We start from the raw sequence: 60948 nt of genomic DNA on the forward strand, positions 1-60948 counted from the left end.
GTTCAAATTGAAAGTCATAACATCTTTGCTTTTTAGTGATTTGTTAGGTGAAATATCGAAGCCTAGGGTTTTTTACTAGCTCAATATTGTGATTTGATGCTCATTCACCAAATCGCTTCTCAATCTTGGGAGGATTCCATGCATCTTCTCAAAAATAAAATTTTATGAAGTATTATTTTAAAATATTTTATTTAAATTGATTAGTTACTTTTATTTTTCAAATTATTTGTATTTTCAATAAATTGATAAATTTGATGATTGAAAATTAAAAATTACTAATAGAGAAATTTTTATTAAGAGAAAATTAATAATATTATTTTTCTAATCATTTTACTTATAATATTATTTGTATTAGGAATTTTATTCAATTTCTTTAAATGTGTTATAAGTTTTCACACATGTATGTTATATTTTACAAGCTAAATATAATTTTTCTCCATAAAATATAAAAGCCATTTCTGTAAATAAAAGCTAAATATAGTCTTTGGCCATATATAAAGAGAATTTTCTAGCAAAATATTATGAAAACCATTTATCATAAATAAATATTATGATTAAATATGAATTTTAACTATGAATATAGAATTCATACTCAAATCTTAAGAAAACCTCTTTGTCATGAATGTATAATATGGTTAAATATGAATTTTTTTTTTTAACATGAATATAAACTTTATTCCTAAAACTTTTTTTTTTCATGAAAAAAGGAATTATAAAAAATGTTCTATTTTTACCATTAAATTATATTCATGCCTAAGATTATTGTAGCAAAATGTGAAATTTGTTGTTGTGAACCTAAGTAAATTTTGGTATAATTTGTTTAAAAAATTCTTTAACATAAATATTTTTAATGCTATAAATGTATCAAATGGCATTGTAATCTTATTTCAAAGGATGTTTCTCTCTAAATATTCCATATAGGAGAGTTGCATTTGGAAGGCCTAAAATTTGTGAGATAGACCATTGTGACTAATCAAATTTTCACCTTGATCATTGAAGTTAAGTTTCAACTTCTTGCCTAGTGAATAAAACAATAATATATATATATATATATATATATATATATATATATATATATATATATATATATATATATATATATATCATAATTCAAATAGAAATATTTCCATTGAAAATATAGTAAACGTGGATGTCACCAAAATTTTCCATTTACTCATCTTAAAAAATGAATATAAATGAACACTTTCCTTTTGTAAACCTATAAAAGTTATTTTTTTCATATTCATACAATGAGACTATCAAGGAGAAAAAGTTATTTCCAATTATATGTAGTTGAAAAGACTCTTCCATAGGAATATTATGGATGTATTGATTTAGAGGTTGACCTTCCATACTTTCTTCTAGATCTAATTCAAAAAGTTTCTAATATTTGTCTCAAATTTGTCCTCCAACAAATTAATTTGTATGTTACAACAAGTCTACCTAACAAAACAAGACAAAAACAAGCACAAGCCTACCAAAAAAAAATAATAATAATAAGAAAAAATCTACATCTAAAGGTTAGATTTGTTGGGATTGAGTCTTAGAAAGTATGGCATGATGTAATAGATAACAATTCCTTTATAAATTTATTTATTTATGTTTATTAGTTTTCCTTTATTATCCCATTTGCATTAATTGGTTATTTGAGTATACACACTGCACATCACTTACATTGTACATGACTAAGGTGCATTAGGAGTTCTACAAAAGATCCTAGTCATGGGGTTCTTGTAGAGTGATAAGTAGTCTGTAATTCGTTTATGGATTTGGGCAATCCATCTAAAATTGTAGTGTACTAACTCTTAACTAGAGGGATGACTTGTCTTGATTATAGGGATATTTTTTCCTTTGTGAGTGCACTAGTGTATGTGATGCACATTGGACTAGACCTATGGTGAATTATGATGTAAGGCTATTAGTTGTCATGATTCACCAAGTTATTTGCATGGACTCTCAACCTTAAGAGGATATTGAGTCTATGTCATGGTCAACAAGAGAGTTTGACCTATGAGTGAGACCCAAATATGGTCACATATCCATATGGATTAGGTCACTTTTGAAGGAGGCTGGTGGCAATAGGTATTCTCTATAGAGGCACCATGATATCTCATGGGATTGAGATAGTTTGTTTCCTTAGGTGATCCAAAGGACATGTGATTTGGAAGACTATGGCTATAGTATTTCTTTTAATGAAAACTTGACATATGCTCCTTGGAGTTAGAGTATGTCAGTTGATCACATAATAAGTGGAATTTGTAACTCAAGGATTGGAAAGGTAATTTTGATTAGTCATAACACTACATTGTTATATTACTAACACCGGTTTATGGGGAGTTTGGATGCAGTGGATAGTAGGTCACAGATCGAGCTTCATCTCATTATTATTTAAATAGGGTGTTTGATTACAGTTGGTCACTATAGTGAGATGTTGAATCAACTTCAAAATTGGATTTTAAGGAAACCAGTGTTCCTATGGGTCCCAATGGTCCTTGCTCTGAGCTTATATACCATGATGACACAATTTATGAGGATTGGATTGACTTTAGGTTCACTCTTGTACATAAAAGCATTTTGGTAACTACGCAAGGTTGCATACGGGATAGTGAACAAGGTTTTTGGAATGGACTAATTAATTAATTAGATGATCATGTATGGTTAATTAATATTAAGATCTAGTCAAGAGGTTACATATAAATGATCTAATTAAAAATTAATAAATCATATCTTAGAGAAAAACAATCATTGAATAAAAAATGCATCATCTATGCTTAGTTAAGAGGGACTTACAAAAGAATTCTAATTTATGAAGTTTAGATCCACAAAAAGATAGGAATAGGAATTGAAATTTACTTTAGAGAAATGCACTCTTTGCTTTAGTCTTCACCTTACAACACTTCCTTAGATATAAGAGATTTTAGCTACTCATCATAGAGGATTTTGCCTCAATCCTCATGATAGGTAGCCAAGAAAGTGAAAGAAAATGATGGAGGGAAAAAAAATAATCTTTAACAACTATTTAAATTCAAAATATGTTAAAAACATTATCCAAAAGCTTCTATAACTAACTCCTAAGACCTACAGATACTAGAGAAATATCCATGTGGCACCATCACAACTATAACACATTACTAGCTAGAACATTACAAAAAATACACATTACTAGCTTTTCTCCAAAACACTGGATGTAAAAATACACTTTAACCACAAGTAGTTTTAAAATTAGAAATAATAGTAAATTTTATGGTTTGATGTCGAATTTGAATTGTTAACATGCTACACAAATCGATACCAAATTGGCATAGAGACACCAATGTAAAAAATGGTGTCACATTCTATTGAAATGGCTTATCCATTTAGTTTAACAATGCATTTTCTCCTAAATTGATAACAACTATAAGCCTAGTCTCTATTTAGTTCAACATTGCATCCTTCCCTAAATTAATAACAACTACAAGCCAAATTTCCACTTAGTTAAACAATGCATTCTTTCCTAAATTGATAATAATTGCAAGCTTAGTCATCCTTGTCACTTATTATCACCTAATATCGAAATGACACATTTCTAAATTAATGTAGAGCGAAACTACTTTGACTTGCCCTATCATCCTTGAAAATGGTGTTGATTGCTATCAAAATGCATATTTCCATTTCCACATGTATTAAGATAAAACCCTCAAAGGCATAACATGATGTAATAAATTTGGAATACATTATTCATTTAATGGTATTCTAGCTTCACTTTTATCTATCCTTAATCCATACATTATACTTTATGAGCTTTCTAATCTAGTATTCCTTACATTGTACATGACTTGGATGTATTAGGAGTTGCACGAAAGATCCATATCATGGGTTCCTTGGAAGTAAATGATTTGTTCACAGTCGGTTCGTATAATTAGGCAATCCATTTGAAGTTGTAGTGTATAATCTCCTAATTGGAGGGATGATTAGTCTTGGTTATCGGGATGGGGTTCCGATGGTGAGTGCATTAGTGTGCATGGTTACCCATTGAACAAGACCTACAATGAGTCATGACATAAGACTATTAGTTAGTTATGACTTCACCAAGTTGTTATATTGTATAGTCTCTTAACCTTGAAAGAATATTGTGCTTATGAAGAAGATAGTAGTAGCTTTGACGTATGGGTGAGATCGTAAATTGATCCTATATTCTATATGGATTGGGTCAATGTTGATAGAAATTGATATCAATAGGTGTTCTCCATGGAGACACCATAATATCTTATTGACTTTGAGATAGTATGTTCCCTTGGATGATCCAAAGGATATGTGATCATGAAATCTATATGCTTGTAGTAATTCCTTAGAGAAATTGGACATATGCTCTTAGTAAGCTAAAGTATGTCATTTGATCATATAATAAGAGGATCTATAACTCAAGAATGGTAAAGGTAGTCTTGAAAGACTGATAACTTTTAACTTATTAGACTATGAATGACTAATTTATGGGAAGACTGTATATAGTGGGATGTTGAGTCAACTTCAAAACTGGATTATGAGGGAGCCAATACTCTTATGGGTCCTAGTAGTCTCTACTCTAACTTCATATACCATGATGACATAATTTATGAAGGTTGGATGAGTTTTTAGTTCACTTGTTTGCATAAGGACATTTTTGTAACTACACAAAGGTTGCATAGAGGTAAGTGAATGGTATATCCGGATTGAGCTAATTGATTAATTGAAGACCTATTGGATTAATTAATCAATTAACAAACTTTTTTAGGCTAGATTAAGTGACTCAAGCCTATAGGAGGCTCAAGTCACTTAAGCCTAGTAGGAAGCCTATAAATACCCCCTTAGAGATTAGGGTTTTAGTCTTGTTGCCTCCGTCGTCAATCCATATAAAGAAAATCCTAGCTTCTAACCTTAAGACCTCTACCATAGCGTTGATACTCAAGGATGAGTCATCAAGTGGAAGGCTATTGTGTTTATGAGATCTATTGTGACTTTGAAGTATTCTACATTGATTAGAATCAATTCAAGAACACTTGGATCATAGGTATGTGCTTTTTTCTTGTAGATCTATGTTTCCTATGGTATGTTAGTTATTTTTTAATACCAAGTTTTCTATTGCAATAGATTTAAAGAGCTTAGGATATATTTTCTTGCACCTTAATGATCTAGGGCATAGGAACAAAGCAATTGGGGTTTCTTGACAACTAGTATCAAAGGCCTATGTTATGTTATTGCTTGTTAGATCCATTTTAGGGTGCACTAACTTGTTTTTATAAGGCATGTTTATTCATCACATGACCTAAAGGGATGAATGAATTTGAATTTATTGTTATTTGTTCTTATTCTTATTCAATGTGTATTAAAAATTGTGTCTTTGCATATATTGGGTTGTAAGCTTTGCATTTAAGAGCATAGGTTTTTGTGTTTTAATGTAAAAATCTAGTTTTGTTCTTAGACAATTGTAAGCTCTATTTCGAAAGAGAATATGATTTTTCTTTTTGTAAAAATCAGATTTTTATGCATCTTTATTGACCCAAAAGCGTAGTTCAAAGATTCAAAGCATTTAATGATATCCATGGTGCAAAAGTTGTCCAACAAGGTGACTTTTTTAGTGGAACGACGACTAGAAAAGATGTAGAAACAAGTGTTAGGTGTATAGCATAGGGATGCAACGCTCGAGCGCTTAAATCATTATTATTATTATTATTATTATTAATCTTATTTTGGGTTGTAGGTATTTTTGGTAATGTTAGTTATTTGGATTTTATTTTAAGAATGGTTACCAAAATATTTTGGATAAGTGGTTCTCTAGGGTCTACCCCCCCTGAGAAAAGGAGGAAATCACTTAGTTTGAATATGAATAGTTCAAGGAAAAGAATAAGAGAATAATTATTTTAGCATAGGAGTCCTAGTTTAAAAAATAAATAACAGATTTGGAGATCTCATGATAGAGAGTTTATTTTAAGAATGGTTACCAAAATATTTTGGATATTTTAGTAATTTAATGGAAATAAATTATATTGAAAAACACTTTCCAAAATGGTATTTAATTCCCTTGAGGAAACAAACATTTTTGGAAGTTTTTCATAGATAATATTTTTAGTCGTTAAGACATTACTAAAGGTTTGCTTTTGGTAACTTCAATGGAGCAAATTATTATGAAAATTGGTTTCCATGTCTAAGAATATTTATTAAATTGGAAAAGTGTAGGAATAAGGAAAGAAAATTTATGAGGAATTTTGAATATGAGAACTAAAGTTCCTCTATTTGGATAAGGTGTTCTCAAAGTTTCAAAATTTCATAAATTGAAAGTTTATATAAATATCTTTTGAAAATTTTCATTAGAAATAATTTATCATTAAAGTTTATTACCAAAGAGGTTTTGTAATTTGATGAAAATAAATTTCCTTAAAAATGTTTTGTAGATAAAATATTTATTAATTAGAATTGTGTGAACAAGGAGAATTTTATGAAATTGAATTTTAAAATTTGAGAGTGGACATTTTATCAACTTTTGTTTTGGATAAAATATTCATAATTTTTTTTAAATTTTCATATAGACATTCTCCTATAACACTAGCTTTCCAATTAAGAAATAACTATTTTTAGAAATTCTCAAAGAGGATAATTTATTCATCAAGGTAATTACTAAAGTTTTAAATTGCTCTTAATTAAATGAAAAGAGTTTGTGAGAGAGGGCCAAAGGCAAGCCCATAGCCTCCAAGATTGAACCCATCTTAATTTTAGGTGTATCACCATCCTAAAGATGGGGTGGCCTAAGGAATCAAGGGATATGAACTATCCTTTATGGACGAGACTATATATGTTAGTAATGGGAGTGACCAATCTTGAAGATGGGAATATGTGCTTGTGTTCTAGAGTGTTGAGATAGTTCAAAGGGGAGATGTGATGGTTAGGTAGATACTTTCTGTGGAGAACTTGGTAGATCCCTTCATTCAAACATTAATTGGGAGAGTCTTTGTTGGTCATAAGGATAACATAGGTTTTAGTTGAGTATCTAGTACGCTTTGATACCATAATGCTTTAAGGTCTAGTGGGAGAATGTTAAGATAAAGCCCTTGAAATCATGACATGACATGATGTAACAAACTTAGAATGCATGATTCATTTAATGATATTTCAACTTCACTTTTATCTACCCTTAATTCATCCATTATACTTTATGAGCATTCTAGCCTAACATTTCTTGCATTGTATATGACTTGAATGCATTAGAAGTTACACGAAAGATCTAAGTCATTGGTTCCTTGCAAGTAAATAATTTGTTCACACACGATTCGTGAAATTAAGTAATTTGTTTAAGGTTGTATTCCACCACCTCCTAATTAGAGGGATGGTTGGTCTTAGCCGTTAGAATGGGGTTCCCATGGTAAGTGCACTAGTGTGTATGATTACACATTGGACATGACTTATAGTGAGTCATGATATAAGGCTATTAGGTGGTCATGACTTTACCAAGCTACTATACTATAAAGTCTCTCAATCTAAGAAAATATTGTGCTTGTGTAGAAGTTAGCAGTGGCTTTGACTTATAGGTGAGATCATAAGCTGGTTATATATTCGCTATGGATTGGGTTATTGTTAATGGAAGTTGGTAGCAACAAGTATCTCAATAGAGCACCATGATATCTCATAGACTTTAAGACAATGTGCCCTCTTGGGTAAAGTAAGAATGTGTGAACATGAAATCTGTGGGCTCATAGTAATTCTTTTAGTGAAATTTGACATGTGTTCTTAGTGAGTTAGATTATGTTATTTGATCATATAATAAGAGGATTACTAACTCAAGGATGATAAAGATAGTCTTGAAAAGTTGATAGTTTTCACCTTGTTAGACTATAGACGACTAGTTTATGGGAAGACTATATATAGTGGATAGTAGGTCATGAATCTAAGCACTTGATGTTCTGTTGTAATATACATAGGGTACTAGAGTGCGGTTGACTCTCTATAGTGGGATGTTGAGTCAACATCACAATTAGATTATGAGGGAGCTAGTACTATCCCATGGGTCTCAATGATCCTAGTTTTAGCTCATATTCTTTGATTGCACGATTTATAAGGGATGGATGGGTTTCTAGTTTACTTATGTGCATAAGAGCATTTTGGTAATTACATAAGGTTAGCACAAGGGTAAGTGAACGGTACTTTGGATTGAGCTAATTAATGAATTGGAGCCTTATTGGGTTAATTAATCAATTAGTAGTTTGTTTGGGTTAGATTAAGTTACCTAAGCCTATAATGGTCTAGAGCTACTTAAGCCTAGTAGGAAGCTTATAAATACCTCCTTTGGGGTTAGGGCTTCAATCTTGCTATCTCTCATTTAAGTCCCTAAAGAAGAAACCTTAGCCTTTAGCCTTGAGGTTTTCCCCATCTTAGTATCTAGACTCAAGGAGAAGTCATCGGGTGAAAAATGACTATGTTTATGAGATCTACTACGACTTTGGAGTATTCTACACTGATTGGAATCGATTTGAAAACATCCAAAATGCAAGTATATAACATTTTTCTCTAAATCTATGTTTTTGTGGTATTTTGATTGTTTTTAAATACCAAGTTTTCCATTACAATAGATTGAAAGAGCACATGATAGATTTTCTTACGCCCTAATGATCCAAGGCATGAGAATGGAGCAATCTGGGGTTTCCCAACAACATCAACTTCCTTTTTTGCATACATCCTCAGTTCATCCCATCTTAGTTCCTCTACTTTTGCACTGGTCCTTGTCCATTTTCTAGATCAATCTTTCCACCTCTTATTTTCAATAAAATACTTGAAAATTAACTTTATACACTAACATAAGACTTGAACAAAAACTCAAGAGAAACATAGTGATTTATGCTCTCCTTTCTATTAAAGCATAACAAATAATCATGGAAAATCATTTTGGTCGACTTGAGTACAAATCAATGAGTGTTGCTCATGTTTATACTTTGTTAATGGCCTTATGATGTTTCATGTTAGAGCATTATTGATTAGTGCATGCTTTTGAGTTTAGAAAATGAAATCTAGATGTAGAAAATCCAAACTAGAATCATTTTATGGTCTCCAACTATACTTTGCTCTTGAATCCTAATTCATTACTTCTACCATGAGTGATTCACATCATAATATCAATATCTCAAAACTTTTGTAGAGTTTCATACACTTGTAATAAAAAGTAACTTTATAATATTTTGAGATTTCTTTTTTTTTTCTTGGATATTCCAACCAAAACATTTGTTTTTTGGATATGTTTTCCTTTCTTTTGATTTATCAAGACAACTATCAAGGTAACAAAATCAAGTTCACATCTAGTGAAATCTAGCTTCTTCAACCTTGAAAACATGGGCTTGAATTTGCAAACAATAAAGGAAATATAAAAAGGATAAGAACAAACAAACCTTCTTATCTATATGTTGCATCTTAACCAAGTTTCTAAAAGTTTTAGGGTTAAGGAAAGGTCAAGGAAGCCACTATATCCATCAACACTAAAATAAAATCTCTGCTTGATGCATAGAAAACATGAAATAATACCTTTTGCACTATGAATTGAAACAAAATAATCACAAACCCTTAAAACCAAAGAAACCATGGAACAAAAAAAAAAAAAAAACACCCTAGACCCACCCACCCACCCATAGATTTATCTTCATGGACTTGACTTCAAGGACTTGACATCTCTAATGGTAGCAAGTCGGTAAAGGCAAGTTGATAGTGGGTTCCATTGATAAGCGATGGGTTATAGCTTTATCATGCTGGATTTTAGTGATGAGAAACAAGATACATATTGTTGAGGGTAGTTGCTCTCTAGTAGCTAGCCGAAGGATTTGACTTATCGATGGTTTTTGTTCAACCATGAGGATGTCAATGTCAAGGTTATCAATATTTATCGACAATGTTTGCTTATCACAAATGGTGATTAAAGTTGTTGGTGATTGTTTGTGGGTTGCTAAGTCTTGACTTCCAAGGATTTTGGGGTTTGTTTAGAGATGAGAGGTGTTTGTTAGGCTATGAGAATATTTTTAAATAAAGATCAAGAACGAAGGGGTGTTTATATGAGAGAAAAACTATGGTATTTTTTTTCTTAAGCATCATTGTTTAAGTGTTAAGATGCCAAAAATAAACACTACAAGAGAATAAGTTTTATAGTCACAACCAAAAACCATAGCTAAAGGTTAAAGAACCATGATTATAAGATATGGGAGCTGATATAAATGACCATGATGAAGTATGACCATAGGTGGTGTAGATAAATCCTATAGTTACAACCGTAAGGAATATCATGATAAATCATAAATGTAATACTTGCAACCACATCTCTTCCATAACTAAAAGGGTTTAATAGATGAGGATGGGTTAATGACCATATCTTAAAAACCTTGTAGATTGAAAGACTTTTAGCTAGAGCCATCTCCTGATTGCTACCAAAAGGGGCGATATGGGAGCATACATATTTTAGCCGTAACTATAGATCATATTATATATAATAATCTTTTAATAAATAATTTTAATTTTTTAATAAATGATTTTTTATTGGAATTCTCATGTTTCTATAACTTAAAATATTAAGATAAATCATTAAAATACAATTACAAAACATTTATTCACAAATCAAATCATTTTTAAATTTGATTTAAAAATTTTCTTAAACAAAAATCATATACAAACCGATACAACCTGATACCAAAGAATCAAACACCGATTTTCATGTGAGGCTATCTCCAAGGGGCCATAGGTAGAATTTTGACTCCATGAAAAGCTCAATGATAGATTTAATTTGACAATAATCACCTAAATTGCAGTTAAAAAACTGTCATTTTTTGTTCTTTATTGAAGTACACAATTTGATCACTATTAACCTTATGTTCTCTTATGCACTTGGTCTTATAGCGCCTACAGAACTCACTAGGTCGTGCGTTTGGATGACATTGTTAAAAAATTGAGTCTTGTCTATATGTTAATAATTTTGTATCAATTTATGTTTTCCATAGAAGTCCTTTTAGATAGTGACTTACTATCCATTAGAGATCAAGGGTTGTTGTTCATTCAACAGAGAAGTCACAAGTACATCTAAAAAGGTTTGGCTCGTGGCATATAAAGGCTTATTTGAGGTATAAAAGGTTTGGTATCATTCTTGAGCTTAAATGTTTTTTTAAATTTTTCTTTTCAGAAAAGCAAGACCGTTCAAGCGGTTAGAGTGCTCAAGCGCCATAAGTCTGCTTAAATGGTCATGATAGTTTAGTTGAGTTTAGAAACGTATTTTGAATGAATTTCAATCTAACTTTGATTTGGAAACTTGTGATACCAAAATTCTTTTGGCTTTTTCTTATAAATACCTCCTTTGTAACCCTTTGAGGCTTAGAGATTTGGGGTAAGAGATCTAAGAGATTGGAGATTAGAAAGATCATAGAGATCTTTGAGTTTGTTGTAGACCACTCATTCTTTAGAGGTACTCTTTGGTGAGAAAAACCTTATTATCATACCATTTATGTTCTCTCATTCAAGGATTCGATTATTTGATTTGATGGTTGAAGACCATAATCCCTTTATAGGGATCGAAGGATCTACTAAATAGCAACAAGTAGTTGTTATGTCGAGGACGTGGATTAAGTTGTAAGTACTGGAGAGTAAGTCTTTAGGGTAAAACGACCAGGTAAATCTATGTGACTTGATTTTGAATAGTGGATTTCGATTGATAGGTATTAGACCTCATGGTTTTTTTATCTTCACAGTTTATGAGGGCTTTCTATGTAAAAATCTTGTACCCCATGATCTCTCTCTTTATATTTGATATTTCATTTGAATTGCCTAGAATAGGTTAGTTTGTTTTAACCCAATATTTTGCAGGGCCGTTTTAAAAGGTTTATATTTATTTTTGCATATATTCTGGTTAAAGATATTGAATAAATTGGATTGATTGGTTAATTGGTTATTGAGTTTGTTGAATTGGTTATCTTGTAGTGGTTATACCTATAACGAATTATTGATTTGTTGTAATTATTGTTAAGTTTGTTAGGTTGGTTATTCTTGTGGTTATTATTATCCCTAACATACTTCAATATATATTGTTAATCTTTGGATATAAATTAACCATAAAAATCATATTTTTATTAGGGTGTAATCCTATTTGAATATCTTGATATGATCCACACTTCGATTACCTTGTGTAAGACCTTGTAATTTTTGGTACAACTCACAATAATAATGGCTTGGAACAAACCGTCTTCTCATCATGGTTTTCATCTCCTCCCATGTCTCTATTGGATGCTCTCTATTTCTCCTCCTATTTAACACTAGTTGATCCCACCAAATAATCGCATAATTGGAAAATTCAATGGTTGCAAGTTTTACCTTTTTAAGCTCAAAATAATTATGACAATCAAATACTAATTCTATATTCTTCTCCAACTCAAGGTAAGCTTTGAGATCATTTTTTCCTTGAAATGATGGAATCTCCATTTTAATACTACCCAAGTTATTATCTTCCCAATTCCTAGCTTCTCTAAACCGCCCACCATATCTCCTATTGCCAATAGTTGAATCCCGATCATCTTCTTCATCAAAACTGCCCCCACAATACTCTTCATCTTCAACTCTCACTTCCCTAGGTTGAACTCTTTCTCTCTTACGCACATTAGGAGCGTTTTGTGGCTGCTCCACACGTGCATTCTCTACTCAATCTATCTATTCATGAACCTACTCCATCTTCGCTCTCAACACTCTCTTCATCTCACCCATTAAAGTTTCCAAGAGAAACTTCAGGTCAACCTCTTCCAACGCATTTTCGGAAGTATTTTTGTCCATGTTGTCTAACATGTTTCCCGCAAAAAAAAGTTATAAAGAAAGAAAGAAAGAAAAAAAAGAACATCGCACACTCTCTCACATGTTTCACTCAAAGAATGATTTACTTAACTTTCACTCTTGTTTTCACACAAAATCAAATTGGCTAAACCCTTTTATATGCTCACTACTCTTTCCTTTTTCCACTCATAGTAATCCTCTATAGGTTCTTATAACACTACTCAAACAATATCAAGATTTCCAGCAAAAAATCACTAAGAACTCACCTAAAGAAATTCAAATTTAAGGTCTTAGAAAAACAAGGTTGTGTCATGGATTTAAGGGTTTCAAAATTTGCACAAAAGAATTAGTTTTTTTGAGCCTACGTATTTCGGGTTTGTTTGGAGAACGAAATTCATATTTTTGGAATAAAAAAGAAACACAAAGATGTAAAATTGAAACAAGAATCACAAGAGTTGAATCGCAATATCACTTCTTTTTCAATTTCGTTTTTTTTTTTTCAAATAAAAAAAATAAGCAAACCTATAACTAGTGCCAAGCTCTGATACCAAATAATATAATCCACACCACGAATCTGAGAAACTTGTGGATCAAGAATGACTCCAAGATTGTCTAGAAACAGATTTCATTCATAATTTTGTGAGAGCAAATTATCTTTGGTTCTTTTAGAACTCTTTGAATTATCGAAAAAATTTCCGTGGAGTTTTTCTTCGACTTATCAATCAATCCATCCATAATTGATTGTGACATCTTCATTATACCAAGGTTTTTGCTTCCATATAAGCAATAGGTTGCGGTTTCATACAAATTTATTTCTAGATAATCTTGGAGTCATTCTTGATCCACAAGTTTCTTAGTTTCATGGTGTGGATTGTATCATATCTAGGTTGTCCCTATAATGTTTGGGGATAAGAAAAGTGATTACAATTCACAAATATTTATTTAAAATTTTAAAATCACCCATTCATCCCCCTTCTAGGAGTTCCCTATTGGACTTTCGATTATTTTGGTGGTATTCAAAGCAGTAACCATTTGTTTCAGACATGAATTTGAGCTACAATGTAATGATATTGTCATTTGAATAGGGGTGGAAATGAGTTGTATGTAGGATGCCAACGTCGTTGATATGCCATGGTTATTTATCTATGAAGATTTTTATTGGGTTCCACATTTGATCAAGCTCTAGTAGTCTAGTCCTCCATGAAGTGTTGTTCTTCCTCCTGAAATCCCAAAAGATTTTACCTAAAAGAAACACATGGTTTCTTAACTGAATTTTAAATCCATGGTTGTTGAGACTCAAGCCACTGTATGAGTTCTAACCCTAAGGTGTCCTTAACATCATTGGAAACATTCTTGAAATATCATCTCAAGATGTCCTGTCCACCATAGAATGGGATATACAAAAGCTTTGCTTCATTCTAATTGTAGATCCTACAAGAATGCTTCAAAACCCTAAATTGAAATATTGGTTCCAAAAAGTACTAATGAGTTTTGCGTCATCCCTTCCCAACCTTCAGTATCAACTCTCTTAACACCTTGTTGCTTAAATATTTATAGAAGTCCATCTACGGAATCATATCATAACACTGACCCATCAACTCTTGATTGAACTTTGGTGGCAGATCATACATACGCAACCCCCTCCCATTATTGTCACCATCATTCCTATTTATTGTCCAAGATCAATATGCCCAAAGCTACTCTTTAACTACCTTAATAGCATTGACAATCTCGTCATCTCTTTCATTTCCATTGCTCCCAATTGGAGTTAGGTTTTCAGTAACAACATCAACTATCTCTAGAGAAAAAAGTATTGGTACTACTAATAATATCGTGGATGACAAAAACTGGGATTTCAAAATTAGATCGGGTTATAGCAGAGAGGCAATAAAGGTTGTTAAGCCTTCAAAAAGACATGCATAAGTGAACAATGTTCCTGGAGATAATGGTGGTGTAATAAGACCACATGATGCCAAGAACAAAAATAAGCACTATAGGGATTCAATATAGAAGTTAGCATAGAATTGCAATGAAGGAACCAAGTTCTTTTGCTTCTACCTTTTTGGATAGTATTTTATAATTTAAGTTTAAAATGTGTTCAAGAAAATGATTATAATATATATATATACACACATTAAAGAAACATAAGAAATTGAAAGAAGTGGGAGGATAAACTAGAATTATATTCATCAAATTTAGTTGCATCATTGTTCATATCTTTACCTCATAATTTAGCCACAACATAAATCAAGTCCTTAATTTAAATATGCTAATTCACTTTTCAAACTTTTTATTTTATGATGAACATTCAGCTTTGCATTAGACAAGCCTAATTGATGTGTCAAGCCACAAAATAAGATACAATGTATTTGAAAAATAACAAATGAAAAATGGAAAACAACAAGAAAAACAAAGAAATATCACAAGATTCAAAACAAATTGAGCATTAAGAAGTCACAATAGTTTAATAAAAGTTTAATCCAAGATAACAACAGATCAACATCAACTAACCATCATAAATCTTGAACTTACTGGTAGAGACAATCACTTCTATCAAGTAGATTCAACACTCCAGGATTCAAAAAACACATGCAACTAGGAGAATTAGAATGCCATATTCCATTTTCTATCCCTAAGCACAATGTTGGTTTCATTTAGTATCTTTAACCAAATTCAAAGACATCAACTCCCCTTATCATAAATTAAATAATTTATAGGAATGTACCTTAAGAAAGACAAACCTTGTGTTTCATGAATTCCATGTAATTTTGCCTCTGTTTTTTATTTCCTGAATTATGGAATTTTTTCGACAAAAGTTATTAATCCATAGAAGCTTAAGGAATGGACTTTGAAGAATGCAAGAATCTTAGGAAGCAAATTTAACTTCATCAAGGTGTAACATTAGCAATGAATCTATAAGAGAAGCTAGAAGAATGATATGTTCAGTAGCCCTCTACAACCAATCAATTTTGTTAGAGTTCTTAACTCAGGCTCCTAGGAGAATTGAATGTCCACATAGGGGATAAAACATTCCAAACAAATAGACTTTTAATAGCAGTTTCTAATAAGCAATTTATAAAACTCTTTTTCTAGATAAAAAGATTATTATTTTCCCATGTTTTTTTATAAGCAAAAAAAAAAAAAAAAAAAAAAAGCAAATAACTCTAATTCCCCAAATAGGTAAATACATACATTCCATTTCTTGTTAATTAAATTTAAAAAATTATTTATTTTTTCTTGTTTTCCAAACTTGCTCGACAAGAAACAAATCACAAAAAAAAAAACTTTAATTCACCAAAATATACACATTTCATTTCCTTTATTTAATTTAAAAAAATATTTTCTCCATGCTTGCCTTGCACTTTCTTAAAAACCAAAATGAGTTAAAAATAAATAACTCCAATGCCCCAAAATACACAAATCTAATATCTCATTAATTAGATTGAATATTATTTTATTCTCCATCCTCCTCCCCTTTTTCTCGGCAACTAAACAGGGCATAATCAAATAACTCCAATGTCCCAAAACACATGCATTCCAATTCTTACTAAGAAGACTCTGGTTCCATAAATCACCACAAATAAGACCTTCATGAAACAAGCCATGGATTTCCAATGACAATGTTAGAAAAATGAAAAACAATGAAGCCCTAAAAAAATGAACAAGTCACACAAAAAATCCTAGAAATGATTCAAATAGTAGCTACAGAGATTCAAATAGTCGAACGTAATTGAATTTCATATCAATGCCTAAAAATTCGAGGTTGAAGAAAAAGTAGAAACATGGAGAGAGAAAAAAAAAAACCTTGGGAGTTGTTGTCGAGACCATGGAACTTTACAAAATGTAGAAATCCACTTGCTTTCCCATTTAGAAAGGAAATCTCTAGAAAAGAAAACACGAAAGTTAGGGTTCCAAAGAATGGTATGAATAATTAAGACCAACAATCTAAGTTGAACCTATAGTAAATGAAAGTTGATTATGGATTTAGAATCCTAAAGCAACTCTTGCTATTAGGGTTTGAAGGCTCTGTTTGGTTCTCGGAAAATTTGAGGGAAAATGCGAGGGAAAGAAAATACAAAGGAAAAGTAGAAGGAAAGAAAAAGTGAAGGAAAATAAAAAAATAGATTAAAAGTTGATAAATTATTTTTTTTGTTACTTCAAACTCATTTTATTTATTTTAACTCATCAATATAAAGATTAAATAATTTAAAAATACATAAGTTTTTAATTAGTTTTAATTATATTTGATTTTCTTTGATATTTTTCATAGGACAACCAAACATGAGAAAATAATTTTCCTTAGCATTTTTTTTCTTTCCTTTGTACTTTCCGGAACCAAACATAGCCTTGAAGGTGAAGAGGATTTGAATCTCTCTATCTCGATAGTGAAGAGATTTGAATCCATAAGGCTAGCTTTCATATAGGCCTATATGGTAGCAGTGACTTTAAAATCCTATATCCATGGCCTAAAATTAAAGGAGTTGCATTTGTGGGCCCTACTATGGTAGTGGGCCAAAAAGGGTAATACCTTTTATTGTAGTGGCTGATGAACTATCGCAACTGTATGCCTTTCTAGGAAATTTTCCCTCCATGCAACAACATCTTTAACAGTGAGTGGAGTATGTGCACAACTATATATTATATTTCAGTCTGATTTGTTGGCCGCTACTAAAACTATGTGACAATACCCTTCTTTTCTTGTAGTGAAATAAGGTATATCGACCCTTTAATTATGAGCGTCAAGACAAACATATTTTTTTCATTAATATTAACGATTTATGAAAGTGCTAAGGAATGAATTTTGTAGTGGTGCACCCACCTACATATTAAGTTGACAAAATTGAGTAATGATATCCTTGGTCTGGTGAAATTGTTCTACCAAGCCTATGATTAACAATTTTATAATGAAAAAATTTAGGACCCAAGGATTTCTTACTTTTAGCATCCTCATATATTTATCTTCTAAAGAATTTCATCTCTTTGGCATGCATTTGTTTTGTTATATGATATTGATCAAACAGAGAGATTTTCATGGAAAAGCAAATGTGTCCTTTGCAAATGTATTCATTCATCTTGCTCTTATATTTCATGTGCAAGAGTTTTTGTGAAATTTGCATTTTCTCGTTCTTATGGCTTTGGTGTAATAAGCACATAAACCATATTACGGTTTGTCAGTAGAAAATGCAACCTTTTCTGCTAAACGCTTGAAGTTACCATCATCAAATCACTCCAACTTCACAAAATCAATAGCAAACTCATGAAGAAATGACAACAATCTTAAGATTGTTGGAGAAAAAAATATGGGTACAATAATATTGAAGTTAAAGTAATACAAAGTGTGGATACAAAGCAAATAATACAAATATTAAAATTGAAACTACAGTGCTTCAAGTCGCATTTAACCCCACGAATTCTATGGTGCACAAAAACTTAGAATGCAATGAAGCTATGTCGTCTGCTTGTGTACACTAAGGAAAGGAAATTCCAAATACCCTGAAAATGTAACAAGACTATCAATAATCTATTTAGTGTTTATGTAAAACACTAATATATAGGAATATAAATGCAAGAAGAAAATAGAATGTTGAAAGATGTGGAAGGATTGAGAAAAATGAAGAATTTCTTGGTCGAATGAATGAAATAAAGTGCCCATCTAAGTCCTATTTATAGATTTCATGGCACACTTTAATTTAGGATTGTTCCTTTAGACATTACATTCATTCATTCTGGGTTACTAGTCTTTGATATACATGCACCCAATCATATTTGGTTGCATTACTTGGCCATATACTACTTATATAGAGTCATATCAAAACCCACACACATTCTGGCTAATCTAGAGGAACCTCCAATAATTCATTTTATTTTAGAAGAGGACTACAAATATAAAACATTTAACTTGGATTTTCCGTCAGGGATGACTTGCAAAAAGGTTCTTCATACTAAATTGCTATTATTCCTTCTCAGTCTACTTATATATTTTTGAGGAAATATGGGGAAAAGACAGTATTATTCTCAGGGTGAATTTGGCACATTCCACGACCATATATATAAAATGTCAACAACGGTTTGTCTTCATTTGCTTGTTTCTAAACATTCAAAGGTGTACTTCTTTATTGATAAGAGGATACGTATCCAAGAAGTAAAGGTCTCAGATTGCTTAAGGCTAAATTAAGTAATATAGGCTGCTATATTTGTTATTTTCTCTTTGGACGAAATGCTTACCATTTGTACACCTAACATATATATTCCAATAAAAAAGTATACAGATACGTGAGCAATGAAGCAGCATTATATATAAAACCAAGACAAATTGTTAAAAACTGCCACCAGGGTTTTGAAAAATTGGAACTAGGAAGAAAATCCGTATCATGTTAGGTTTGTAGAAGAAAGAAAAGAGTTGACATGGTTAGATTAGATATTCATGAAGTCTTTGTTTGGTATATTACTCTATCGACTTTTATTATTAAGGAAGAAAACTGGTTGGAATATGTCAAAAGTGTGACTAGGAATGATGAACGGGAAAGGTTCCGAATGGGTCCTCCTATTCCATCTGTCCCATTTATTTATATATGTTCCTCTCCTTAAGAAACTATTTAATCCAGGGGGGACGGGTGATGTTAAGGACGGAAATGACCCGGAGAACCACCTTCCAACTATTATATATCTATTATATCAATCACATTGGCGTATTCCAAAATTCAATATATAGTATTGAATCAATTGCTTGAGTATTTGACTTGTAACAGTGAATATATGCTTAATGTCTCAATCCCACCCAACCATGGCAACCTTGAAGAGTGGAAGTATTGCCTCCAATCACCACAGTTCCCTTTCCCTTCTCTCTTCACCATGATCTCTATTTTCTTCATTCTATTAATGATCCCTTCTGCAACTTCATTAGACTTCAACTTCACCAGTTTCAGTCCCTATAATGATAACATAACCTATGAGGGATCTGCTTATCCCAGAAACCAAATCATCCAACTAACACAAGCTCAATCAGCGAGCATCGGTTGGGCCACATACGTTCAACCCTTGCACCTATGGGACAAGGCCTCAGGAAATCTCACCGACTTCACCACCCATTTCTCCTTCGTCATAGACACAAAGAACAGGTCTGGTAGTCATGGTCATGGGATTGCCTTCTTCCTTGTGCCTGCTGATTCACAGAAGCCTAATGTCAAAAAGGGTCGGGGTCTTGGTCTTGCAAGTGACACCCAGCCACTGAACACAACTGCGAATCATTTTGTTGCGGTGGAATTCGATATTTATAAGAACCGTTGGGATCCAAACGACACCCATGCAGGTATTGACATCAACTCTATGCAATCAATCCGTAATGTGACATGGTGGAATAGTATTATAAATGGGACGAAAAATGATGCATGGATCAGTTATAACTCTAGTTCTAAAAATCTAAGTGTCGTCTTCACTGGTTTTAGGGATGATAGTACTATTCTGCAGGATAACCTTTATTATGAAGTTGATCTGAGGCTTTACCTCCCAGAATGGGTTAGTTTTGGCTTCTCAGGTGCAACAGGAAATGCATCAGCCATACATGCCATTTATTCATGGAGTTTCAGCTCAAGTTTACAGACTGATGAAAATAAAACAAATCCAACATCGCCAGAAGGAGAAACGCCAACTTCCAATCCCAACTCTAATCCTTCAAGAAAAATCAAGGTTAAACTAGTGGTGGGATTGACTGTCGGTGGATGTGCTTTCGTTGGTGGTTTGAGTTTGGTTTTGTTTTTGTTCTTGAAAAGTAGAAGGGGAAAAGTTGATAATCCAGTCATTGATCAGCTATCCATGGAGGATGACTTTGAAAAAGGTACTGGACCCAAGAAGTTTCGGTACAATGAATTGGCTAGTTCAACCAATAACTTTGCAGAGGAAGGGAAGCTTGGAGAAGGAGGGTTTGGAGGGGTTTACAAAGGTTTCTTGAAGGAATTGGACTCTTATATTGCTGTTAAGAGGGTATCAAGTGGGTCTAAACAAGGGATAAAGGAGTATGCATCAGAAGTAAAGATCATTAGTCGATTGAGACATAGGAACTTGGTCCAACTGATTGGTTGGTGCCATGAGAAAAGAGACCTACTACTTGTTTATGAGTTCATGCCCAATGGCAGCTTAGAGTCTCATCTTTTTAGTGAAAGAAGCTTGCTGACCTGGGAGATGAGGTACAAAATCGCTCAAGGGTTGGCATCAGCATTGCTTTATCTTCATGAAGGATGGGAGCAATGTGTACTGCACAGGGATATAAAATCTAGCAACATCATGCTGGATTCAGGTTTTAACGCTAAACTTGGGGATTTTGGGCTAGCTAGGCTTGTTGACCACGGAAAGGGATCACAAACCACAGTTTTAGCTGGAACCATGGGCTACATGGCTCCAGAATGTGCCACAACAGGCAAGGCCAGCAAGCAGTCTGATATCTACAGCTTTGGGGTGGTTGCTTTAGAAATAGCCTGTGGAAGAAAACCCATTAACCTAAAGGCCAAAGAAGATCAAATAATGATGCTGGAATGGGTCTGGGATCTCTATGGGAAAGGAAATATTTTAGAGGCAGCCGATCCTAGGCTATGTGCAGAATTTGATGCGCAACAGATGCAATGTTTGATGACTGTTGGGCTTTGGTGTGCTCACCCAGATGGAAATCTCCGGCCTTCAGTAAGGGAAGTAATTCATGTCCTTAATTTTGAAGCGCCATTGCCCATTCTCCCTCCAAAGATGCCCGTCCCAACGTACTCTATCCCTGGAGCGATGTCTGCAATCTTGCTTCCAGCCTCATCCAGTACCACCGCTTCTGAGAGAAGTCAAACCCAGCTTTCCAGCTATTGTACAGATTCATCAAAGATAACAACACCTTCTGCAGCTTCTTCTCCATCTGCGACACTTATTTCTGTAACACGTTAAGTTGGTGTAGAGTGCATTTGGTAGTTTCTTTTCTTTGTGTATTATATGTTTATTACATCTAATTATAAGTCGATGTATAAGCTTTGGATATACATCGCCACACCTCAGAATGCCTATCAGTAGTTCCTTTGTATCTTTTACGTACTCACCAAGAAAATTCAGCCTTAATTTTTTATGCTTTTCGCATACTAGTTTATAGGTAAACTCATTAACGCTTCTGTTGGCTGTTGTTTCAGGGGAAACGACATACACAAAATCTGCTCAAAACAGAGCATAAAACAGGGGAGAGAGAGAGAATCGAATCTGGAGTTTTCTCTGACTTTTTCATTCACCTTTCTCAGCATAAAAAAAAAATAAAAATGGCTTTCTTGAACCCTCTCAAGATTCAATCTCAGTCGTACCGGTGCAGCACTTACAGCCATCCATACATATTTAAGTAGACATGTGTTAATTACAAAACTATATTTGCATTAGGGACTGCCCCAGTTCCTTGTCCCTTCACGTTACCTCCTGAAGTATCCTTATCCTAATCACAGACCTGAGCTCTTTTGAGCTGTTTAATGTCATATAATCAAGACACTTAGCTGCAGCTTAACCAAAATCCAAATCCCCATCCAAGATTGGGAACTTTACGAATGCAATGCTGCAAAGCTCAGCAAGGCCATGTGCAGAGGACATTGAAGGGTCAAGACACCTCAACCAACTGTATGGAATAATTTCTTAAATTCCATAGTCACTGTAGAACAATTCAAATTTGTCTTCTGGGGATTCAAGAGTCCTAGAGGTGCATTGAGAATCTGAACATGTCAAATAAGAAAGATCCAAAATAGCAAACAAGAATACAAATGATAATGTAGGTGAAATAGACTTACTGCTATTAGTTAATCAAATAAGTTATTGATTTTGAAAATAATATCAGACATGACATAGTAGTATGGGTCCATAAGGGTCTCCAACGGGCCGGGCCGGGCCCTTGGTATATCTAAGGCCCGTGGGCCCTCAAACTGGGCGGGCTGCCCGGCGGGCCGGCTGGGAGGTCTTGGGTAAAAATTAAAATAGTTTTCAATTTTGAAGGGAAGGGGATTCGAACCCCTTCCTTTATGGATTCATAAGAGAGCTAGCCACCAACTAAGCTAGCCCTCTTTTGTGTAACTATTTTGCATTAGTTATATATATATTAGAAATGTTGTATGATTTTTGAAAAAAAATAAAAGTGAGCTGGCTGTTCAATGGTCACATGACCGTTGAACATGCCTGCCACTCATAATTCAATATTATGACCGTTGAACGGTCTTGAAATTAAAAAAAAAAAAAAATTAAATCCTAATATTTAAATCCCTATAAATATTAAATACCCTCAATTTTTTTCTATTCTCTCAACTCTTAAGCCCTCTCTCATTCCACAATATTTCCGATTATTGCATTTTGTCTCAAATTATTCAATATTATTGGTGGTGAAAAACAAGCATTGGTGGTTCAAAGAGTTCAAAGTTGAAGGAATTTCTGCTTCGGTTCTCCAATTTAGTAACATACTTCACATTTTCTTTTATTTATTTGTTACATTTTAATTTTACATTTATTATTTTTAGCATAATATTTTATCAATAATTATAATTATGGCAAGTGGTTCTTGTTCTTCATCTAATGCATGCATTTTGCTTTTATTATTTTTTTTTATTTTCTAAATTTATTTCTATTCTATCAAAAAATTTACTTCAAATATATGGAATTTTTTTGATAGAATAGAAATAAATTTAGAAAATAAAAAAAAAATAATAAAAGCAAAATGTAAAATTTGTAACAAACTTCTTAGTGGTGGCTCAAATGCAGGTACAAGTCATTTAAAAAGGCATTATGAAAATTGTAAAACTAAAAATAATGTAGATATTAGAAATTATATGCAATTAGGTAAAGATGAAAGTGGAAATTTAAAAACATTTTCTTATGATGAATCTTATTGTCGTGAAGAAATGATTGGTTATATAATAAGAGCAGAACAACCTTTTAATTTCACTAGTTCGCCATCACCGCCAAGAGATAATGATTAAAATATTTTACTAAATGCATGTCATATTTTTATTTTTATTTTTATGGTTGAAAAGTACAAATGATTGACAAATAAGTAGGTGCCAACCTAGTTGGGATGTATTTATTTTGTAGTAATGTAAACTTTTCCCACATTTTCAAATGTAATGTATACATTCAATGAATAAAATAGTTAACAATGAATATTTTTATTAATGTAACATTTTCTATTTTTTGAATATTTATATATATATATTAAAGTGGCGGGCCTACGGGCCGGGCCTAATTTGGGGCCCACGGCCCGGCCCATCCAGAAATGGGCTTGGGCCGGGCTCGTGCCGGGCCGCGGGTCGCGGGCTTTTTGGGGACCCTTATGGGATGTGACATTTACCTAGGAGACAATAATTTGTATTTCCAATCCCAAAGGTAGCTAAACAACTATAGGAGAGATAATGGAACATGAGAGAGAGCCCGCTAAATTCCTTTGGTTATTTTTGGTTCAGAAAATTTGAGGGAAAGTGTGAAAAAAAAAGAAAAAAAAAAGATTTAAAGTCTATAAATTATTTGTATATGTTACTTTAAAATTATTTCACTTATTTTAATTCTTTGATTTAAAAATTAAATAATTTGAAAATACATGAGTTTCTAATTAATTTTAATTATATTTTATTTTCTTTGATATTTTTTATAGAATAATTAAATAGGATAAAATCATTTTCTTTAATTTTTTTTTCTTAGTATTTTTCCTGGAACCAAACATAATTTTAGAATAGTTTTTGTAAAACATGAGTTTGAATCATCAAGTATCAAGTCCAAGATTATTGATAGCATTTGCATTGGGATGAAAATAAACAAGAACAGCTGCAGTTGTATGATGAAGTAACCACTACCTGAGAATAAAGATCAGCAAGACAAGCCATTATTTCCTTTTAACACATGTAGAAGGTTATCCGTATAATATAGTTGCATCCAAGCACTTCTTTCTGTTGGCTCTCGGTAGCTGACCAATGGAAACTTCTTCTCCTTCAACATAGTTTTCCCATATCTGCAATAGATGTCAATCAGCATAACTGACAGAGGAAGATGGTTGTAATACGATATATCTGTTGCTTTTAGTTTTTGATGTTTTGCAAACTTCTCAGCCTGTTCAGGAAGTGAGCATGGGGGATTCTGCCAATGCCAAAGGAAGTTTGAAGCTTTGGTAGTCCAGCTTCAAGAAGTCTCACTACCATGTTGGTTTTTGACTCCCATAGAGATCCCAAGAAAGTTTTGATTCTATAAACAGTTTCCACTTCAATTTGCATAACAAAGAATTGACTTAACATCCAAGGGAAATAAACCAGTCAACAAGTCATTGCTTTGGTCTCATTAGTGCTATTGCTTCATCTGAAAAAGGTCCATCAGATCCAGGACATCGAACACTAGAGAACAAGAAAGCAATGACACTCTCCTGTCTGGTTAAAATCATTGACCACTGAAGACATATTCCATAATTGCTGTTGGGATATTTATAGGTGAATGGAAATTAAGACATACCGTTTCAATTAGACACAACTCTTCCTAATGGAAACAACTTGCAACTTGTGTCAAAGGATATGTCAAGTATTTAAGACACATCTCTTCTAAGAGTTACTAGAAAACCTATAAATAACGCCCTCCCCCCCATTTCTCATTTTCATTCCATCATCGATTCTTATAAGAAGCATCATAGTTTTATTATTTACCTTGATACTTATTATAAGCATCATTATTTGATGGAAATGTAATGACGCTCCTGATAAGTGTCATAGTTGTATTGACTTTTAAAATTTTTGTTTTTAAGTTAACTTATACAAATTTTGATATTAGAATTTTATTCTATAAATTAATTATGGTAAATTGACATTAATATTAATGACATTAAGTTGCTACATTAAGGTTTTTTTTTAAAAAAATTGGATATAAATAAAATAAAATCCTAATAAATTATTTTTTTATTATTTGATATTAATTTTTTTATAGTTTGTATCAATACAATCTATTTTCATAAACCATTTTTCATTTTTATTAAATTAGAAATTATCTTATATTTCATTTAAAAATAATTTGTTAATTTATTTGTGGACCACAAAAAAGTGGCCTATTTTGAGCACTTGTTCGGGCCTAGGGCCACATTTATTGGGTTTAACCCTTTTATTTGAGAAGGTTTTATAGTTAATGAATATAAATTTGAAATTATTTAACTAAAATGAAATAAATTAATATTTAAATTAATTTAATGATGATTAGACTCACAATAAAACTAAATGCAATAAGAATATTTATAAAAATTTTCTAATATTTATGGGAATTAAGCTCATTCTATTAAATTAGTTTTTTTTTTAAATATCAATATTCAAATTAAACCAACATCAACCTAAAATATCAAATAATTAAACAATATAAATTCATTATGAGTTCAATATATAAAAATTATTATTGAAAGATGAAATAAAGAATACTATTTTTAATTTATTGAAAAAGGACATGCATGGTATTTTAGAATATGTTATAAAGTCTCCGTTGAAAACCCTAACTTTTGGAAGATAAGAAAGAAGGGAGAGAGCCACCGTTTTTAGTGAGAAAGAAGAGAAGAGAGAAAAACGCAAGTTTTTCTCATCATGCCCAAATTTCATCAAAGGTCTGATCCCACTTCGTCTGTGGTCCGATTGAGTTGAAATTTGGAGGAGAGTTTCGTGACTCATTTATCTTCAATCTGAACGGTGAAGATCGGATTTGGAGTTTCGGAAAGTCATTAGAAAGAAAGAGGAGAAGAGAGAAAAACGTAGGTTTTTCTCATCATGCCCAGATTTCATCAAATGTCCGATCCCGCTTCGTCCGTGGTCCGATCGAGTTGAAATTTGAAGGAGAGGTTCGTGGCTCATGTATCTTCAATATTAACGGTGGAGATCGGATTTGGAGTTTCGGACAGTCATTAGAGAGAAAGAGGAGAAGAGAGAAAAACAGCGGTTTTTTACATCATGCCCAGATTTCATCAAAGGTCCGATGCCGCTCTGTTCATGGTCTGATTGAGCTGAAATTTGGAGGAGAGGTTCATAAGTCATTAATCTTAAATTTGAACGGTGAAGATCGGATCTAGAGTTTTGTAAAGTCATCTTTCAGCCAAAAACAAAACCTTTATTTTGGTGGGCTTTTTTCAGCCAAAGATGGCGCTTCCTGAAAGAAGCGTCATCTGTTAGCTTTCTTGACGCTTAAAAAACGTCATTGTTTCCCATTTTTCTTGTAGTGACAGTTCCCTTTCCCTTCTCTCTTCACCATGATCTCTATTTTCTTCATTCTATTAATGATCCCTTCTGCAACTTCATTAGACTTCAACTTCACCAGTTTCAGTCCCTATAATGATAACATAACCTATGAGGGATCTGCTTATCCCAGAAACCAAATCATCCAACTAACACAAGCTCAATCAGCGAGCATCGGTTGGGCCACATATGTTCAACCCTTGCACCTATGGGACAAGGCCTCAAGAAATCTCACCGACTTCACCACCCATTTCTCCTTCGTCATAGACACACAGAACAGGTCTGGTAGTCATGGTGATGGGATTGCCTTCTTCCTTGTGCCTGCTGATTCACAGAAGCCTAATGTCACAAAGGGTGGGGGTCTTGGTCTTGCAAGTGACACCCAGCCACTGAACACAACTGCGAATCATTTTGTTGCGGTGGAATTCGATATTTATAAGAACCGTTGGGATCCAAACGACACCCATGCAGGTATTGACATCAACTCTATGCAATCAATCCGTAATGTGACATGGTGGAATAGTATTATAAATGGGACGAAAAATGATGCATGGATCAGTTATAACTCTAGTTCTAAAAATCTAAGTGTCGTCTTCACTGGTTTTAGGGATGATAGTACTATTCTGCAGGATAACCTTTATTATGAAGTTGATCTGAGGCTTTACCTCCCAGAATGGGTTAGTTTTGGCTTCTCAGGTGCAACAGGAAATGCATCAGCCATACATGCCATTTATTCATGGAGTTTCAGCTCAAGTTTACAGACTGATGAAAATAAAACAAATCCAACATCGCCAGAAGGAGAAACGCCAACTTCCAATCCCAACTCTAATCCTTCAAGAAAAATCAAGGTTAAACTAGTGGTGGGATTGACTGTCGGTGGATGTGCTTTCATTGGTGGTTTGAGTTTGGTTTTGTTTTTGTTCTTGAAAAGTAGAAGGGGAAAAGTTGATCATCCAGTCATTGATCAGCTATCCATGGAGGATGACTTTGAAAAAGGTACTGGACCCAAGAAGTTTCGGTACAATGAATTGGCTAGTTCAACCAATAACTTTGCAGAGGAAGGGAAGCTTGGAGAAGGAGGGTTTGGAGGGGTTTACAAAGGTTTCTTGAAGGAATTGGACTCTTATATTGCTGTTAAGAGGGTATCAAGTGGGTCTAAACAAGGGATAAAGGAGTATGCATCAGAAGTAAAGATCATTAGTCGATTGAGACATAGGAACTTGGTCCAACTGATTGGTTGGTGCCATGAGAAAAGAGACCTACTACTTGTTTATGAGTTCATGCCCAATGGCAGCTTAGAGTCTCATCTTTTTAGTGAAAGAAGCTTGCTGACCTGGGAGATGAGGTACAAAATCGCTCAAGGGTTGGCATCAGCATTGCTTTATCTTCATGAAGGATGGGAGCAATGTGTACTGCACAGGGATATAAAATCTAGCAACATCATGCTGGATTCAGGTTTTAACGCTAAACTTGGGGATTTTGGGCTAGCTAGGCTTGTTGACCACGGAAAGGGATCACAAACCACAGTTTTAGCTGGAACCATGGGCTACATGGCTCCAGAATGTGCCACAACAGGCAAGGCCAGCAAGCAGTCTGATATCTACAGCTTTGGGGTGGTTGCTTTAGAAATAGCCTGTGGAAGAAAACCCATTAACCTAAAGGCCAAAGAAGATCAAATAATGATGCTGGAATGGGTCTGGGATCTCTATGGGAAAGGAAATATTTTAGAGGCAGCCGATCCTAGGCTATGTGCAGAATTTGATGCGCAACAGATGCAATGTTTGATGACTGTTGGGCTTTGGTGTGCTCACCCAGATGGAAATCTCCGGCCTTCAGTAAGGGAAGTAATTCATGTCCTTAATTTTGAAGCGCCATTGCCCATTCTCCCTCCAAAGATGCCCGTCCCAACGTACTCTATCCCTGGAGCGATGTCTGCAATCTTGCTTCCAGCCTCATCCAGTACCACCGCTTCTGAGAGAAGTCAAACCCAGCTTTCCAGCTATTGTACAGATTCATCAAAGATAACAACACCTTCTGCAGCTTCTTCTCCATCTGCGACACTTATTTCTGTAACACGTTAAGTTGGTGTAGAGTGCATTTGGTAGTTTCTTTTCTTTGTGTATTATATGTTTATTACATCTAATTATAAGTCGATGTATAAGCTTTGGATATACATCGCCACACCTCAGAATGCCTATCAGTAGTTCCTTTGTATCTTTTACGTACTCACCAAGAAAATTCAGCCTTAATTTTTTATGCTTTTCGCATACTAGTTTACCTATAAACTCATTAACGCTTCTGTTGGCTGTTGTTTCAGGGGAAACGACATACACAAAATCTGCTCAAAACAGAGCATAAAACAGGGGAGAGAGAGAGAATCGAATCTGGAGTTTTCTCTGACTTTTTCATTCACCTTTCTCAGCATAAAAAAAAAATAAAAATGGCTTTCTTGAACCCTCTCAAGATTCAATCTCAGTCGTACCGGTGCAGCACTTACAGCCATCCATACATATTTAAGTAGACATGTGTTAATTACAAAACTATATTTGCATTAGGGACTGCCCCAGTTCCTTGTCCCTTCACGTTACCTCCTGAAGTATCCTTATCCTAATCACAGACCTGAGCTCTTTTGAGCTGTTTAATGTCATATAATCAAGACACTTAGCTGCAGCTTAACCAAAATCCAAATCCCCATCCAAGATTGGGAACTTTACGAATGCAATGCTGCAAAGCTCAGCAAGGCCATGTGCAGAGGACATTGAAGGGTCAAGACACCTCAACCAACTGTATGGAATAATTTCTTAAATTCCATAGTCACTGTAGAACAATTCAAATTTGTCTTCTGGGGATTCAAGAGTCCTAGAGGTGCATTGAGAATCTGAACATGTCAAATAAGAAAGATCCAAAATAGCAAACAAGAATACAAATGATAATGTAGGTGAAATAGACTTACTGCTATTAGTTAATCAAATAAGTTATTGATTTTGAAAATAATATCAGACATGACATAGTAGTATGGGTCCATAAGGGTCTCCAACGGCCGGGCCGGGCCCTTGTATATCTAAGGCCCGTGGGCCCTCAAACTGGGCGGGCTGCCCGGCGGGCCGGCTGGGAGTCTTGGGTAAAAATTAAAATAGTTTCAATTTGAAGGGAAGGGATTCGAACCCCTTCCTTTATGGATTCATAAGAGAGCTAGCCACCAACTAAGCTAGCCCTCTTTGTGTAACTATTTTGCATTAGTTATATATATATTAGAAATGTTGTATGATTTTTGAAAAAAAATAAAAGTGAGCTGGCTGTTCAATGGTCACATGACCGTTGAACATGCCTGCCACTCATAATTCAATATTATGACCGTTGAACGGTCTTGAAATTAAAAAAAAAAAAAAAATTAATCCTAATATTTAAATCCCTATAAATATTAAATACCCTCAATTTTTTTCTATTCTCTCAACTCTTAAGCCCTCTCTCATTCCACAATATTTCCGATTATTGCATTTTGTCTCAAATTATTCAATATTATTGGTGGTGAAAAACAAGCATTGGTGGTTCAAAGAGTTCAAAGTTGAAGGAATTTCTGCTTCGGTTCTCCAATTTAGTAACATACTTCACCTTTTCTTTTATTTATTTGTTACATTTTAATTTTACATTTATTATTTTAGCATAATATTTTATCAATAATTATAATTATGGCAAGTGGTTCTTGTTCTTCATCTAATGCATGCATTTTGCTTTTATTATTTTTTTTTATTTTCTAAATTTATTTCTATTCTATCAAAAAATTTACTTCAAATATATGGAATTTTTTTGATAGAATAGAAATAAATTTAGAAAATAAAAAAAAATAATAAAAGCAAAATGTAAAATTTGTAACAAACTTCTTAGTGGTGGCTCAAATGCAGGTACAAGTCATTTAAAAAGGCATTATGAAAATTGTAAAACTAAAAATAATGTAGATATTAGAAATTATATGCAATTAGGTAAAGATGAAAGTGGAAATTTAAAAACATTTTCTTATGATGAATCTTATTGTCGTGAAGAAATGATTGGTTATATAATAAGAGCAGAACAACCTTTTAATTTCACTAGTTCGCCATCACCGCCAAGAGATAATGATTAAAATATTTTACTAAATGCATGTCATATTTTTATTTTTATTTTTATGGTTGAAAAGTACAAATGATTGACAAATAAGTAGGTGCCAACCTAGTTGGGATGTATTTATTTTGTAGTAATGTAAACTTTTCCCACATTTTCAAATGTAATGTATACATTCAATGAATAAAATAGTTAACAATGAATATTTTTATTAATGTAACATTTTCTATTTTTTGAATATTTATATATATATATTAAAGTGGCGGGCCTACGGGCCGGGCCTAATTTGGGGCCCACGGCCCGGCCCATCCAGAAATGGGCTTGGGCCGGGCTCGTGCCGGGCCGCGGGTCGCGGGCTTTTTGGGGACCCTTATGGGATGTGACATTTACCTAGGAGACAATAATTTGTATTTCCAATCCCAAAGGTAGCTAAACAACTATAGGAGAGATAATGGAACATGAGAGAGAGCCCGCTAAATTCCTTTGGTTATTTTTGGTTCAGAAAATTTGAGGGAAAGTGTGAAAAAAAAGAAAAAAAAAAGATTTAAAGTCTATAATTATTTGTATATGTTACTTTAAAATTATTTCACTTATTTTAATTCTTTGATTTAAAAATTAAATAATTTGAAAATACATGAGTTTCTAATTAATTTTAATTATATTTTATTTTCTTTGATATTTTTTATAGAATAATTAAATAGGATAAAATCATTTTCTTTAATTTTTTTTCTTAGTATTTTTCCTGGAACCAAACATAATTTTAGAATAGTTTTTGTAAAACATGAGTTTGAATCATCAAGTATCAAGTCCAAGATTATTGATAGCATTTGCATTGGGATGAAAATAAACAAGAACAGCTGCAGTTGTATGATGAAGTAACCACTACCTGAGAATAAAGATCAGCAAGACAAGCCATTATTTCCTTTTAACACATGTAGAAGGTTATCCGTATAATATAGTTGCATCCAAGCACTTCTTTCTGTTGGCTCTCGGTAGCTGACCAATGGAAACTTCTTCTCCTTCAACATAGTTTTCCCATATCTGCAATAGATGTCAATCAGCATAACTGACAGAGGAAGATGGTTGTAATACGATATATCTGTTGCTTTTAGTTTTTGATGTTTTGCAAACTTCTCAGCCTGTTCAGGAAGTGAGCATGGGGGATTCTGCCAATGCCAAAGGAAGTTTGAAGCTTTGGTAGTCCAGCTTCAAGAAGTCTCACTACCATGTTGGTTTTTGACTCCCATAGAGATCCCAAGAAAGTTTTGATTCTATAAACAGTTTCCACTTCAATTTGCATAACAAAGAATTGACTTAACATCCAAGGGAAATAAACCAGTCAACAAGTCATTGCTTTGGTCTCATTAGTGCTATTGCTTCATCTGAAAAAGGTCCATCAGATCCAGGACATCGAACACTAGAGAACAAGAAAGCAATGACACTCTCCTGTCTGGTTAAAATCACTGAACACTGAAGACATATTCCATAATTGCTGTTGGGATATTTATAGGTGAATGGAAATTAAGACATACCGTTTCAATTAGACACAACTCTTCCTAATGGAAACAACTTGCAACTTGTGTCAAAGGATATGTCAAGTATTTAAGACACATCTCTTCTAAGAGTTACTAGAAAACCTATAAATAACGCCCTCCCCCCCATTTCTCATTTTCATTCCATCATCGATTCTCTCCACTTCTTCTCCTTTCTTCCAAGTGCTTGGTATTCAAGAGAGTTCAAGTCATCAAGTGATTCGCCGTTTCGTGTGATTTGGAGTGCTACTATCACAAGAAAGTGATCGTTGTATCTTGGGAGACGATTGTCAACAAACCGTAAGCACTAGTGCGGGGCAAATTCGTCTAAAGGACATAGAGTCAAACTCTAACCTTGATCATCCATTTTTAAGATTCAATATTTACTTACCTTCCTTTTTATCTATTATACATAATTATTTGACCATACATTTGTGATAATTCCAAAATAACAATAACTACTCAGCTCCCCAGCAATTTTTCTAGAATAGAATTCCATTCAACTGCTTTGTCTATGAGATTTGATGAACAGTTTCCATGCAAGTCCTCAAAATGTTTTAACCTTGCTTTGAAGTTGTTCTTGAGAATCATTCTTAAAAAAGTTTTAGTTTTAGAAAGTTGAATTTCTAAAAACATCCTCTGGATATCTCCACAATCTAGAGCTTGATTAGTTGCAAATCTATAATAGGCTTTGAAGACCTTCAAAGGAAGTAGTGCCCTTAATATAACGCAATAATCGTTCAACAGCTTGCTAATGAAGATCACTTAGTGATTGCATGAATTGGAAAAGTTTATTGATAGAGAAAGAAATGTCAGGCCTTGTAATGGTACAATATTGCAGGGCTCCAACAATGATGCGATATTGAGAAGGGTCAGCCAAGAGGGAACCTTCAAAGGCAGATAAAGTGTGAGAGGTAGTCATTGGTGTAGCAATAGCTTTACAATCTGCAAGTCCAGCAAGAGTTAATAAGTCTTGAATATATTTGGTTTGGGAAAGATGAAGAGAAGATCCTTGCCAACATACTTCAACACCCAAGAAGTAATTCAGAATACCAAGGTCCTTGAGAGCAAACTGAGAGTGTAAAGAAGAAACCACTTGGTGGACTAACACAGTATTAGAACCAATAACAATAATGTCATCAACATAGATGAGAATAATGATCATGTCAATCCCTTTCCGAAAAAGAAACATAGAGGAATCAGATAAAGAACAAGAGAAGCCCCAAGCAAGTAAGGAGTTCTTCAATTTGGTGAACCATGCCCGAGGAGCTTACTTCAGACCATACAAGGCTTTGTGAAGTTTATAGACAAAACCGGGTTTAGAATGATCAACAAAGCCTGGAGGTTGAACCATGTTAACCTCTTCTTCTAACTCACCATTGAGAAAGGCATTATTAACATCTAATTGTTTCACTAACCAACCATGAGATATAGCAAGAGAAAGAACAATTCGTATAGTAGTTGGTTTTACAACAGGGCAAAAGGTTTCAAAATAATCAATACCATATGTTTGATTAAAACCCTTTGCAACTAAGTGGGCTTTAAAACAATCAACTGAGCCATCAACTTCGAGTTTCAGCTTGTATACCCATTTACAACCAATAATGCGTTTGTTAACAGGTTTAGGAACTAATGTCCATGTGGAATTGGTGAGAAGAGCATCATACTCAGTCTTCATAGCAGCTTGCTAGTCAGGATGCAACATTGCTTCTTTGAAAGAGGAGGGTTCAGCTGCAGTAGTTTGGACAACAAGGCTGAATATTTTTTTGGGTTTAAAAATACCATTTTGGCTACGAGTAACAATGGTTCAGTTTGGAAGTGAAGGAGGATCAAGAGTGGAGGCTGGAATAGAGAATTGTGGTAAAGTAGGAAAGGAAGGTGGAAGAGATGGAACAAAATCGGTAGGGATAGTAATAGGAGAAGAAAAATGAGGGGGAGGATGATGAGGATTCCTTGTAGATGGTGGGGAAATAGAGAGAATACCAGAATCGAGAAGTGTTGAAGAGGAATTGGATGATGATACTGGTTGAGAGGATAAAGATTTTGTTAAAAATGGAAATTGAGTTTCATCAAATATAACATGTCGGGAAGCATATATCCGAGAGAAAGCCATATCCAAACAGAGGAATCCCTTGTGTTTAGCACTATAACCCAAAAAACAACAAACAACAGATCTATTTACTAGCTTGTGAGAAGCATAAGGGCGAAGATAAGGAAAACACAAGCATCCAAAACTTTGAAGAGATATATAATCAGGTAAACGATTATAAAGAACTCCATAAGGAGAATTTTGTGAAAGAACAACAGAAGGAAGCCGATTTATGAGAAAAATGGCAGTTTGAAATGCAAATGACCAATATTTGAGAGGCATTCCAGCTTGTATTAACAAAGAAAGACCAACTTCCACAACATGACGATTCTTCCTTTCAACTCTTCCATTTTGCTGAGGAGTATAAGGCTAAGAGACTTGATGAAGAAGACCATTTGTAGCCAAATAATTCTGAAAAGCCTGAAACTCAATTCCCTCCCTCCCCGCGCCCATCAGACTGAACACATTGAATTTTAGTATCAAATTGTCTTTCAACCATGGCTTGAAAACATTGGAACATAAGTAAAGCTTCATCTTTAGTTTCCAAAAGGTACAGCCATGAGAATTTACTAAAATCATCAATTAGCAAGAGGAAATATCAAGCACCATTGACAAAAACTATAGGAGGTGCACCCCAAAGATCAACATGGATGAGACCAAATGGTTTTATTGCTCTAGAAGTGGATCTTTCAAATGGCAAATGATGGCTTTTAGCAAACTGACAAGACTCACATACAGAGTTATTATTGTCATGTTTCAGAGGTATTTCACAAACAGATAAAATTTTGGAAACTACATCAACAGAGGGATGACCGAGTCTATTATGCCAAAGCCTTAAAGAACCAGCATCTGAAGTACTATTAGTGGAGTAAAATGCTAGTGGATGACCAACAACTCTTGGTGCAGCAGGAAGTTTATAGAGACCCTTCTCAATTTTTCCTTGAAGAAGAGCAAGTCTCGTTTTCTGATCCTTCACCACAAAATGAGAAGGATGGAATTCAACAAAGGTGCCATTGTTTGAGCAAAATCGTTGCACACTAAGTAAGTTGGTGGTAATAGAGGGAACATGTAAGTCATCATTGAAAACCAAGGAACCATTTGAAGAGGCAAGAGAAAATTTACCAATATTTGTAATGGATAAACCCTTACCATCTCCAACAATTACTTTGTCATTGCTAGTAAACGGATTATGGATTGTTAGATTGTTAAGATCATATGTGAGATGATGGGTAGCCCCTGTATCAAGAAACCAAGAAGTGTCTCCCATTATTACAAAAGTTGCATTCATAGCCTAAGGATTGTTAGATGTGGAATGTTTAGAATCTTTTGGTTGATAATCAGAGTTGAACCGATACCAACATTGTAAAGCAGTGTGTCCGAGCTTAGAACAAATCTGACACTGAGGCTTGGAAGGTCCAGACGTGTTACCACTATTGTGTATGGTCTGTCCAGTAGCAGAATTCTTTGGTTTAAAATTCTGATTGTTACCACCAGAAAATTGACCATTTCCTGAGTTCTGTCTGGTATTTGGACGAAATTTAGAATTGTAGGTATTCTTCCTTTTCTTTTGTTGTTGAAACAGAGCAACATTTGCTTGGATCAGAGTCTGTTCTTCTACAGATCTTTGTCGTTCAAGACGTCGTTCAAAAACGATGAGGTGACTTTGCAATTCTTCAACAGAGATTGGTTCAGCTCGTGAAGTAATAGTCACTACAAAAGGATTGTACTCAGACCCTAATCCACCCAGTATTGCCATAATCTGATCTTGCTCAGACACTAGTTCTCCAATAGCAGTTAGATTGTCACAAATATTACGTATTTGTAACATGTAGTCAAGCATGTTCAAGCCACCTTTGGGTATAGTTTGAAGATGCAGACGAAGCTCCATTATATGAGCTCAAGAAGCAGAAGTGAAACTTTGTCATAAGGATTCCCAAATTTCATGAGCTGTGTTGTAACTCATGATCTGAGTCATCATCGGTTCGGTGAGTGAGGAGTAAATCCAACTCATCACCAATCGATTTTGGAGCTGCCAATTGATGTATTCTGGATTTACAATTGGAGATTTGAATGTTGTGGCAGAGGTAGAGTTCAGATCAGGTAGAAAATGTGGTGGACATGGTCGGGTTCCATCAAGAATATCATCAAATCTGCTGGCAATGACCACATTAAGCATCTGATTGCACCAAATAAGGAAGTCATTACGATCGAGTTTGATCGTAAGGGATTGACCGAGTGATGGAATCATCTAAGATGTAGTTTGTCTCGTAATCAGACCAGTTCCAGCAGTTGGAACCTCTCCAGAATCTTGCAATGGAGTCACATTGGTTGAGTGATCTGCCATTGTTGTTTGCTCTGTACCATGTGAGAAGTGAAAAGCTGAGAGGAATGAAAACTGAAAAACAGGGTAGAATAGAGTATTCTTGAATCTTCTGAATTCTTTATTTTCTGAGATTCATCTCTTGTTTTTGTGAGTCGTGACTCAACATATATACATGTATTTGAAGTTAGTTATGCCTTATAACTAATTATCTAACAGTACCAGAACTGATCAACTAGTTAGAGGTTAGTTACAGGTTTCTAACTAATGCTGTTTAGTTACAGCTGTACATGGCTTTAACATATACCTTTAAATAATTTAAAGCGACTTGTAACTCTCCATTTTATATACAATTGCAAAATTCAAAAGCAACTTTTGGAATTGCATCTTAATTTCCAAAGTCACTTGTGGTTCCTGGTTTATTTTCAATGTGGCAACTGTCTCCACATTGTGATGATAAAATTAGAATGAGTTTTGTCCACTACGGTCTCATAGTATAATATTTTTGTATACAAAGATTATGATTTTTGTATAGGAATTAATAATCCAACCTAAGTTATTTTGGGTGTTAGAATCCATCGTTTCCATATCCTGTGATGAAGTTGTTTAAAATTTGATAGGGTTGAGAGTTTTGAAGTCATCGTAGTCAAAACACAAAATAGCTTTTAGAAAGGGACAAATCAGAAAATAACGAGTTTTAGGAGATTAAACATGAGAGGGAATGAACTTTAAGAGACTAGAGGGATAAACTACCACACCATCGATTCAAAGATGAATTTTAAGAGATTAGAAACATAACAGACTGCACCATAATCTTATCAAGTTAGACTAAAACACGTGAAAAACAATTTAAACGGCAACAAGTTTTGGGAAAATCAAACAAGATAATTTGATGATTATAAAATAAATGATTTTGGATTATCTTTGGCAAAGTTGAGAGATTGTGGAGGTCTTGGTCTATGGCCCATTCGGTATAAATAATTGGCATATTAGCTCTTCTAACTTGTAATCACATAATTGAACGTTGTTTAGACTCTTACAATTGGTAGAGCATGACCAAAATTTAAACACATATGTCGTTGTTTTAACTTCCTTGTATGCACTAAACTGTGGGAACTGAATTATTGTCTAGAAATCGATTTTTTTGGTCCGTTTCAAAATTTTCTTTCAATTTATTTTCTTTGAATTCAGAGAGAGAGAGAGAGAGAGGTGACGAGAGTTTTTGTTCCTTCAATTTTTTTTTTTTTAAATTGAATATTAAGTGCGTCCTTTTTTTCTCTACTAAATATTTTGCAAGTTTTTTATATTCTTAATCAATTGGTTCAATCATGGAAGAAAATGTGTTTATATAACTATATATATTCTTACATTTTTGTATTCTAATAAATAATTCCTCCTTTTTTTTATCAATTTTAATGCTTCATCATATTAATACATGTATATATCAAGTCTTATAAGTGTTGATAAAACTCACCATGTTGCTTTAACCTTATTTGATACCGTTGAAAAAGTCACTTGGTGTCCTATAATAGGTGCAATCTTTTGAACTTCTAAAAAACCTCTCCTATTTAACTTGATCGATTTTGTATTTCAAGAAGACAATAATAGTATGTTCTATGGGAGTTGATTTGTTAGATTTCTTCTATAATGTTAGCAAAATTCATTATAGAATCAGTCTATAATGAAGAAGACATATGTGTTGTCAATTCAAGCAATGACGAGAAATTATCTCCATTAAAAATGACTCAAGATCAACAAAAACTAAAGTTGGTTTCTCTACTAATAAGTGGTTCTTGTAACACTAGTTTTGTTTGATATTGAAGTACGGTTAAAAGTTTGGCCTTCTTATGTTTGTTTGCATTCTCTTTTGTTGTTAGATTTTTTATTTTTTATTTTAATTAATATCCTCGCCTTTATTTGTCTTCAAAAATGAATCCACTTTTTGGAAACTAAAAATATATCTTTAAGTCAATTTGGAAGCCTCTTGCAACTATAAATTATTTAGCAATCTGCAAGTCTCAAACTCAACCAACCTTCCAGCCATGGCTGTCTGCAACGCTGGTATTGCCCAACTCCAGTCAAATACACTTCCTTTCCTCCATATCTTCATGGTCTCCTTTTTCTTGTCTCCAATGATCCCTTCTACGAATTCATCATTATCTTTCAGTTTCAACAATTTTGATCGGAATGGTCATCGTGTTCATTTTGAGGGGCATGCTTCTTATTCTGCTGATAAAATCCTCCACCTCACCAGAAACCAGCAGGACAAAAAGATGAATGATAGTTGGGGTCGAGCCACATATCATGAGCCGTTTCAACTTTGGGAGAAGGCCTCGGGAAGAATGGCTGATTTCAGTACCAATTTCTCATTTGAAATTGATTCCCAAAGAAAATCTTCTTATGGTGATGGATTCACATTCTTTCTTGCTCCAAACGGTACCCAACTGCCTTCAGATGTGACAGGAGGCGGCCTGGGTCTTGTGTCTAACAACCAGACGCTGAACTCAGAAGCAAATCACTTTTTTGCAGTGGAGTTTGATACTTTTCAAAATGCCTGGGATCCAAAACCTGATCTTGTTGGTATCGATATTAACTCCATGAAATCTGTGAAAAACGTGACATGGTTGAGTAATATTCAGGAAGGAAAAATAAATCATGTTTCCATCAGTTACGCTTCTAGTTCCGAAAATCTGAGTGTTATCTTTGGCACTGATGATTTGTATAATGACACTACTCTACAAAGCCTATGTTATAAAGTTAATCTGAGCCTTGCCCGAATTCGTTACTATTGGCTTCTCAAGTGCTACAGGAGATTTGTCCGAGATAAACGTCATTTACTCATGGAATTTCAGCTCATCAGCGTTACAAATCTCTGATAGTGCAGAGAAAAACCAAGAAAAGAAGACAGGACTAGCGGTGGGATTGAGTCTTGGCGCTTGTGCCCTAGTGGCTGGGTTGGGATTGGTCTGCTTTTGCTTGTGGAAGAAAAGGTTAAGTGGGAAAGGGGGAGAAGATCCTGATTTTGACCTGTCCATGGATGACGATTTTAAAAGGGGTACTGGGACACGGAAGTTTACGCATCAAGAGTTGGTTCTTGCCACAAATAACTTTGCAGAGGGAGAGAAGCTTGGAGAGGGAGGGTTTGGTGGGGTTTATAAAGGTTTCTTGTGGAATCTGAGCTCCTACATTGCTGTTAAGAGGGTATCAAGAGGGTCTAAACAAGGGATAAAGGAGTATGCATCTGAAGTGAAGATCGTCAGTAGACCGTAGCACCGGATCGGGATAAAGGAGGGTATCAAGAGGGTCTAAACCGGATCGGGCTCAAGGGTCAGGTTACTTATCGGGAAGGTACGGTAAAGACCGTAGCACCCCTCTAAGTCCCTAAAGTCGGGTCTCTACTAATAAAATGAAGTTGTTGTGGCAATTAATGTGGAAATCAATGAATACTCAGGGTGATCATGCATGTGAGGGAATCAAACCACTCAATAAAGAATCGACCGAAGTGAGAACGGGGCATAGCTTGGCATCAATCGATCAATGCGCTATCAAGAAAGAGGGTTAGTACACAATTAAAAGAATAATCTCATGCATGTCATAAGGCAAAATGAATCAATCGTGTGGGATAATCAAATCAATCAATCGACTCATAAAATCACTTATGTAGGGCCCTCACCATAGCCCGTTTATTTTGCATGAATTAATGTCACAGACTCCATTATTTTGGAATTATGAGAAATTTGTTCATGCTTATTAAAACCAAGTGGAGCAGAAGATTGTTTGAAGGCCAGAATGGAATTAAAACTATTTGAGAAAAAATTGGATTTTTGAAATTTATTTGAAAAATTGGAGTCTCGAAGGTTATTTAAAAATTGGAATTTTAGAGTTTATTTGGAGATCAGACTTTTAGAAACTAAATGTAAGAATGAGAATTTTAGAAATTGAATTTGAACGAGGTTGGAAATTTGAAAAATGATTTGAGAGTTTGGGATTTAAAATGAGTGGATAAGCGGATGAGCGAATAAGTAAATGAATGGGATAGTGACGATGGTGAAATAATAAAGATCAGGTAAATAATTACGAGAGACAGAATTTTTAAAGATTGGAGATTAAACTCATAGATTGAAAATTTAAGAAAATATTTAGAGACGAGATCTTTGGTATATGAATAACTGAATAAGTAAGTGGATGGGATAACATCAATAACAAGAATAATCGTTAAACGGAGATATAGGGACGGTGGAGCTTTTGAGATTGGAAATTAGATTTGGAAGTCGGGTTATGATGAATTAAACTTTAATGGTTGGAATAAATAAATAAATATGGAATAATAATGCTAATTTAATGAAAATAATATTTAAACGAATAAAAAATGAGTAGTGGAATTTTTGAGATCGAAAATTAAATTAGGACGTTGGGTTTTTGAAGAATTGGACTTTAAATAAATAAATAGACATATGATAATAATTCTACTTAAGGAAGATAACATTTAGACGAATAAGGTTTGCACGGACTGTTGAAAAATTGAATTAAGACATGAGATTTTTGAAGGGTTAGACTTTAAATAATTAGGTAAATATATGATAATAATTTTAATTGATGAAAATAAGATTTAAACGAATTGTAGCATTTTTAGGATGGAAAAATTAAATTAAGACATGGGATTTTTGAAATATTAGACTTTAAATAACTAGATGAATATGGGATAATAACTCTAATGGATGAAAGTGAGATTTGAACTAATTATTGAAGAATTAAATTAAGACATGATTTCCTTGAAAGATTTAGACTTTAGATAGCTAGATAAATATGGGACAAATAATTCTAATGGATGAAAATGCATGAGATTTGAACTAATTATTGAAGAATTAAATTAAGACATAGGATTTCCTTAAAAGATTTAGACTTTAAATAGCTAGATAATATGGGATAAATAATTCTAATGGATGAAAATGAGATTTGAACTAATTATTGAAAAATTAAATTAAGATATGTGATTTCTTGGAAAGATTTAGACTTTAGATAGCTAGATAAATATGGGACAAATAATTCTAATGGATGAAAATGGGATTTGAACTAATTATTGAAGAATTAAATTAAGACATAGGATTTCCTTGAAAGATTTAGACTTTAAATAGCTAGATAATATGGGATAAGTAATTCTAATGGATGAAAATGAGATTTGAACTAATTATTGAAAAATTAAATTAAGACATAGGATTTCCTTGTGAAAGATTTAGACTTTAAATAGCTAGATAATATGGGACAAATAATTCTAATGGATGAAAATGAGATTTGAACTAATTATTGAAGAATTAAATTAAGACATAGGATTTCCTTGAAAGACTTAGACTTTAAATAGCTAGATAATATGGGATAAATAATTCTAATGGATGAAAATGAGATTTGAACTAATTATTGAAAAATTAAATTAAGGCATATGATTTTTGAAGGATTAGAGGTATAGAGATTTTATTTTGAATTGAGGCTACCAAATGGGCTAGCTTAACATGGACTTGGGCCATGAGGGTGGCTAGCTTGAGGAGCCATGAGGCCCCCCCCATCAACAAGCTTGGGCTGGGCTCCAAACTCAAGCCCATATCCGATACTATGGGCAAGCCCAATGGGCTAACTTGATCACAAACTTGGGCTTGGTGCCCTAACCCAAGCCCAAATCCAATGCTAACATGGGCGGGCTCAAAAACCCATCTTCCTCACCCACTACCTCCCCCCTCCCCCTCTCTCGCCTCGCCTGGCTTCAACACCCTCACCACCTCTCCGCGGCGGCAGCGGCTGACTCTACCACGTCGGAATAAATGTTAGAGACTGGCAGTCGACGCGCGTCGCTTTCTCGGCACGTCTACGTGCTCCTTCTTCCTCACTTCCTCCTCCGCCTCCGCCTCCGCCCCCGTCTCAACTATGACTCTGTCCTCCAGCAGCGACACCACTCGGGTAGGATACGACGCAGGCGAGATCGAAGGTGCGTCTTTCGTATACCGCATGCCTTCTCGAGTCCACATCGAGCGACTCTCCGTGCTGCCCTAGTCGGACTCGGGCTACCTCGACCGCCGTGGGAGCGGTGGCCACGGCGACGGTGCTTGGGGTTGAGGATTCTCTAGGCTTGGTGGGGATTGGTCCTTCGGTTTCATAGCGTAGGAAATGCTTTGGATTGGCACTGATTCAATGCTCCTCTTTAGGGGCTCGTCGGGTTGAGGCGGGTCCGGTTTTGATGATGATGACGATGATGAACAAAGAGACCAATGGAACCTTAGAAATGAAGCTCTGGCTCTGGTGGTGCAATGGCGTCAAGCATGAGAGAGGAGAAGCTCCAATGTCACCATTGATTCAGCTGATTGAGCGAGCTTGAGGAGATGGGTATGAAAGATGGCGGCCATGCATGGCTATGCATGGCCATGCGAGAGTGAGGGGAATGGGCGTAATGGGCATGGATGGGAACTAGGATAGCTGAGGTGGTGAGCATGGTATGGGTTCAATGTGGCCATGCCCGGCCATGCAAGGGTGGAGAGAACTGGAAGTTCTCAATGCTATAATCAAATATCAAACCCAGGTGAGGATCCAACCTCTTGCAGGGGAAAAATCAACAAAATTGCAGGAAGCAAAAACAGAGCAAGCACATGTAGGCAATCGTATTTGATTAAAACAAATTTGTGGTTTTGGATGCCCACAGCAAATCACAAAATAATCTTCATAGATTAACAGAGGACCTTACCTGAATATTCCACAGCGCCACCTTCCCCTCTCTGTCTGAATATCCCCCACACCCTAAAGAAAAAATAAAAATCCCAGGCCTCCTCCTTCTTCCTCCTTTTCTCTTTCTTCCTCTTTCTTCTCCTCCTTGGCAAGCCCCTACTTGCCTTCCTGTTCTTCTATCAGCAGGCATGGCCTCCTCAACCACCCACTTGACCATCCATGCCCTTTGCCGTGTCTATGAAGTTGTTCTCCTTCAGAAAGGGGTCCCCCCCATCCTACTAAGAAAGCTCCCCATCTCTCGGGTGGTCCCAGCTAAATCCCATAAATAATAATAAAAAAAAACATTGGTCTTTTTAAGGGGTTCACACCATGCCATAACCTCTTCTGAAGCATGGACCATCCCTACTAATAACTATGCCAAATCATTGTGTGGTCACATTAAACAAGTCAAGATCCATCTTAAGAATCCCACCAAGGGTTTGCAAAGTATCAATGTCTTCTTACAAACTGTCAAAGCCCATGCCGATGAACTTGCTATCCTTGGTGCCCCAATGGATGAAGAGGATTTCATGAAGAAAATCCTTAACAGTCTCGGTGATGAATACTAAGAACTAATCTATGTCGTTCAATCATGGGACACCCCAATCACGTGCATCTATAACATCTATCCTCTTTTTCCAACAATCGCTCCCCTACAACCTTCAATGCTGGGTTAAATTTAGTACCATCACAAGGTAATCGCCCCCCTTCATGCCCTTTCCAATGTTTTTATCAAATTTATGGTGTCCAAGGCCACACTACTAAAAGATACTCTTCCTTATATTTCATATCGGTTCAAGCCTCCATACATTCCTGCCTTTTGACACCTCATCAATAGGCACCAAGGCAACCCTGTGCTCATCTTACTATCAACACCACTTCAGACCCTCCATTGTGGCTTCTTGATTGTGGTACTTCACACCATGTTACCACTAACTTGAGTAATCTACCCCTTAATTCCCTGTACACTGGCACCAACCACATCATGATTGGTGATAGCACAGGGCTTCCCATCACTGGTTCCATCTCTTTTACTACTCCCAGTACTACCTTTCTTTAGATAATGTTTTTTGCATACCTATCATGAAAAAGAACTTGATTTCAATCTCTCAATTTTACACATCAAGTCATGTATCGGTTGAATTTTTACCTTATTCTTTGATGTGTGGACTTCTCTTGTTATCATTTATAATGATTGTAAATATTATGTTATCTTTGTTGATCATTTCATAAAGTATTTTTGGTTTTATCCACTCAAGCAAAAATCCCAAGTTCATGATGTATTTATTCGATTTAAGGCTCTTGTGGAAAAAATACTTTGATCAGGAAATCACCTTTACTATAATAATGGAGGTGAATACCAAGCACTTGCAAAGTTTCTTGCCACCCAAGGTATCTCTCACATCACCACTCCCCCCCTATACCCCTGAACATAATGGCTATTCCGAAAGACATCATCATCATATTGTTGAAACCAATCTTTCCTTTATTTCTTATGCTTCTTTTTCCATTGCCTTTTGATCTCATGCTTTCGTCACTGCTATCTATCTTATAAACTGCATGCCCACTCCCACCCTTAATATCTCTTTTTCCTTTGAGGAACTCTTTGACACTTCTTTTAATTACTCCAAACTTTGTGTCTTTGGTTGTCTTTGCTACCCTTGGCTTCATCCCTACTCCACTTACAAGTTTGCCTCCCACTCTAAACCATATGTTTTCATAAGGTACTCCCTCACTCAAAGCACTTATCGTTCCCTTGATCATTCCACCTCCAAAATCTTTGTCTCTCGTCATGTCAATTTTTTTAGTTTGTGTTTCCCTTCGCGTCTCTTTAAAGTCATTTACCTCGTCCTCAACCTGACACTATTTCCTCTTAGGTCCCTCCTATCCTTACTATCTCTCTTCTTCCTCTTTTACCACTACCATTCTCAGCCCCATGACAACTCTGCCCCTTAATTTAGAGACCTCCATGTGATGCATTGTCACAAGACCCACCCACCATCCTATCAAAAACCCCACTATCCACCTCACTATCACCCTCCAACATATATCCTACCCCAACCCACTTGTATCTATCCCCACAAGACTCGTCTATCATATCTACCTCCCTTGACCCTACTCTTACTGCTCACCCACTCCTCTCCCCACACCCTTCCTTTCTCAATTTGCCTTCCTAACACCCACATGATGACTACTAACTCCTAAAATAATATTTACCCATTCAAAAAATCAATCTCATAGCTTGCCTTACCATTCCTGATGACCTTAAACCAACCACTTGATTCGTGCCCAATTGGTGTCTCAGCTGATTCTTGTCCAGCTGGTGCTCCTTGATGGAGGGAGTAATCAACAAAATTTATAACCTATTACACCATGAACTAGGGTAGCAAATACAAAGCTACTATAGCATAGTGGCTCTAGGATCGTTCCACTGGGAAGGGTACTCAAGTTGAAAATGATACCAATTCAAAGTGACTTGGTGTTGTTTCATTTCAAGGTTAGCTTAAGAAATAAAACACAAACTTTAGTTGAAAAAGGTATGGACTTAAATTAACAACACAACAAGTGATGAAAATAACTTAAGAAGAAAAGCATTCCTTGGAGATTCAGGTATACAGGGGAGGTTCCTCATGCAAAAGCATAGCTCCGGTCACTTGGTTTAATTCCTCACATTAGAGACTTAACACTAAGTCAATTCTCTAACAGGTGCTGCTTGTATGCATCCCTCAATTGGATTTCAGCTTTAATTCTCTCACTGATGCAACTTGCAATGGTTTGAGCCTCTCACTTAGCTTTTACCATTCAAGGTGATCTTTAACCTTGGATTACCCTTCAAAAGCTCGCAAGAGGTAACTAATGGATGTCTCCTAGGAGTCCAAAAGCTTACCAAGTGTTGGCTATTCTAGAAAATCCTACCTTCAAGTCACCTACCAAAGGCTCGCAAGGGGTAAACTAGTGCATCTCTACGGTTAGAGATCACTTGCCTTACCAAGTGTTGGCCCAGGTGACTCCAAGGTGTTTTAAGTTAACTAAAAACATTAGAAACCATTCACGGGACACACTTACTCTTCATTCATAGCTGAAACCACAAAGCTTCTGATTGATGCACTTGGAACCTTTCCCGACAACCTTAACTCCAAGGAACTAAAAAGCTTAGCTACTCATTCTCTGGGGAAAGCTCCTCAGAGAGTGCATAACTTAGTAAAAATATTAAAATACGAAGTGAGAAGGTAAGGTAGTGAAGAGCTAAAGCTCCCTGTATTTCTTTCTTGTTAACTTACAAAAGGTTCAACAACCAGGCCACCCTCAGAACAGGCTCCTCGGGCTCCCTTTTATACCAAAAAAATCCCAATTACAGCTATCCCATGGTATTTTGCTAAATTCCTAACTTAAAAGCTAAGGAAAACTATCATTGGTGACTTACAAGGAGAATTTAGGCATTTAGGCAACAAAAATCTAATGAAAAATATTTCCAAGAGTCGGTTACAAATATCAGGAAGCACTAAGGACCACTTCGCAGGTGAAAGATGAGGTCTGCGAAATTTCGCAGGTACTCAAGAGGAGCTGCGAAATTTCTTCATAGCAGCCAGCTGCTTCAACACCTTTGCAAAGTGGACTTCCAACTTGAGGTGTTTGGCTTCCATCGCGGCGTGAAGCTTCAGGGGAACTCCATAGCACTGTGCAAAAAGGCTGCGAAATCACTTCGCAACAAAAAATGGTGATTTCGCAGCACTTTACTGAAGTCTTCCTTCCTTCAGCTTGGAGCAGTTATCTTCCAATGGCTGTAGCTTCCTCATTTCAGATCCAAATTGCACACGGTTTGAGGCATTGGATTGTTGACTTCCCAAGCTTTCAAATGACATATTGTATGCATAATTTGGACATCAGGAAGTGCTCCAAAACTAGCTGCAGTGACTGTCATCAAGAGTGCTCCATGGCTGAATCCTCTTTGCTTTTCCTTTTCTTTGCTTCTCTCCTTGCATTCCGGATTTTGCTTATGGCAAAAATGCTTCAAAGCTTTGATTCTTCATTCCTCTTAGCTTCCCATTGCTTGCCAAGGATTCCATATAACTCTCCTCGATCTCCTAATGCTTTGGTGATCAAATTACTAACAAAAAACCAAAACTTATACATTTTGATTAGAATTGATTGCAAGGGGCCTTAACATGCTAATTGGGTTAAAAGGCACTAACTACTACTCAAAAGTGTTTAAAAGGATTAATTAAAAGCTATCAAATAGCACTTTTTGAGTAGTAATCACTCCCCCCAACCGACATATTGCTAGTCCCTTAGCAATGAAGGAGAGAAAAATAAAACAAAATTACCATAATTTACAACATCATGCTAATCACTTTCAAAAAATATTTAAGTGGCATGACTGACTAATTCTCACATGGAACATTAAAGAACTAAAACTTCAAATTTCAACAAGAGATATCAAAAACTTTGCTAAATACCATTGATCAAGGGAATGCATTATGCAAATTGAAGTTTTAAAACCATTTTCACTTCCAAAGAACCAAACTTTAATCTTCCACAAAAATCTAAGTGTAAGATAATAGACTCCGAATATAGCATGCTAAACTAGTCTCTCCCCCCAACCTATCTCTTTTCAACACTTAGCAAATTGACCAAATTCAATAAACAGAGAACACACTTTTTTTTTTTTTTTTTTTTTTTTTTTTTTTTTTTTTTTTTTTTTTTTTTTTTTTTTTTTTAAGGTAGCAGGCTTAAAGGGCATTCTTTTCTATTTTGTCCATGTAATGGGGGTCCATCGATGACTCCCAACCAATTAAGGTTTAGGGCATCAAGCTTTAAGGATCTTTCAACCACTAACTCCTCGGATTTTATCCTGGACTTTTTTTATATACGCATACGCCTACCATATGCTAACTCCACCTATCCACCCTTGTAACGAGCATTGAGGCCGGTGACTCCCAACCAATGAAGGCTTAGGGCACCAGGTTTTAAAGATTTTCACCATATACCCCTCAGACCTTGCTCGGGTTTCAAGGCAAGCAAACATTTTTCTTTCTCTCTTTTTTTTTTTTAAAGGCTCATTGGCCTTTCATAAGGTGTCTCACTATTATTAAATGAGGTCAAAGATACCAAGTCCCAAAATTTTCTAAGTCAAGAGGGAAATAGTTTTTCATCTTATAATTAGAATCTATTGTGCACAGTGTGTGAATAGGTTAAAGTGGAAGGACTAAACTTGAATTCAATAGAAGTTTCAACAATTGAACCACTTTAGCAAGCATAATCCAAACTCTAAGTTAGATGAAAAGCAAAAGTTCAGTTTCTCCTATTTTAATTTGAAAATTTTTCCTCATAAACCATGGAGATTAAAGTAAAAAGCAACTAAAAACTACAACTAATTTACTAGGCAAGGCTGAATTATCAAAATAACTTAGCATACTTCCTTTAACTTAGCATACTTCCTTCCTCATTTCTCCCCCCAACCGAGCTGAGCATTGTCCTCAATGTGATATGGGTGATTGAAATTATAGGGAGGAAGTGGTACCTCCTGAGTGGTATCAATTTCGAATACTGATTGGAGAAACCACATGTTTCAAAAAGAATAAAAGGTGTGAGCAAAGGAAATAAGAATAAATTAATGCTAAGAGTTAACAAAAAACTAGATTTGTATTACTTTAATCATTTGAGTACAATTGGAAAGAAAGTAATACAAGTAATCCCCATATATGAAATCAAAATGAGGGGATTTCATAACATACTAACGAAAACAAAATACATAAAAGAAATATATAATAGATATATATATATATGATCAGATAGGAGGATGATGCTGGAGCTGATGGCTTAGGCAGATGGCTCTGCCTCTTCAGTAGCTGACTCAGGAGGGGCCTGAGGCTCTGTGGCCTGTGAGTGTGGCACTGTAGTGGTGGGAGTGAGATGCTCAGCAGCTGATAGGAGACCGAGATGATGCTGGATCTGCCTCAAGATGGCAGTGTGCTGAGCCTGAGTGGTCAACATTTGCTCCTGGCGAGCTCGCATAGCTGCCATCTCCTGAGCAAGGCTGCTCTGAGATGCGGTCAAGGTCTGCAATGCATGGCATAAATCTCTATACTCAGAAATGGGAATGGTCATCCTTGGCTCAGCTGAAGTAGAAGGCTGTGATGAGGCTGGAGTAACTGGAGGGGCTCTGGCTATGGTTGGAGGAGCAATGGGTATACCATCAGGTATATGACGTGGAGATGCTCTCCTGGCAGCTGGTATCTGAGCTGGCTGTGGAAGCTCTGGCTGCTCCATTCTATACGCTGTCATATTGGTCCACTTGTCGAAAGTAAATACCTCTTGACATATACGCTTGCGTTCCAGCTGAGGATCTGATGGATACCCCAGATGCTCAAGAATCTGACATAGCAGCCGCGGAAAGAGAAGTGGAATGGCATCAGCTCGCGGCAACTTCTTCTTATGCACCTTCTCTTCAAAGTAAAGAAGGGCAGCCATAATCAGGTGGTGAGGGCCAAAAAAGTATCCCTCCGAAATCCTGAACAGGGCCTCCAACAGAACTCCTCTCCTCTGAATCCAGTGCTACAGTGGATAAATATTATGACGCAAGAGTGCATCAATGAGAAACATCCTTGGAGGAAGTTCCCTCCTCAATAGATGTGGATTTGTGAAGCTCCTCTGGACAAGATATGCACCATTTCCAGCTGAGAAGGACTAGCCCATGCTCGGTAATCCTCAAAATGGCTTGGCTCGTATGGTATATGCAGGGCCTCTGCTATATGGCGAGCTCCTATAATGCCATGTCGTCCATCAATAGTAAAATGGATTAAAGTAGGATCTCTGACCTGCTGAGTAGTCATGGACTGATAAAAATCCATGGCTACTCTGGGATAGAAGAAGTCTCGTGGGGTCAGCAGCTGCTCCATGCGATATCTAAGCAGCAATTGGAATGAACCTTCAAGCTCCGGCCGCAATTGGAAGGCAGCTGTGTCAAAGCACAGCTCAGAGTGAAATGGCCGAGCTCGGCAGTCCAAATTGCCTTCAATTGGTGGTTGAGTGAGCATCGGACGCCTGATTATCACTTCAGGAGCTGTCCCAGACGGAATTTGGGGCTCAGAAAGTGGTGGCTGGTGCTCCTGAGGTTTTGCTGGCGGTGCCGGAGATGGCACCGGAGAGGGCTCTGGAGAGGGAACAGGGGACTGCCCTGTCAAGTCGATGGGCTCTGAGCTTTCGACTCTAGCTCTTTTTTGCAGGGGACGGCCCCCTGACCTGGTGAGATGACATCTCGCCGGAAGTTGCTGTACTGCGGGCTTGGTCGGACGTTTTTGCGGTGCGGGCTTCGCCGGAGGTGAAACGGCTTCTGGCCTCGGAGGCTCAAAAGTAGAAGCTTGAACAAGTGCCTCGCGCGGCGTTCACTTTCGGGCGGAAGGAGAGGAAGATTTGGCTCCTCTGGTTCGCGCCATTTCAATTTGACGAAATTTGGCCGGAAATGATGACCGGAAGGGATGACCGAAGGTGCGCGCGACGTCGGGCTTTGGAGAGGAGGTGAACGGACGGTTGCTGTGACTTTTCCCCTTTCAGAAACTCTTTGCAGCTCAAATGACCGGTATTTATAAAAAATAACGGAATATTAAAGGTCATCTTGGGTTTCGCAGAAGAAGGCCGATTCCGCAGCAAAAATGGGGGTTTCGCAAGAGCAAAACCACTTTCGCAGCTCACTTCGCAGCTGCGAAATTGGTGTCACTATACCGCGGAATGGCACTCATGTGCCAAAAATCAGTTTCGCAGCTGCAGAACACCCCGTGGAATGGAGTTATTGCTGCGGAATTGGGGTTTTTCACGCCTTAGAGCTTCGCAGCCGCTTTCGCAACTGCGAAATGGGGGCTCCTATGCTGCGGAGTGGCACTCGTGTGCCAAAATCGCCTTCACAGCTGCGAAAATTTTCGCAAAGGATTCATTTGTGTTGCGAAATGATTTCGCAACAAATGGCTGTTTTCGCAGAGAATTCCTCTTTGGCTGCGAGATCTCGCATAGCTCTTTTTCTCTTCTGTTTTTGCTCTGTTTTCACTCCAATTTCTCTCCGATTTCTTCCTTTCAATTCCTTTGCATTTTCTCCCACCTGAGATCATTCAAAAAGATAAAATTACATATAAATACACAGTTTAAGATAAAAAATTAAGATCAAAAGTATGGATAAAACTTTAAAATTTACAAAATTTACAAAAATTTTGGACTTTGGTGAAACCAAGTCCATCAAACCCTTATTTGCTTAAGCTTTTTGTGGCTCAAGGAGGTTGATTTCCTCATTTTCTGGTTTGAACGGCTCCATGAATGGCTTAAGACGATATCCATTGACTCTAAAGGTGTCTTTGCCATTGGAATTCAATAATTCCACCACCCCATTGATATGTACTTGATGAATAATGAAAGGACCTATCCATCTTGACTTGAGCTTTTCAGGAAAGATATGGAGTCTTGTGTCATAGAGTAGAACTCTTTGTCATTTCTGAAATTCCTTGTTAGAAATTAGTTGATCATGCCACTTCTTCATCCTCTGTTTTGCAACTTTGGAATTGATATAAGCATCATTTCTCAATTCCTCCATCTCATTAAGGTCTAAACACCTCTTTGCCCCGGCCCTGATCAAGTCCATATTCAACTTTTTGATTGCCCACCAAGCTTTGTATTCAACTTCCACATGGAGATGACACGCTTTGCCATAGACAAGACGATAGGGGGACATGCCAATAATAGTCTTATAAGCTGTTCTATACGCCCATAATGAATCATGAAGCTTAATAGACCAATCTTTTCTGCTTGAACTCACCACTTTCATCAATATGTTCTTTATCTCCCTGTTTGCTAGCTCAACTTGCCCGGAAGTCTGTGGATGATAAGGTGTAGCTACCTTATGCTTCACTCCATACTTGGCTAATAAACTTTCAAAAGGCTTGTTGCAAAAATGAGAACCTCCATCACTGATTATAGCTTTGGGCACCCCGAATCTTGAAAAAATGTTCTATTTCAGAAACTTGAGAACCACTCTATGATCATTTTGTTTACAGGGGACTGCCTCAACCCATTTAGAAACATAATCCACCCCCACCAAGATGTAAGAATTACCAAAAGACATTGGAAAAGGTCTCATAAAGTCAATGCCCCATACATCAAATAGCTCAACTATTAGTATGGGGTTCATGGGCATTTGATTTCTTTTTGTTAGCTTTCCAAGCCTTTGGCATCTATCACAACTTCTACACATGATGTGGGCATCTTTGAAAAGAGATGGCCAAGTAAACCCTGATTGCAACACCTTCATAGCTGTTTTCTGAGAGGCAAAGTGGCCTCCACATGCATTCTCATGACAATGGTTTAGAATTCCTTGTTGCTCTTCTTCAGGCACACACTTCCTTATGATCTGATCTGCACAATATTTAAAAAGGAAAGGCTCTTCCCAATAATAAGCATGGATTTTTGCAAAGAAGTGCTTCCTGTCCTGTGCATTCCACTCACTGGGAATTTCACCAGTAACTAGATAATTAGCAATATGAGCATACCAAGGAGTTTTTACTAGAAACATAAGTGATTCCTCAGGAAAGTCATCATTAATAGGCAAGGCATGGGAATTATGTGCTATAGCTAACCTTGAGAGATGGTCAGCTACCACATTCTCCACTCCTTTCTTATCTCTGATTTGAAGATCGAATTCTTGTAACAAAAGAATCCATCTTATCAACCTTGCTTTTGCATCTTGCTTTGTCAATAAATACTTCAAGGCTGAATGGTCAGTGAAAACAATGATGAAAGACCCTACCAAATAAGCACAAAATTTGTCCAAGGCAAATACCACAGCTAACAATTCTTTCTCTGTAGTTGTGTAGTTCCTTTGAGCTTCGTTCAATGTTTTGCTTGCATAGTAGATCACATAGGGCTTCCCATCTTCTCTTTGACCAAGCACAGCTCCTATAGCAAAGTCACTGGCATCACACATTAGTTCAAAAGGTAGTTGCCAGTTAGGGGCCCTCACTATTGGAGTTGTTGTTAAAAATTTCTTCAGTTGGTCAAAGCTATTTTGACATCTTTCATCCCATATAAACTTAGCATCCTTAGCTAACAGCTCACAAAGAGGTTTTGAAAGCTTTGAAAAATCTTTGATGAACCTCCTATAGAAGCCTGTGATGAACCTCCTATAGAAGCCTGCATGGCCAAGGAACTGCCTTACTCCTTTTACAGTTGTTGGGGATGGTAGTTTGACAATAAGCTCCACCTTTGCTTTATCAACTTCAATGCCCTTTTCGGAGATGATATGGCCAAGGACAATTCCTTGACGTACCATAAAATGTCATTTCTCCCAATTGAGCACCAAGTCTTTTTCAATGCATTTGTGAAGAACCGCTTCCAAATTGACTAAGCATTCCTCAAATGTACCTCCATATACGGTGATGTCATCCATGAAAACCTTCATAATTCGCTCCACCATATCACTGAAGATACTCAACATACATCTTTGGAATGTTGTAGGTGCATTGCATAAACCAAAAGGCATTCTTCTGTAAGCATATGTTCCAAATGGACATGTAAAAGTGGTCTTTTCCTGATCTTCCACAGCAATTTCAATTTGAAAATACCCTGAATACCCGTCCAAAAAACAGTAGAACAGATGGCCAGAGACTCTCTCTAACACTTGATCGATAAATGGCAATGGAAAATGATCTTTCCTGGTTACTGCATTCAACTTTCTATAATCAATACACACCCTCCACCCTGAAGTGAGGCGTGTAGTAATTTCTTCTCCTTCTTCATTCTGAACCACAGTAATCCCTGACTTCTTTGGTACCACTTGAGTAGGACTTACCCAAGAACTATCAGATATAGGGTAAATAATACCTGCTTGAAGTAGCTTCAGCACCTCAGCTCGCACAACCTCTTGTAAATGAGGATTCAATCTTCTTTGAAGTTGTCGAATTGGCTTAGCTTCCTCCTCCTTATATATATGATGCGTGCAAACTAAAGGACTAATGCCTTTCAAATCAGATATTTGCCATCCTATTGCTTTTTTACACCTCTTGAGAACTTCCATTAAACACTTCTCTTGATGACTGGTCAGAGATGAAGATATTACGACAGGACATTGATTATTTTCTTCAAGGTATGTATATTTCAGCTCCATGGGTAGAGGCTTCAAATTGAGTTTTGGGATCTCTTTTTCAGCATCTGCTCCTTCTTCTTTATTGAACAAAGGTAGAATCTCTTATATCCTCCTCCAACTTTGTAGAGTAGCAAGCTCATTAGGGGGTTCAGACAAACCTTCCTCACAATCCGCAAAACTTTCATTCAGCTTGTCTTGCATATTCTGATTACAGTGCTCCTCTACTAGAGTGTCAATAATACACACCTCTTCTGGACCCTCTTCTTCTTCCGGAGTGATTTGCATTTTAGACATATAAAAAATGTTGAGATCAAGTGTCATGTTGCCAAAAGTGAGTTGCATGAGCCCATTCCTACAGTTGATGATTGCATTTGAGGTAGCAAGGAATGGTCTTCCAAGGATGATAGGAACTAAATTAGCTTCCTTTACAGTAGGATCCATATCAAGAACAATAAAATCCACCGGATAATAGAAATTATCAACTTGAACCAAGACATCCCCAATTACTCCTCTGGGAATTTTTACTAATCTATCTGCTAGAGATAGAGTGATTGATGTTGGCTTCAACTCACCAAGTCCCAATTGCTTGTAGATAGTATATGGAAGCAAATTACCACTTGCTCCCAAGTCTAATAAAGCTTTCTCTACTACCTTTCCTCCAATCATGACTGAAATGGTAGGACTTCCCGGATCTTTGTACTTCAAAGGAGATTTACATTGTAAGATTGCACTTACCTGCTCAGTCAAGAAGGCTTTCTTATTTACAGTCAACCCTCTTTTGATAGTACATAAGTCCTTTAGGAATTTTGCATATGTTGGAACTTGTTTAATCATATCCAACAGTGGGATATTGACTTTAACTTGTCTCAATACTTCAAGAATTTCAGCTGCATTTCTAATCCCCTTTTTCCCATGCAATGCTTGAGGAAAAGGTGGAGAAGTTGATTTCTTCTGCATTTCTTCCTTCAGAAGTTCCTTCTCTGGATTTGCATTCATTGTTGACTCATAGTCCTCTTTCTTTTCACTGATCTCTTTCTTTTTGTCTTCCATTTCCTCCCCTTTCATTGTCTCTTCTTCTTCCTCAACATGTGGCTTAGGTGGTGACTGCTCAATTTTCTTACCACTCCTTAGAGTGATTAAGGCTTTGACATCTTTCATCTGTGATGATTCTCCCTCATGGCTTTCCACTTCATGGATACCCTTGGGGTTTTGGTGGGGTTGAGAAGGAAATCTTCCATTTTCTTGCACTGTATTCAAATTTGTGAGCCTTGATATTGAGTATTGGAGATTATCTATCTTTTGGGTTATATCATTTTGCATTCCATCCATCCTTTTGTTCAGAGTACTCTCTACTCTGTCAATTCTTTGATTAAGTTGAGCATTGATGGCTTTTTGTTCTCCAACAAAATCTCCCACTACCTTGCTGAGATTCAAAATGGCTTGTTCAAGACTTGAAGATTGTTGAGATGGTTGATCTGGCTGTTGGTACTAAGGTGCTCTAGGCTTCCATGAAAAATTTGGATAATTCCTCCAACTTGAGTTGTAAGTATTTCCATAGGGTGCATTGTTATTGGGCTTGAATTGTCCAACAACATTTGCTTGATCTCCAAACCTTTCCCTTTCAGCTGAAATTGTAGGGCATTCCTCCACCAAGTGTTCATAGGATTGACAATTAGGACAAAGCTTCACTTGCACTGGTGCTTCAGCAACAGCTTGCACTTCATGCATCTTTTTCAGTTCCAGCTCCTCCAATCTTCTTGTCACAGCTGCAAACTTTGCTTTCGTATCATCCTCTTCTTTCAAGGTATACATCCCAACCTTAGTGTTGAAAGCACTCAGTTGAGACTTCATCTTTCCCACTTCTCCTTTGATCGGTTCATCCCATCCCCGTGAAACTTCAGCTACATAATTCAAGAAATCCATAGCTTCCTCTAGATTTTTGCTCATGAAATCTCCTCCACACATTGTTTCCAGGAGTTGCTTCATTGAGGACAACATCCCATCATAAAAATAGCTCACCAATAGCCACGTATCAAAACCATGGTGAGGACAAGCATTTATAGCTTCCATATATCTTTCCCAACACTCATAGAATTTCTCATTCTCTTTAGCTGAGAAGTTTGAAATTTGCCTTTTCAAGCCATTTGTTCTATGAGTGGGAAAGAATTTCTTAAGGAATTCAGCTTGTAAGTCAGTGCAAGTACGGATACTCCTCGGCCTTAAACAATTAAGCCAAATTTTGGCTTTATCCTTTAAAGTAAAAGGAAATAACTTAAGCCTCATCAAATCGATTGAAGCTCCTCCCTCTTGGAATGTATTACAAACATCTTCAAATTCCTTGATATGTGCGTAGGGATTCTCACTTTCCATCCCATGGAAAGTTGGTAGAAGTGGAACAATATACGGTCTGATCACTAGCTGCTCTGTAGGAGGCACTATACATGACGGTGCACTCATACGAGGTGGATGCATGCGGTCCCTCATGATCTAAATTCATTGAGATTGTCTTGACGACCTTGGTGACTATACTGATCTTCAGGTGTAGCTTCCATGATATTCAAGCTCAATTCCAATTCCTTAGTATGAGGTGTATCACTTTTAACAAGCCTTCCTCCATTGCCACGTTTCCACTTTGGCATATACAACTAGTATCTATCTGTAACTAAAATGAAAATAAAGGACAACAAAAGAAAATAGGGCTACAAAAACAAAATAAAACTAAGCTGAATTTAAAAGGTAAATTTAAATTATGAGTCAGTAAAATGAAAAAAGATGAGAATTAATAAAGCGAAAGAAACGTTACCAAACTTGTGATGAAAATCACAAGTACATTGAAATAGTATCACTATAAACTTGACACCTTCCCCGGCAAAGGCGCCATTTGATTCGTGCCCAATTGGTGTCTCAGCTGATTCTTGTCCAGCTGGTGCTCCTTGATGGAGGGAGTAATCAACAAAATTTATAACCTATTACACCATGAACTAGGGTAGCAAAGAAAAAGCTACTATAGCACAGTGGCTCTAGGATCGTTCACTGGGAAGGATTTTCAAATTGAAAATGATACCAATTCAAAGTGAATTGGTGCTATTTCATTTCAAGGTTAGCTTAAGAAATAAAACACAAACTTTGATTGAAAAAGGTTTAGACTTAGACTAATGACACAGCAAGTAATGGAAATTACTTATGAAGAAAAACATTCCTTGGAGATTTAGGTTCACAGGGGAGGTTCCTTGTGCAAAAACATAACTCTGGTCAGTTGGTTCATTTCCTCGTATTAGAGAATTAACATAAAGTCAATTCTCTAACAGGTGCTGCACAAATGCATCCCTTAATTGGATTTCAGCTCTAAATCTCTCTCACTGATGCAACTTGCAATGGTTCGAGCCTCTCACTTAGCCTTTACCATTCAAGGTGATCTTTAACCTTGGATTACCCGTCAAAAGCTCGCAAGAGATAACTAATGGATGTCTCCTTGGAGTCCAAAAGCTTACCAAGTGTTGGCTATTCTAGAAAATCCTACCTTCAAGTCACCTCCCAGAGGCTCGCAAGGGGTAAACTAGTGCATCTCCATGGATAGAGATCACTTGCCTTACCAAGTGTTGGCCCAGGTGACTCTAAGGAGTTTTAAGTTAACTAAAAATATAGAAACCATTCACAGGACACACTTTCTCTTCATTCATAGCTGAAATCATAGAGCTACTAATTCTTGCACTTGGAACCTTTCCCGGCAACCTTAGCTCCAAGGAACTAAAGGTTTAGTTACTCATTCTCTGGGGATACCTCCTCAGAGAGTGCATAACTTAGTAAATGAAAAATACAATCAAAGTGAGAAGGTAAGGCAGAGCTCAAGCTCTGTATTTTACTTTCTTTCAAACTTTTACAAAAGGGCCATCACCCTCAGAACAGGCTCCTCGGGCTCTATTTATATGAATATTACATTAATAGCTATTACATGGATATTTAGCCTTTTTCCAAACTTAAAAGCTAAGGAATCCTATAATTGGTGGCTTACAAGGAGAATTTGGGGATTTAAACAACAAAAAATCTAAAGAAAAATATCTCCAAGTGTCGGTTACAAATATCGGGAAGCACTAAGGACCATTTCGCAGGTGAAAACGAGGTCTGCGAGATTTCGCAGACACACAAAAAGGGCTGCGAAATCACTTCGCAGCAAATGGCTGATTCCGCAGCGCTGCGAAGTTGGCTTTCATCTTGCGGTGTTTGTCTTCCATCGTGTCGTGAAACTTCAGGAGGAATTCCTCAGCACTGTGCAAAAAGGCTGCGAAATCATTCCGCAACAAAAGGGTGATTTCGCAACACTTTGCAAAATTCTTCCTTCAGCTTGGAGTGGTCGGCTTTCAATGGCTGTAACTCCTTCATTTCAACTCTGAATTACACACCGTTTGAAGCATTGGATTTTTGACTTCCTAAGCTTTAAAATGACATATAGAATGCATAAATTGGACTTTAGGAAGTGCTCCAAAAGTGACTGACATGACTGTCATCAAGAATGCTTCATGGTAGATTTCTCTTTGCTTCCCTTCCTTGCATTCCGGATTTGCTTATGGCAAAGGACTTCAAAGCTTTGGTTCTTCATGCTTCTGCTCTTTCCATTGCTTTGCCAAGGATTCCAAATAACTCTCCTTAATCTCATATTGCTTTGGTGATCAAAAAGCTATCAAAACACCAAAACTTAACACAATTTGATTAGAATTGATTGCAAGGGTCCTTAACATGTTAATTGGGTTAAAAGGTAATAACTACTACTCAAAAGTGTTTAAAAGGATTAATTAAAAGCTATCAAATAGCACTTTTTGAGTAGTAATCACCACTTCAAACCAAACTTAAAAAGATCCAAAATGGCATCAAATCATGTTTGAGGAATATGATGTTCTTGTTCAAAATAGGACATGAGAGTTAGTTGATTTGCTAGTTCGCAAGTATATGAATCGTTCAAATAATATAATTGTATCTAAGTACGGATATCGAACCCACAAGGACTATGCTACTAATTACTAAATTTTATTATTCCCACTACTATTTGATCAACTAAATTTTTAAAGTTGCAAAAGAAGGTAACTTAAACAGTTAAAGAAAATAAATTCAAACTCTTATGATTTAAACAATCTAGGGCTTTTGATTTCACTACAAACACTTTCATGCAATTCATTGCTTAATGTAATTTCTGTTATGCTTTATTTGGAGATTTAATTCCTTAATCCAACTAATATTTTCTCTCGAAATATATCAGGTTGCTATTTAAATTACTAACCTAGCATATCTCTATGTGAATTTAAGTCTAAAGGAGTAATTAAGATCTATGAAATTATTATAGATTTAACTATTAATCTCTTAGAACATGGTAATGTATCTCTACTATTCATTCATTCTAATGTAATCTATTCTATGGACTCTCGTTATCAACCTAAATCATAAAATCAATTAAAACTTAGGCCCTTAAGAATTGAGAGCATTAAGTGCAGAATAGATACACAAATAAATTGATGCAAAACAGATAATTAAATTAAACTAATAAAAAACATAAATCGTGATTGAGCTACATCTCAGCCCTAGACAAAGGAAATTAGTTCATGTTACGATGAAGAACAAACATCATGAATCACAATCATAAAGAAAATGGAAGAATACACCAGAAAAAAAGAAGGAAATCTGCATATCCCTTTCTTGTTCTCTAAGCTCCTTCCTCTCCCAGCTCTCTAAGCTCCCCCCAAAATAAACCCTACTTTTGTCTATTTATAGCCCCAGTATCGCAAGCTGACGTCCCACCTAATTCAGATTTGAACAGAATGAGATAAGAACGAATAATTTTCAAATTTTAATTATCGGGTCGTGATGCTCAATGCCTCCCTCCACAATGCTATAGTCTCGGGTCTTGAGGATTTCTGAAATTTCTTTGGGCGCCACGACAGACAAGTTCCTCCCCGCCGCAACGGTTTTGTCTTGGGTCCCCAACCATGATTTTCTACATGCGTGCGCCGCGATGCTTAAGTCCTTCCTGCCGTGGCACT

The 60948-nt window shown here is 35.9% G+C and overlaps 3 protein-coding genes across 3 annotated transcripts; all 3 read left to right on the forward strand.

Annotated features, from left to right (window-relative positions):
• Positions 1–19609: 19609 nt before the first annotated feature.
• LOC117911923 (L-type lectin-domain containing receptor kinase IX.1-like) lies at positions 19610–21880 on the forward strand. Its single transcript, XM_034826361.1, has one exon. The coding sequence runs from the start codon at positions 19639–19641 to the stop codon at positions 21703–21705; it is 2067 nt and encodes a 688-aa protein (XP_034682252.1). The 5' UTR covers positions 19610–19638; the 3' UTR covers positions 21706–21880.
• A 4414-nt stretch (positions 21881–26294) lies between these two features.
• LOC117911717 (L-type lectin-domain containing receptor kinase IX.1-like) lies at positions 26295–29267 on the forward strand. The gene has a single exon (XM_034826115.1). The coding sequence runs from the start codon at positions 27026–27028 to the stop codon at positions 29090–29092; it is 2067 nt and encodes a 688-aa protein (XP_034682006.1). The 5' UTR covers positions 26295–27025; the 3' UTR covers positions 29093–29267.
• Positions 29268–39092: 9825 nt separating this feature from the next.
• Positions 39093–40320, forward strand: LOC117910940 (L-type lectin-domain containing receptor kinase IX.2-like). The gene is made up of 2 exons (XM_034825120.1): positions 39093–39850; positions 39903–40320. Exons 1-2 carry the CDS (start codon positions 39093–39095, stop codon positions 40318–40320), a joined length of 1176 nt encoding a protein of 391 aa, XP_034681011.1.
• The last annotated feature ends 20628 nt before the right edge of the window (positions 40321–60948 follow it).

This window comes from Vitis riparia, chromosome 3 (assembly GCF_004353265.1).
Source record: "Vitis riparia cultivar Riparia Gloire de Montpellier isolate 1030 chromosome 3, EGFV_Vit.rip_1.0, whole genome shotgun sequence".
In the NCBI taxonomy this organism is placed as follows: Eukaryota; Viridiplantae; Streptophyta; class Magnoliopsida; order Vitales; family Vitaceae; genus Vitis; species Vitis riparia.

Bases quoted from the DNA above. Each gene is read 5' to 3' on its own strand.
- LOC117911923 (XM_034826361.1), top strand. From the start codon at position 19,639: ATGATCTCTATTTTCTTCATTCTATTAATGATCCCTTCTGCAACTTCA.
- LOC117911717 (XM_034826115.1), top strand. From the start codon at position 27,026: ATGATCTCTATTTTCTTCATTCTATTAATGATCCCTTCTGCAACTTCA.
- LOC117910940 (XM_034825120.1), top strand. From the start codon at position 39,093: ATGGCTGTCTGCAACGCTGGTATTGCCCAACTCCAGTCAAATACACTT. The intron at 39,851-39,902 runs GTGCTACAGGAG...ATGGAATTTCAG, and splicing joins CGTTACTATTGGCTTCTCAA to CTCATCAGCGTTACAAATCT.